This window comes from Adiantum capillus-veneris, chromosome 12, assembly GCF_014529385.1.
Source record: "Adiantum capillus-veneris isolate H3 chromosome 12, ASM1452938v2, whole genome shotgun sequence".
NCBI classification, from domain to species: domain Eukaryota; kingdom Viridiplantae; phylum Streptophyta; class Polypodiopsida; order Polypodiales; family Pteridaceae; genus Adiantum; species Adiantum capillus-veneris.
In genome coordinates, this window is record NC_140942.1 from 9,778,100 (window position 1) to 9,850,188 (window position 72,089).

The 72,089-nt window shown below is 42.5% G+C and overlaps 1 protein-coding gene and 1 long non-coding RNA gene across 4 annotated transcripts; one reads left to right on the top strand and one right to left on the bottom strand.

Annotated features, from left to right (window-relative positions):
* The first annotated feature begins 20,541 nt into the window (after nucleotides 1–20,541).
* On the top strand, nucleotides 20,542–51,853 carry LOC147445302 (uncharacterized). 3 transcript variants are annotated; one of them, XM_086524864.1, is made up of 5 exons: nucleotides 20,542–20,828; nucleotides 20,938–20,997; nucleotides 23,722–25,451; nucleotides 25,745–25,869; nucleotides 51,163–51,853. In XM_086524864.1, the coding sequence occupies exons 3-4, from the start codon at nucleotides 23,782–23,784 to the stop codon at nucleotides 25,866–25,868; spliced, it is 1,794 nt and encodes a 597-aa protein (XP_086380990.1). In that variant the 5' UTR covers nucleotides 20,542–20,828; nucleotides 20,938–20,997; nucleotides 23,722–23,781; the 3' UTR covers nucleotide 25,869; nucleotides 51,163–51,853. The 3 variants fall into 3 exon arrangements, with proteins under 3 accessions (XP_086380990.1, XP_086380992.1, XP_086380991.1); XM_086524866.1 differs by having other exon boundaries at nucleotides 23,731–25,451; XM_086524865.1 differs by lacking the exon at nucleotides 20,938–20,997.
* LOC147445303 (uncharacterized) lies at nucleotides 25,985–53,769 on the bottom strand. Its single transcript, XR_015189763.1, has 2 exons — nucleotides 53,467–53,769; nucleotides 25,985–26,618 (listed from the first exon to the last, which is right to left on the bottom strand). It is a non-coding gene; the product is annotated as an uncharacterized LOC147445303 (long non-coding RNA).
* Between the last annotated feature and the right edge of the window lie 18,320 nt (nucleotides 53,770–72,089).

Sequence of the window (72,089 nt, forward strand, 5' to 3'; positions counted from 1 at the left end):
TTCTTCCTTCGTCCTCTGTTGCATATGACTGTCATCACTTGAGTGAAGTTTTTTTTTTCATACTAGGGTTGAGTATACACAAAGGGTGATTCCCACCTTGCAAACAAGCGCAAGTCACAAATTGCAAATCCGAAGGTAATGGAGATCAAGGCACAAAAGTGTTGCAAAATTTCTACAATTTCAAAAAAAGCATAGAAATTTGAAGAGTACAAGCATCATTTTTTGGCACGTCGATGGTTGAGGAAAACCATGTATAGGCATGGAAAAAGCATGCAAGGGCCAGAACCGACATTGACATTGAGAAAAGTTACACACGGCTCAAGCATGCCATCATAGAGATCCAGGCAATCAAACAACACTACCAAGCATTGCTCTCAAGGAGGGTGGAGCTTGCAACAAATAGAAAATTTTGACAATTAATTCGGCTAAGAGATCGAATTTTGTTTTCCAAAGGCTTTATTCTCAAATAGCATGGGACTATAGGTAACAAAACAGTAGTGATGGAGTTAACTATGGCAAGAACTTTGATATTGCAGGAAACTACAAAAAACTCTGCAAAATCCATGCAAGGCATGATGGTGGTTGTGGAGAACCATGGACATGCAAAGGTCTTTCAATCTATTGGATTTGAGCCAGCAATGGATTCAAGTCGAATCTCACCAGGTACACTTCATTTAGATTTTTGTTTTCTGATTGTTGTCAGAAAATTTGCAAAAAGTTGCAACGCTTGTGTACCTATGCAAGCCAAAGTTGTTCCATGAGTTTTGAACCCCTTATGGTTTCACAAGATCATAAGCACAATGAGAAGCAAGGGTTTATTGAGCCCAAATTTATGTCAGTATAGCTCTCAAGGAGGGAAGAGTTCGTACATTTCAAGGAGGGCTGGTAAGTACGTTCAAATTAGAGATTTCACTTCCACATTTTAAAAACTTTAGCAAAACTATCAAAGTTGAAGCATGACAAGGCTATGATGATGCAAAGAAAAGGCATGTTGCTAGCCTTGATGAGAGGTGCCAGATGTTTGGCATCACAACTCTTTGTTGTTCAAGAAGCAGGCCGAGATATTTCTCTACCTACCTCAAAATTTGGGGTTTCACTTTTTGCTAGGGCAAGGCTCCTAGGAAATTTTTTCTGAGGTCGATGATCAATATTCATCACGAGCAGGACTTAAGACGCGATTTTGCATGTGGAAGCAAGGCTTCTACTTATGGAGTCCACCTTGCATGAGTAAATCACACTAATTGGTGTTACGACTTTTGATGCCAAGGGTGGAGAATCCAAAAAGTTGGTAACTACGTTAAATTTTACTTTCCAATTCTAAACTTATTACTCTTGCAAAATTTTCTACAATGCCAACTTGACAAGCGAATGTTGTATTGGTCAAGATGAGTTTATCATTTGAGATAAAATTTAATTGCTAAGCTTCTTGAGCTATCTATTTCAAGATTGGACAATCTAAGAATTTTCAATAAGATGTATGCTTCAGCAAGGCCGACTCTCTGTGAAAGCTCAACAAGGTTGATTGTCTATTGTATTGACATTTGGTTGTTAGCTATGAGCACAAGATCCCTCTTGTCTTATCTTTTGATGAATGCAAAGCAAGGCTTCAATTTCAAGAATATTGCAAGAAGCTTCCAAAGTTTAGAATATGCTATCAGCATACAAACAGGCAGGGGACTTTGCAACACATCTGATTTTTTTTTTTAGAGGTCGATATGAACCAAGTCAAGGGGGCTTGCGTGGTTTGTATGACATCTCTCTATTTCTCAGCATACCTAGCTATGAGTAAAATTCAAGCAATGACAACTAGCCTCAGAGGGGCAACAAGGCTAGACAATTTCAAGTTTTTCTTATTTTTCTACCTTAAACTTTTTATTTGAAAAGGATTTTCGTATTGTGCAAAGCAAAGTAAGTTTGACAGACTTAACAAAAAGCAAGGCTATCACTCCGTGCTAAAGTACTCCCTATTGAGTAAGAATAAAGGGTATTGGCCCATAAGTTTGGTGAAGTGAAAATATATGGATATAAGCTCACATTTCACGTTTGGCAACATTGAACTATATCACATTATTTTTTTGGACATGCATGCATGGTGTGCCAGTACGGTGGGACTGGCTCCACTAAATCATTGTTTATGCTTACTCAATAACATTAACTACTTTGTTCAAAAAGAGTTGAGGCTGGTATATTTGCTTGTGATCATTGTATATGTCTACAACGTCTAGGAACTCATGGAGTTTTGTTTAGCCCATGTGGAGCAAGTGTTAGGTGGGTCCCTCTCACTCATGTTGCTGAGTGTTTACAATTACCTCCATACACAAGTACATCTTGTACTTGAAGGATGTCTCTTTTTTTATATATCCTTATATGAGACATATTTCACATGTGGAGAAGATGATTCTCTAAGACTGACACTGGTGCCTGTTTTTCAATTAGGTGTTGTGACAAAGTCTGTATGTGCTTGTCAAATCCATTTATTATACCATTTTGAGCACAAACAATTTCAGTGGCCACAAATTTTCATATACCTAGTCATACTTGTTAAGGTTACAAGTATTGTTAAGCAGCTTTTATGGATGGTTGTTTACACGTGTTGTAACATTTAATGGCCTAGAATCTTATGTGTAGCGGAAATTAGCATGAACATAGTGGGCATTTCATTAGAATAGATTCCTAATGAGAATTACAAGAGTGCTTGGGTGGAGAGAGCAACAAAAAGCATAACACCTAGTTAGATAGCATCGACAATACTTTCAAAAGAGAGAGCAATTAAGCTATTGACAACAGTTGAGGACCGGATTTGCATGGAGCCGGTCCCCCCTCCAAAAGGCTTTGTATTATGGTTTCTCCCATCAAGAGAGACATTGTACAATACAATTCTTTGTGTTCCTTCAAGACTAGCTAGTGCAATGAAGATGGAAGCTTCATACACCAAGCAAAACACTTAATCAAACACAACTTGAATTATCCCCGTTCTCAGACCCAAGACCTCACACACCTTCGAAGATGGTGAGAGCTAGCAGGGTATGAGAGTAGATTGAGAGGAAAAAGAAGTATCTTACGAGAAAGATGTACATCTCCTCACATAATCACTCATATTAGCATAGCTTAGCTTAGTAATTAGCTTGGTAGAGAAGATGAGCATGCATTGAAGCTTGGCTCTTGGTTGGATTTGCATCCACATGCCAAGAGAGTGTTGATGTAGGCTTCTATCTCACAAGCTTGGAGTAGGTGATGAGCTCTCCATTAAAGCTTGGGAGGAGATAGAGTATTCTTCCTTCACACATGGTCAAGTGTGAGTGTGTGTGTGTCAATGCCAAGCAAAAATCAGCCCCCCCTCTCTCTTGGGCGAGCCCTAGCTGCTAAACAGGTCTGGCTTTTGCCTCATTGGACCTCCCCAGGTCAAGCCAATAGGAATTAAGCAGCATAAGTGATAGCCTTCTGACATGTGTCCCCCTTTCCCCTTTTGTGAGAGCTTTAGGTAATTAAATAATTAAACTAAACTCTCATTGGACCCCTTTGCCTCCTGGCCAATAGGAATCAGGCAAGCCATGGGGCTCCTGAATGCTCATTGGACCCTTTGGGAGACTGCCCAATAGTCTTCTAGGAGACTTATTTCTCATTGGTTTCTTTTATTAAATGTTTTTAAATTAATTAAACTACATTTACTCTAGCTTAATTCTCATTGGTCCACTTCAAGGGTCTTCCAATAGGAATTGGGCACACCTTGTGGGCATCTGGCCTAGGGAGTTGACATGTGTCCCTCATTCCCTTTGTGTAAAGGGAGCCTGTGTGTGTGTGTGTGGCTTTCTCTCTCATCCCCTAGCTTTGGGGCTCGCCCCCTCCCATGTAGGGATGTGCAAAGACTTTTAGGGCACACACAAAGCATCCAATTTTTCCTAGGGTTGACCTTTGGACACAACCTTTGAATTTTGGAACCTTAGCATTTTGGAAGTCTTAATGGGCTGAACCTTAGGGTCTTTTTGGCCCATTGTTTCACATGGCTCTTTTGCAGATGGCCCCCCCTTTGGATCCCTATTTTCCCTCCTTTGGATCCCTACTGTGGCCAGTCTGCTAGCTTAACCAATATTCTAGCTTTTTCTCCCTTGGCACTTCCCCACATTAAATGATCAGTTTAATATGAGAAAATCATTTAGGAGAATTAGATATTGATTATTATGACATTACCTCTCTCTTGAAATCATAGTCGTCCTCGACTATGGTGTAGAGAAGATAAAGCATATGCATGAGTCCTTTTCTTAGCGGGTAGAGGATCCCTATGTTACCCTACGACATCATTCCATAATGGATGACTAGTCCATTTGGCGCTTGAGAGCCTGAGGATGCCGCAAGCATGTCTGCACATTAGTCCTATCAGTCTTCCATAGTAGAGTGACAAGCTCTACTTGGTGTTTGGGAGACGTCGTCTCCGCAAACTTGATCTAAGCATGCATACTACTTCATTTTTGTGCACAAATAAAGAAAAAGAGAGTCTTATAAGACAAAAATTTTTGTTCATTTTTAACATTTTGTACATTTGCTTACTCTTGGGAAGCATTGTAAGCATTGACAAGGTTTAGGTTATCCTTTAATTGTATGCCTTGCATCCATCTAGCATCTTCAAAAGGATAATTCTTAAACTTAATAAGATATCGTCGGATAGTCTTACCGCCTCTTAATACCTTGTCTTCATGTCGGAGAATGGACTCGGGCTGCAGCACCTCCTCGTGGTCCTCGATCTCCGGTGGGTCTTCAATAGTTGGTTCTTGTGGTGGCTCTCCTTTGTAAGGCTTTAAGAGGCTCACATGAAAAGCACTGTGTATGAGCCAATGATTGGGCAACTTAAGTTGATAGGCCATCTCATTGATTGGCCTAAGAATCTGGAAGGGGCCATAGTACCTTTTTGCTAGTTTAGCATAGTACTTTTGGTGGCCCGTAGGATTCTTGCCCGTCGTGTGCCTTAATCGAGCCTTGGGAAACTTTAACAAGACCCAATCGTTTTCTTTAAAGGTTTGGGCTCTTCTGTGCTTGTCAGCAGCAGCCTTTTGCCTTTGCTGTGAGATAGAGATAGCATCCTTAATCTTTTGGAAAGATTCTTGTAGGTCTCGGCTATACTCATCTGCAGCGAAGATCTTCCCATGTACCTTAAGTAGCAAGGGACTTTTTGATCTTCCCTCAATTACCTCGAAAGGTGCTTTTTCTGTGGAAGTATGTACAGTGTTATTGTAAGCATACTCTACTAAAGGTAAGTACTTCTCCCATTGGGATCTTTGATCTACTTCCGTTACATAGGCTTTTAGTAGATCAAGAATGGTTAGGTTAGCTATTTCACTTTGGCCATCAGTTTGTGGATGATAGGCCGAAGAGAAGTTTAGCCTTGTTCCTAAATTCTCAAAGAGACCCTTCCAGAAATTACTGGTCATTCTAGGATCTCTATCCGACACTATGGACATTGGCAAGCCATGGTACTTGAAAATTTGTGAAATGAAGAGGGTTGCCATTTGATGGGCTTTGATAGTCTTTTTGACAGGTATAAAATGAGCTTGTTTACTGAACCTGTCTACTATCGTCCATATTCCCGTATTCCCATGGATAGACTTAGGCAATCCAAAGATAAAATCCATGGATATGCTCTCCCAAGGTGAATTAGGGATTGGCAAGGGTTGAAGCAATCCAAGTTGCTTCCCTCTATCAAATTTTGTCTTTTGACATACCACACATTTGGAAACATACTCGTGTATGTTCACTCTCATGGTAGGCCAATAGAAATATGTTTCAATTCCCTTTAGGGTAGACTGAATCCCTCTATGCCCCGCATATGGGGGAGCATGAGATTCATACATTACTTTCTCACGTAGTGAGTTAGTAACGCATAGTCTATTGCCATAGAGAAGATAACCATCTTGTAAAGTAAATGGTTCTTCTTTCTTCCCTAATGCAAGGGCTGAAATCACATCTCTAAAATCGGGATCAATAGCATACTCATCTATCATTGAAGATAGATCATTGTGAGTTGCTATGGAAACCGCATTCACTCTCGGTCGTCTTGAGAGTGCATCGGCTACTTGATTATGCTTGCCAGCAATGTGAGCAATATGAAAATGAAATTGCGAAAGGAAATTTGCCCACCTCATTTGTTTGTCGGAGAGCTTGGTCTGCGTCATGAAGTACTTAAGACTTTGGTGATCCGTTCGCAGAATGAAAGGAGTCCCCAATAAATAGTGCTTCCATGAGTCTAAGGCATGTAGAACTGCAAGGAGTTCTTTTTCGTATATGCCTAGAGCTTGCTCAACAGGGTCGAGCCTTCGACTCTCATAGCCTATGGCGTGCCCTTCTTGGAGCAAAACAGCCCCAAGGCAATCACCACAAGCATCACATTGGACCTCAAATGGTTTTGAGAGATCCGGTAGTGTAAGCACAGGTTGAGAGATAAGCTTTTCTTTAAGCTTTTCGAAAGCATTGTTCTCCTTAGCAGACCACGTATACCTAACATTTTTCTTTGTTAGGTCATGTAATGGTCCCGCAATTTGTGAGAACTTTTCTATGAAGCGTCTATAGTATGCACACATACCTATAAAGCTTCTTAGTTCATGAAGATTCCTTGGTTTAGGCCATCCTTTTATTACCTCTAACTTGGATGGATCCATTTGGATTCCATCTTGAGAGATAATGTGACCTAAATATTGAATCTCTTGCAAGAAAAATTCACTTTTCTTTCGATTAACATAAAGTTTATTCTCTCTTAAAACTTGAAATATTACCTGGAGGTGTTGCTTGTGTTCCTCCAATGAATTAGAGTAGATGATAATATCATCAAAGAACACTCCAGTGAAGGTTCGATGAGGCCTGAACAGCTTTCCATCAAGCGGTTGAATGTGGCTGGTGCATTAGTCAAGCCAAAAGGCATGACAATGTATTCGTAAAGACCAAATGTAGTACGAAATGCGGTCTTTACAATGTCTTGATCAACTATCCTTATTTGATGATAGCCACTTTTTAGGTCAATCCTACTGAAGTAGGTCGATCCTTGTAGCTTATCAAATAGGTCTTCTACCCGTGGAACGGGAAACCTATTCTTGATAGTGATCCTATTTAGTGCTCTATAGTCGACACACATACGATATGTGCCGTCTTTCTTTTGCACTAATAGCACAGGTGAGCAAAATGGAGATGAGCTAGGCCTAACCATGCCCTTCTCAACTAACTCATGCACTTGCCGCATAATCTCCTCTTGTTGAGCTTGAGAAACTCTATAAGGAGGTTTGTTAGGCGGTGAACTTCCTGGAAGAAGTTCAATTGCATGGTCGTCATTACCTCGTTTAGGAGGTAGCTCACAAGGGATGTCGTCAATAAAAACATCTTGAAACCCCTTGAGAAAATTGGATAACTCTAATTCCTTTTGGTTGCTTTTATTTTCTTTTGCTAAAGCATTAGGTTCATTTTGAGAATCTTTAACAAAAATCATGTACACGGAAATAGAGCTCTTTATTGACTTGTTGAAAGCTGGTGTATGTACAATGGGGATGGTGTTACCCATCTCCTTAGCATCTATATACATGTCCTTTTCCCTGAACTTAAAGGAGATTCTCCTTTCAGGAAATTTAACATCGGCAGCCAGGCGGTCAAACCATGGTGCCCCTAGGATTACATCCTCATGCTTGAGAGGAGAGATAAAGAAGTCCTCTTTGTCCACATAGCCTTGGACATGAAGCCTCAATTTCCCGATTAAGGGAGTGACTGAAGCTTCTTGCCCCTTGAAGGCACTGTCTGCGGGTAGGATATCTCCCATCTCGTAGGATTGTATGCCTAGCTTGGTGGCTAACTCCATAGATATGAAATTGTGAGTAGAACCAGGGTCAAAGAGAATAAAAGCATCATGTTCTCTTACCTTTCCCCAAGCATGGCATAGAGGAGATCCTTTGTGGTGAGTTTGATGAATCTCCTCCTCTTGGATTTCAACCAAAGAAGCTCTAGGAGGATCTTGGCGGTTGTTCTTTTGGGGACAAGCGCGGTACGCATGCCCTTGTTCGCCGCACTTGAAACACCGGTTATTTTTACGATAACGCTCAAGCTCTTCAGGAGAGAGTTTATTCTTTCCTTTGTAAACTCCCTTCTCTTTAGCTTTGTTGGAATTGCCCTTAGGAGACTTTTGGACATTGTCCTTCCCCTTAGGCTCATTGGAACCCTTGTTTTCCGGGGGCTTATTATTTCTTTTACCCCCCGTTTGGAAATTGATTCGCGAGGCCACCATAGTATGGTGTATTACCGCCGATATGGTACGTGGCCTTTGGGAGTTGACATACTCCGCCATTTCTTCGGTTAAGCCCGCACAAAATTGTTGCTTTTGCTCTCCAAAATCCAACTTTTTGAAGACAGTGGCTTTGAGTTGTAGGTCCCAAAACTTGTCTACATATTTGTGGATGGATTCATTGGGAGAGAGCTTTAAGCTTCGCCATTCGGTGAGTACTTTGTCTTTGGCATCGGTGGCCAAAAACTGCTTCATAATGGAAGCTCTTAAAGCCTTCCATGTTCGTGGAGCTTCACCGTTGGCTCGTAGGCTAGACCACCATTGTCTGGCGGACTTTTGAAAGTGCATAGCTACATGGCGTAGCTTAGAGGACTCCGTGAAGCCCTCATCTCCAAACGCCGCATCGAATTGCTGGATAAAGGCCAAAACTTTGTCTGTAGCACCGAAGGTGCCATCATAGGTAAGGAAAGAGATGCTCTTCCCTCCCTCTTTGAATTTCTTCAGCTTGGACGACCTCTTCCATGCGGCATAGGATTTCCTATGGCCTCTTCTTTTTGATGGTTCAAAGTTGCACCATCACTTTCTTCAGAAGGTGAAGAATTTGAAGAAGGTGGAGAAGAGGGTGACCTCTTTCTCGCCTTTTTCTTGTCTTGATCTTTGTTGTCTTCACCATAGCTTTCATAAGAGGAAGAGGATGAAGAAGATGGAGAAGAGGGTGTCCTCTTTCTCGCCTTTTTCTTCTCTTGCTTTTTATCATCCCTCTTTGAATTGTGGTGAGGAGAAGAGTGATGGTCTTCTCCGCTTTGGTGGTGATGGAGAGCGTTTAGCCCGCCGTCTTCGTGGAGCCATCTCCGCCGAGGTGGCGGGAGACTCGCTTCTTTCTCGTTCCTTCGGTGGAGGCTCTTGAGTTCTCCTTTGGGAAGGAGATGCATCATCAAGAAGTAAGTTCTTGAGCCCTTCATATGGATTCTCTTCTTCTTCCCGAATCGGAGAGAGACCTCTTTTGGTAGTCTCACAAGGAGGCTTCCTAGGTGTTCTCTCGTCATGGTGATGAGCTTGGAGAATCCCGTGAGCACGGAGCTGCCGTTGCACTTCACTTTGGAGAGATGGATTGCCCATGGCTTGTTGAAGCCTAGAAACAAGATAGTTAACAAGCATTGAAGCATCATTAGTAGCTTGCTCATGAGCAAAATCAAAGTTATCAACATTAATTTCACTCTCTTTACTATTGTCAGCCATTCTAACAACTTTTAGGTGTACTTTGGCACTTCAAGCCCTAGTTGCTACTCCTCTTTACCCCTTTAGAAAAAGCACTCAAGCTACTGTACCCGCGGCTCGAATACCATTAATTGCAAGGAATAGAAGAGAGGGTCTTTCGACACCAAAACAGCACCGGCTCCTGTCAAGCTTCTAATAGCTCAATAGTGGTTAAGCCGTAGGCAAGCCCCGTAGGACTCCACTATTAAGACCATAGCTCTCGACGGTGATGCCCCGTTAACTGCACAAAGGCAGGCGCACTGCAAGGCTGAAAAATCCCTATTCTACTTACTCACAGGCAATTAATAATACCAACCATTTGTAGCTAGCTTGAGGACCTCCCTTCTTGAGCAAGAAAAGAGAAACCTTGAGCTCTGATACCAATGTAACATTTAATGGCCTAGAATCTTATGTGTAGCGGAAATTAGCATGAACATAGTGGGCATTTCATTAGAATAGATTCCTAATGAGAATTACAAGAGTGCTTGGGTGGAGAGAGCAACAAAAAGCATAACACCTAGTTAGATAGCATCGACAATACTTTCAAAAGAGAGAGCAATTAAGCTATTGACAACAGTTGAGGACCGGATTTGCATGGAGCCGGTCCCCCCTCCAAAAGGCTTTGTATTATGGTTTCTCCCATCAAGAGAGACATTGTACAATACAATTCTTTGTGTTCCTTCAAGACTAGCTAGTGCAATGAAGATGGAAGCTTCATACACCAAGCAAAACACTTAATCAAACACAACTTGAATTATCCCCGTTCTCAGACCCAAGACCTCACACACCTTCGAAGATGGTGAGAGCTAGCAGGGTATGAGAGTAGATTGAGAGGAAAAAGAAGTATCTTACGAGAAAGATGTACATCTCCTCACATAATCACTCATATTAGCATAGCTTAGCTTAGTAATTAGCTTGGTAGAGAAGATGAGCATGCATTGAAGCTTGGCTCTTGGTTGGATTTGCATCCACATGCCAAGAGAGTGTTGATGTAGGCTTCTATCTCACAAGCTTGGAGTAGGTGATGAGCTCTCCATTAAAGCTTGGGAGGAGATAGAGTATTCTTCCTTCACACATGGTCAAGTGTGAGTGTGTGTGTGTCAATGCCAAGCAAAAATCAGCCCCCCCTCTCTCTTGGGCGAGCCCTAGCTGCTAAACAGGTCTGGCTTTTGCCTCATTGGACCTCCCCAGGTCAAGCCAATAGGAATTAAGCAGCATAAGTGATAGCCTTCTGACATGTGTCCCCCTTTCCCCTTTTGTGAGAGCTTTAGGTAATTAAATAATTAAACTAAACTCTCATTGGACCCCTTTGCCTCCTGGCCAATAGGAATCAGGCAAGCCATGGGGCTCCTGAATGCTCATTGGACCCTTTGGGAGACTGCCCAATAGTCTTCTAGGAGACTTATTTCTCATTGGTTTCTTTTATTAAATGTTTTTAAATTAATTAAACTACATTTACTCTAGCTTAATTCTCATTGGTCCACTTCAAGGGTCTTCCAATAGGAATTGGGCACACCTTGTGGGCATCTGGCCTAGGGAGTTGACATGTGTCCCTCATTCCCTTTGTGTAAAGGGAGCCTGTGTGTGTGTGTGTGGCTTTCTCTCTCATCCCCTAGCTTTGGGGCTCGCCCCCTCCCATGTAGGGATGTGCAAAGACTTTTAGGGCACACACAAAGCATCCAATTTTTCCTAGGGTTGACCTTTGGACACAACCTTTGAATTTTGGAACCTTAGCATTTTGGAAGTCTTAATGGGCTGAACCTTAGGGTCTTTTTGGCCCATTGTTTCACATGGCTCTTTTGCAGATGGCCCCCCCTTTGGATCCCTATTTTCCCTCCTTTGGATCCCTACTGTGGCCAGTCTGCTAGCTTAACCAATATTCTAGCTTTTTCTCCCTTGGCACTTCCCCACATTAAATGATCAGTTTAATATGAGAAAATCATTTAGGAGAATTAGATATTGATTATTATGACACGTGTAGCAAGCTATGTTCGATTAATGAAATTGTTTCATTTGGTACCTAGATGTGATTGATTTTCACATTCTATTATGGTCCAAATATGTTAGCACAGCTTTCACGTGGTTGCGGGGGAAAGTAATTGGTTCTTTCCTTTTGAGCTATGAGCATAACATTTGCCATAATCATTGGCAAGTATGGTAATGAGAATGCAAGTTTGGATCCGTTTTTGTTAAATGCATGTGCACTGCACTAGGTGTTATGGGCCCTAGTGTTTAGCAACGACAGATTTGGAACGGCATGCAAATTCATGAATTGATAGATTGTAAAGTGTATCACACTATATGTACAATACCTCAATGAGATTAATTGTGGGTCTACTAATCACCAACAGAGGTCGTGGCTTGGTTTGGGTGCTTGTAGATAAGTTGACTAAACTTTGCACATTTTATTCAATCCACTTTTTCTATCTCTAACAGTAACCAAGTTGGTTGTTTCTAACATTGTTGATTAATCAACAATGTTGCAAGGAATTGTGATCCTTGTTTACCAGTCATTTTGGACGATTTTCTATAAACGATGGGAAAACACATGTCAATATTCCCAGTGATCTAGAGAGGATAGGTAGATTACAGTTATTAATCTTGTGCTAAAGAATATGCTAAGCGCGTACGTTAGCACCAAATAATTCAATCAGAAATGTTATCTCTCTAGTTGGAGTTTTCTTACCATGAGACGAAGCATGTTGTAACTAAGTTTAGTCCCTTCATGATCGGTTAGCTTTTGAACCTCGATCACCCGTTATGGTGGGATTGTTTACTGACGAAAAATGATAACAAGTCGAGGACTTAATCCTTGCTGATGAGTTATGTCAACATGTTACTTTCATGGAAAGTGAGAAGAGGTATTCTTTTAAACATCTCTTAGATGTGGTAACTTGTTTAGCATACTCTAGTAAGTTATAAATAGAGTTTACACACTATGTTGAATATAGGGTAGTTACACGAAACGGTTGCAAATGGATAACAAAGTGGAAAATCAAGATTTTCTTCTTGATTTCATTAAACCTCCTATTGAGCCATGTTTAGATTGAATGGGCAATTGGAGGATCCCACTTTGAAAAACATTAGTATTCTTATGCAAGTATCACCACTTTTATTTTTGAGGACAAAAATGCTTCTCCAAGAAAGGAGTAATGTCAGGCCTAAGGTAAGACCGGGCAGGCCAAGGGATAGGACAGACATGCGATAACTTGGGCATGACCACACTACTATTGGATATTTTATCAATTTTGATTATGTTTATTCTCAAAACCATTTAAAAGAATCAATGTAAATATAACTCCCCTTTAACCACTATTCTTAGAGTTTAAGTAAAAAGAAACTACTTCTATTTTGGGTGCATGCATGCAAGTGATAAAGAGAGAAAGAGAATCCCAAAATTGTGTCATCATGCATAACACACTTTCTCAATGGGGATCATCTTCTTGAACCTCCACGAAGAAGACGAGTGCTCCAAAGTATCATGACCAGGTGATTTGGTGTTTATCCCTCTTTTGAAGTCAAAAGAGCCATCAAAATCTCCATTAGAGCCAAGCTACATAAGATATGATTTTGCTCCCTTTTATGCTAATTTTCTCTCTTAATCATAACATACACTCTCTTAATTATGTAGCTCATGCTGTCTTATCTTTCATATATGCATCTTATCGTTATTCATGCTCCATGAGATGAATAAAGAGGTAGACAACAAATAATCAATCATATTGATTGAGGGAGATGGTTGGTACCTGGTATGGTGTCTTGTGTTTTAATTTTTATTTATGTTGTTATCTTTATATATTATGATTATTCAATCGATTGTTTTGTTGAATTTGTTTTGATTTAATGAACTAAAGTTGTGCTGAAAGTGTCGGGAAGATATAAGAAATCCAACACTAATACCATGGGAAGATATAAGAAAGCCAACATTAATACCATGGGAAAGGTATGGAGCTCCAACCTTTCTTGTCAAAGTTAGAGGATGCTTATTTTGCATTGCTATGACAATGACCATTGATCATTCTCCATATATCTATTGAAATTTTAGGGTAGATCAAATTAGATTTGTAATCAAGTTTTAATTAGGTACCTTAATTAGACTTATAATCAAGTTTTTTGGACACACGTCTACTAAGACTCGGGCTTGGGCAATGTATGTGTTGTGGGTGGTCCAACTTGACATCACTAAAGAAGTTAATTTAGAAAATTAGAAGAGATGAAGGTAAAGGCTTGCCAAGAAGATCTCCACGATTGTCATTGGTGGGACAATACTCCAAGCTGATATGAGCATTCTCAATACAAATTTGCAATAAAATCAATGTGTTTAATTTGGTCACAAACAACATGATTATATGCTAGAGCAAGAGCACTCTAAGAGTTTGAATATAGAGTGTTAGGACATGAAGGTGCAATGACAACATGATTCATAAAACTAGGAGGCTGGTCCTCATGAAGATGCTCCTCTAAACATACGCCAAAATACACTTATCAATAGAATACAGCTTGGCTAATATAGCCTCTCTCCAATGAGGGTGAGATTTAGCCTCCTCTGTAGAATTTGGTTTGTCCACTTGATATGGTAGGTTTGCGACTTGTAAATACCTCCTCTAGAGCGACTTGTAAATACCTCCTCTAGAGTGATGCTATCCACTGCTTTTTTGAGAGAGCGTTTGAGAAGATGTACCAATGTAGAACCTTCACCCCAAAATTAGAGAGAGAGGTATGATTTAAAATAATGTTAGGGTTCACGCCAAGTGGCCGGTCGCCCATCACTAACCGTATCTTATTCTTTGGATAGTATAGAAGAATAAGGAGCGGTGAGTTATCTTCTCACTAAGAGATCCACCAAACATTGTGTTCGGTTGCACTGCACCGCACCCACACTTTTGCACACTCACAAGTGGTATCAGAGTAGGACACTTTCTTGATCCGCTACGTTGACGTGCGCACAATCTTCAAGGCAAGCTAGGGCTTGGAGATTGGTGTGCATGTGAATTAAGTAGAGCTTAAAAGACTACATAGCTGGAGTTTGTAGCAAAGTTTACAGTAACATTGTCCTCTCTGTGCAAAGCTAAAATAGCATTGAATTTTGCAAATTCTAGTAGCGCTACCTAAAGCCAACCATAGCGTTGGAAAATTGCAAAATTACAATAGCGCTAAGAAAGGAAATCACTAGCATTGGAAATCCTTTGCAGCATCGACGAAAAATTGAAAAAGCAACAGTGTGTTGGATTTTCTGTGCAATGCGCTACAGACAGCAAGAAGGCATAGCATTGAAGTTCTCTTCTACATAGTGCTACACAAAGAGAGAGCAAGGAGAAGGCAATGGCTAGAGAGAGCATGCTCTCGAGTGTCGACAATCGGCAAGCGTGTGTATGCACATACACACACACATTTTGCAAAGTAGAGAAAAGTAAGAAAGAGAGAAGCGTGTGTGTATGTGCACGCACACACACACACACACACCCCTTTGGGAAAGTAGAGAGAAGTGAGAGAAGAGATTGGAAAGCTCTCAACCGGTCTCCGTCTCGACATCGGCATCTCTCCCATCCAATTTCTCTCTCAGTATCAACATTGAAGAGAGAGAAGAGGGACTGATTTTGGCATACACATAGATCAGCCCGGCGCTCTTTCCACATACACACACATACGCTCTCGGCATCGGCTTTGGACGAGCAATTTTCCAAGCAAACGTAAAAGTGCGTAGTGACGTATGCTTATTATGGTTTAGAGACTGATATTCTCTGAGCTTTTAACATAGCCGTGTCGGCTCGCAGAAACAAGTGGAGACAGGTTCACAGGTGCTCACTTGCTATAGGATATGTACTCTTCTCTGCAGTTTTTAGAAAGTTTGTTACTGCCATACCTGTTTGGGCACATGTATGGAATTTGTGGTTACATGCATAGCCTAGTTGGCTACAATTGATAGATTCTTGCTCTAGTGGGAGCTTCATGCATTGTTTCATGCGAATTAACACTTATGGTGCTATTGTGCTCTAGTACAAATTGCTTGCACTCTTTTGGCTCCTTTCTGTGCGTAGATCCTGCTACACTAGCAATGACTTGAGGGTCGTTGTATGAGCTTTTCTGAAGCCGAGCACTGAGGGACTAGATTACCCAGTGTGAGGTGGATTAGGTTGTTGGAGATCCCCTTTTATGGCCTCATCATAGTTATGTATAGATGGGTTTAGGTGCTTTTGATGCCAAGTTGGTAGTCATGCGATAGTTTATTTGAGAAGTGCATGCCAGTTTATGCCTAGTAATTACTCTTTGTTGGTGTATGGACTATTTTTGGTTCAATTTTGCTTGAGATTTTGATCTCCGAACAGAGAAGACTCTGCCAAATTTTTCTCACAAGTTGTCCATACGCGTTCTTGGAGCACTTGATTGTTCACACAACGATTTTTTTGCATATTGTTTTGAGGTTTTGCTCTTGTTACAGGGGAGACTCTATCGAAATTCTCTCAAAAATTTCTCCATAAATCTTTGTCACATTCTCTTGAACTATGGCTCCTAATAGTGCTTCGAACAAGGATGAGTAATACATTAAGAAGTTTGGTGGCACAGAGTTTGCAATCTGGAAGCAACGTATGCAAGACGTGTTGATCAATAAGGGCTTGATAGCACCATTGCATGAGAGAAAAGAGAATGCATGCATTGATGATCAGTGGAAAGATTTGAATGAGTGTGTTATGGAGACCATTCACATGCACATTGGTGAATCCATTTACTTCACAATAATGGATAATACCAATGCCAAAGATTTATGGGATCAGGTGCTAGCTTTAATGTGACTCCTCATAAGGAGTGGTTCTCCACATATACTGCTACACATTGTATAGTGAAATTGTGTAATTCTTATGAGCTCAATATATGTGATATTGGGGCCATAAAACTTTGTATGCGTAATGGCACCGAGTTTATGTTGCAGAATGTCAAACATGCACCCAAATTGACAAAGAGTTTGGTGTCTGTCGGGCAATTAGAAAATTTGGGTTACACTACTATTTTTGCACATGGTTCTTGGATCATCAAGAAAGGAAACCTGGTCATGCTTAAAGGACAGAAGTCTGGCTCATGTATTCACTCTATGTCTCTTCAATGAAAGAGAATTATATTTGTGTAACCGAGTTGTCTACATAGTTGTGGCATAGCCAACTGGGACATATGAGTCAAAAAGGAATGAAGGTACTACAATGTTTTGTTTATATCCATGTGTTAATTTACTCTGATTTCTCTACATGTGAGCACTGCATTTATGAAAAACAGACTAGGCCTTTAGACAAGGAGTTAGGAAGCCCTCTAGATCTTGTTCATAGCGACTTATGCGGACCTATGCATGTTAAGTCTTTGGGGGGGACACTTAGATGACTCTACTAGGAAGGTGTGCGTTTATCTCTTGAAGCACAAGAGCAAAGTCTTTAGTGTCTTTTAGAAGTTCTTAGCCATGGTGGAAAACCAATCGGGTAGAAAGATTAAATCTTAGCAAACTGACAATAGAGGCGAGTATATCTCCTCTCAGTTCAAGGACTTCTGCAGTAAACGAGGCATTAGAAGATAGTTCACATGACTTACACACATGTTTAGAACGGTGTGGCAAAAAGGATGAATAGGACTATACAAGAACGGGTCACTTCTATGTCGTCTATGGCCACTTTACCTCAAGAGTTTTAGGGCGAATCTATTATGACAACTGTTTACTTGATAAACCGATCGCCTAGTATACCACTAAAGTATAAGATTCCGCAGGAGATGTGGATAGGAAAACAACCTAATTGTGATATATTACATGTACTTGGATGTGAAGCATTCTCACATGTGTCAAAAGAGCTTAGGCAGAAAGTGGATCCCAAATCACATAAGTGCATCTTCATTGAATATGGTGTGGATGGAGAGATGGGATATCGTCTCTGGCACCCAGAATCTAAGAAGGTTATACACTATTCACAAGTGATATTCAACGAGTCTACGATGCATAAACAGCTAGTGAAAAAGATTGAATATCAAAAAGTCAGGTTTGAGGATGTTGCCTCGCCACCAATTACGCAGAACGTTGGACGTGCTAGTGATGCACCTTCCACTAGTACATAGACAAATGTTGCTCCAAAAAGAGTGGAATCCAACAGTCAGGCACTTAGAAGACATGTATCTCGTGCACTTGAGTGTTTTCAATCAGGATTGGATTATTTGTTAGTCACAAACTACGGTGAGCCCACTTGTTATAAAGAAGCTATATACATGGAAGATAGCATGAAGTGGGAGTAGGATATGAAATTTAAGTATAACTTGATCTTAGTCAATGAGACTTGGGAATTACCAGTTACCAAAGGAAAGGGTAAACAAGCATTGCGTTGCAAATGGGTGTACAAGAAGAAGTACACGACAGAAGATCTCGAGCCTAAGTAAAAGGCTTGATTAGTTGCTAAAGGATTCAAGCAAAAGAAAGGCATAGATTTTGATGAGATCATTTTTCCAATGGTCAAGATGACTACATTGCATCTTGTGCTTGGTTTAGTAGCCATAGAGGACATGGAATTGGTACGATTTGAAGACAGTGTTTCTTCACAGGGATCTTGAAGAAGATGTTTACATGATGCAGCCAAAAGGTTTTGAGATAAAGCCTAAGAAGCCAACCAAGGCAAAAATGGTGCGTAGACTCAAGAAAGATTCATATGGACTAAAGCAAGGCTCAAGGTAGTGGTACATCAAGTTTGATAAGTACATTCAATCCCAAGGTTATGTAAGGAGCCAAGAGGATCACTGCTTGTACAAAAGGACGTTGAACAATGGTTCCCTCATCATTCTAATCTTGTACGTGGATGATATGCTTATAGCCGGGAAGTCAAAAGATGAGATTTCCCTTTTCAAAGACACCTTAAGCAAGTAGTTTTTGATGAAATATTTGGGCAATGCACCACTTTCTTGGTATGCGTATCAAGAGAGATCATAAGCATGTAATACTTGAACTATCACATGAAGAGTATATTCACAAGGTCTTACAACGTTTTAGCATGCAAGGGGGGGAAGCATTGAGTATCCTAATGGCCGCATATGTAAAACTTAGCAAGAATGATTGCCCCAAATTGGATGTTGAAAAGGCAGAGATGGAAAAGGTGCCATATTCTTCGGCAGTTTACAATCTCATGTAGGCCATGGTTAGCACGTGACCAGACATTGCATCTGCAGTGGGAGTGGTCAGCAAGTATTTGGAAAATCTGGGCAGAAACCATTGGGAAGCAGTGAAGCATATCTTGAGATACATCAAGGGTTCAGCTAGCAAGTGCTTACACTTTGGGAACAATGATGCATCCATAGTTGGATACACAGATTCTTATTATGCGGGCTGTGTGGACACTAAGAGATCCACATCTAGCTATGTTTTCTTCTTTGCTGAAGCAGCACTCTCTTGGAGATCGTGTCTCCAAAATTGTACTTCATCTTCTACCATTGAGATCGATTATGTTGTAGTTTCTAGTTCTAGCAAGGAAGTTGTGTGGTAATCTCGTCTAGTTGGAGGCCTTGGTATACACCAGACTCTAGTGTAACATTGTGAACATCAGAGTGCGATTGTGTTAGAAAATAACCCCATGTTTCATTCCAAGTCAAAACACATCAAGGTAACGTAACATGTGCTACATGATATTTTGGCTAGTAAATGCATTGAGTTAGCCAAATTCCACACGGATGAGAACCCAACAGATGCTCTAACAAAGAGTCTATCTTCAGAGTGGTTTACACATTGCATAGAGATGATGGGCGTAGGGTGAAGCTATGGTCATGCTTCACACTTGTATAATTGTACATACTAACCCTTACACAAGTTAGCCACTTGGACCACGTTGGCCTTCAAGTGGAAGATTCTTAGGGTTCAGGCCAAGTGGTCTACCGCCCATCACTAACCATATCTTATTCTTTGGATAATATAGAAGAATAAGGAGTGGTGAGTTATCTTCTCATCGAGAGCTCCACCAAACATCGTGTTCTGTTGCACTGCACTTGCACTTGAATGTATGCGCTCTACGCACACTCACAAAGAAGGCATGCCATCTCCTTTATTTTCATGTTCTTTCTCTCCACAACACCATCTTATTGAGAGGTGTAAGGGATAGAGGTTTGCAAATTTACCTCCATTGTCGATTCTCAAGATACACACCGCACGAAGAGGGCATCATAGAGCTTGTCACTCTCCCCCTCATTGCGTCGTTCTAGTTCCATGCACACACCATGAAAAAAAATCTTGAGTGACATTATTTGGATTCCTATGGTTTTTCTCATACGTACAAGATATTAGCAAAAGGCCTTTGAGTTAGATTGGTTTTCAACTTGACTTATGCAACTTTGAAAGGTAAAGAAAGAGCATTGGACTTCTTAGCAAGAAAATATACCCCTCTTTCTAGCAAATTCATCTAGAAGTAGAAAGTGATACTTTGATCCACTAAGTGACTCAACTTCCAAAGGACGTGTAAGATCCACATGAACCAAATCCAAGATAAGTGATGCATGAAAGGTGGCCTCCTTTGGAAATGAATCTTTTTGTTATTTGCCTTTTGCACATGAAGAGTAAACATAATGAGAATGCTCCACTATTCCTTAGGTTTTTCGCAGGATTACGGTATTTTCCTAGTGAGGAGTGATGCAGCGTGATTCTTGGGGCTGAATCGCCAATCAATTTGGAGCTTTCTGGCAACTTTGTCGCAACCACACTTTTTTGGCCAGGCAATGCGACCATCTTCTTCACTCTCCCCGTTGTCCCTGTTACCCCCTGACGCGACTCAGCTCTTAGTAGGTCTTGAATTTTCCCCTTCGCAAAATGCAAGGATATTGTTTCGCAAAGGTGGAGTGAGGTGTTGGGACTTAAAAAGGTTGTGAGCCATGAATGAGCCATTTGAAGCTGTGTTCTCAATCTTACCGCGTGAATGAGTCTTTCGGCTGTGTGTAGTAGCCACGTCAGCAACTGCCAGGCTCGGATCCGAGCCTGGGAGGGGGTTGACAAAGGAACACACAATCTGTCGCAAAGAGTTAAAAGAGAGAGCTCAAAGAGGACCTTAAATGATGATCAAGGAGTTCTTCTTATAGGGAGAAAAAAACCAAGAGCGGGCCTGCACAGAGAGAGAGAGAGAGAGAGAGGAGAGAGAGAGCCACCATCACCAACAACTACAACCCACAAGCAAACAGGCTAATCACAATTCCACGCTAATCTTAGAATCTCTTCTTCTTTACTCCTTTTCTTTGGGGTTTTCTTTCCTCATCTTCTGCTGTTTTCTTTTACAATTGGGTCTCCTTCACCCTTCCAAGCTCCACCCATCCGGCCGAGCTCCCTACCAAGGTATCTTTGAAATTTTCTGCATTAGTTTCTCCGTCTTTCTACTGTTTGTAGAGCTTAGTTTATCCCTTTTTTACTCTTTTTTTTTGGGTATCTTTGTGCCGCTCTTAAGACCCTGTTGCTCTCTGCTAAGCTCCAACACCGGTGGGATATGGCTTCTCTGCCAATTCTGGTGAGAGATATTCTGTCTTTTCCTGTAGAAGTGGTTTCTTCCCCTTTCTCAATCGCTCAGTTTTTTAAATCGTTGTAGTTTTTCGGATATAATCCCTGGCTCTCTGACTCCAAATGGGTTGCAAAATAGCAGAAGCATGTAGAGGGACAAATTTTTAGAACACATTTCTGTCTGATTTGAAATGCTTGCAATCGACTCGTTGGGAAAGGAGATAGCTGCAAGGATCTGCACACACATTGAAAGCGTCCAAGAGTAATTGCACTTCTCCACAGCTATGTGCCAGTTGACATTTATATTTGAATTGGCGATGCTATGCTTGTATGAACACGTATGTGCAAATGAGTCATGGGATCGCACCTCGAGAGCTTGCATGAGGTCTTAGGCACAAGCGCTCTTTTATGGGGTGTGTGATGCATGGGGTCAGAAGGCTGTGTTTTCCCTCACAGTAAGAATAAAAAATAGCTAAAATTTGGTAACATGCTTGCCTTCACCTTGTGGCACATAACATTCAAGATCTTTGTGCCCTTGCACACCAGAAAACCTTACTTTTTAAAATGCTTTGCAAAACAATTTCTTGCTACATGGGTCGCATATTCGCTGTTTCTTGAGGCACAACATACCGTGGCCCGTTCATGCATTACTAATTATGCAAATTGTGCATCCTAATCGTTTTCTTGCAATAAAGAAATAAAAAGAAAATGCATTTATTTGCAGAAGCCTCAAGAGCAATAGATGGATAGGGCTCCCGAGATTTGTTTAGACAAAATGTTTGAGAGAGCATACAAAGAAAGCATGTCTATGTTTTATTTGTCAGGTAGACATTCAATGGGCATTCGTGTTTTGAAGTTTCAATGGACCTTTTAGCATTGAAACATCTGTATATTTTTTAGTTGCTGTTGCCAAACACCTTCAATGTGGGGTTGAAAAGTGCAAGCACTCCTGGATATGCTCATACATCAAGGAGGTGGATACGGTAATAGGGGTTTTGAATAGATTCATGCATCGAGAACTCATTCCTTAGTCTTAAGGTTTTCAAGCATTTCCATAGTCAATTACTTTTTTGTAAATTTTGTCACAAGACTCGAGTTCTTTCTAAGCCTTGGAAAGTAGTTTTCACCTTTTAAGAATCTAACTGTTTCCACAGACATTACCCCCTTCATGTGACTATGGATTCTACCTCAGTAAAGCTCCTGGGTGTGAGCACTTGGCAACATGGTTGAGACACCTCTGGTTCAATATAGGGCTATTGAGGTCCATTCTCTCAGTTGTGCCTGCTGGCCTTTTGAAAATGCTGTTCAAGTCTTCCAATGCATGGGTGGAAGCCAGTTGCCTCCTAGAAAGCAAAGACCGTTAGGATGCTACATCCTTGGACAATTTTCTATAAGTGGGAGATTTGGAGTAAATCGTTCCCCTCCCAATTATTTTGCAGGCTTTGCAAAGGACGGCAATTTGGAAGGTTCCTCAATCTTCCCCCCAACAAAGACAGCAATAAAGTAATTAACCATTACAAGCCCGATGCTACCCACATGCATTACCCTCATTAAGGCATCTTTCTCAAGGCAAGCAGTGCTTGCTCTGGCTCATTTTATGTAAATAGAGGTAGTATCTGGTGTGTCATCACCCTGTTGTTTTCACTTGCGGTCAATCTGACCTTCCAGCATTGGCACAAAAACAGAAGAGTTTTCTCCTAGCAAAAGTGAAACTTTTTAGGTCGAAAAGTAAGCATTGCATTGTAACCAGTGCTTCTGAACCAAGTGTCCATACAACCAAGGAAAGCAAGCCTAATTCTTGTTCAAGTGAGCACAAGGTGAAAATAGAGACAAGCTTCTAACAAGGACCCCTTTGAGTGCGATGACGAAGGTCTTGTGTATAAGTGAACTTTGTATGAGACTGTACCACCCTTGTCAATAATGTAGCTCCTTGGGAACTGATACGGGCTGTTCCGTTTCTTACCATTGTGCTGTGGCTGTCTTTATTTTTGCTTCTCTGTACACCTCTCTCTTCATTAGGTATTCAAATACTGAATTTTATTCCCTCCTGTGTATTCCGTATTTAGCTCAGGTATCTTCTCTCTTTCTTTAGAGAGAAAACTCTTTGTCGTATGATATAGAGAGGGGATGATAAATAGGATGGTAAGGGCGAAAGACATGACTTCAAAGAAGAAGAAGCTAGCATGAATGATGAGTTTAGCAATGACAAGTTAGAAGTGGATTATTTGAGTTGCAGTATAAGCACCCTCGAACTTGCAAGCTAACAAAGTCAAGGAGAGATAGTTGTAGCACCCTTGAAAGTGCAATTAGTTCCTTTGGGAGAATGGACCATGGATAGTCGTCTAATGCTTATCATGATGTCGTCCCCAATCTGTTTCTTTTTCTTTATACCTTTCCTTGGTCAATCTGCTCACATTTTGTGGTTTTCTAAATAGGTTGTCATTGGGACATGCAAATTGCACCTTGGAAGTTCCTTGTCACATTTTTAATTAACTCTCTAAATAACATGAGATCTAAAAGGTTTTTTAAAAGGGCCGTTTAATCCAAGTCTTTCAAAGACATTGTTTGTCTGTCTGCGAGTGTTATCTTCATTTGATTCCATGCCTGCAATAGCTATTTATTTCTGTACATTTCATACAAGCATTCACAGAAAAGACTGAATATGTATTTGAAAGCCTTAATGTGGAGCATGCATCAAAGTCGTCCGCTGATAATTTTCTTGGTCTCGGGATAGCTTTGGCAGGGTCATGAGGACCATCCTTTCCGGCTGCCGGAATGAATTTCACACAGCCTTATGAGACTTCTTCTAGACCGATCTGGTGATCCTGTCTTACAGGAAAACTACGTTCTTAGCTTCAAATGCAGGGGCAACATGTGCAATTCAGCAGAGCAGGCTGGTGTAGACCAGGCAAACGAATCGAGTAAAGACAACGGTTTCACTTCAGAGAGTGACCTACTCTTTATTTGTGCTAACACACCTGATGGCAATGGCAACATAGGCAAGAATTCTAATGATATGCACAGTTCAGATCAAAGTAGTTCGGTAAATGATTCATGCTGCCATAAGGATTTGGGAACTCGTCCACGGATGTCAGAGCACTCTTGTACCATGAGGTTTGCAGATTTGAAACATTTTTCTTTCAATGCTACAACGGAAGCTGGCATGATGGACACTCTGCCTACAGACAAGGAAGTTATGCCAAAACCTGTGGGTTTAGAAATAGAAATAGATGTAATAGACAGGATGAAGCTGAAGAAAGAGGATATGCAAGAAACAAGAGGGGACGAGACAGCTGACTCAATTGTATCTTCAGCGATATCTGATGGAAATTTTGGACAAACTCCTGAAGACTCAGAGATGCCAGTTCTAAATTTAGAAGCAGGCGGGCAACAGTTTGCTTCTAAAGCCATAGAAGAGGCTGCAACGGATGTGTACAATGGTGCCAAACAGTTAGAGATCCAGGCAAGAATGCAGCAATTTGATGACACAGAGCTTGATCATTCATCAATTGCGGAATCTGTTGGGAAGTTTGAGTGCCATTCTACATGTCCTCCTACCGACCCAGAACAGAAAATGAGTACTCTAAAGTACGATGTATCGAGTTCGCAGGAAGTGAACACTCAAAACATGGAATTACTGAGCGGCGCTAGAGAGTATGTGACATGCATTGATGAGAGACAAAGTACTACTAAGGAGATGACAGATGACAAGCCTGCAATGATAAGCCCTAAAGATACTATTACTGGAAATATGCAGTTTTCAAATACCTGTCAGGACTCTGACATAAGCACTATTACTTGCATAGCTGCTAGATCTCAAGCTGGATCAGGAAATTTGACACGCAGAATGGCATCCGGCTCTGAAGAATTGGCTGTAGAACACTGCCAAGAAAGGTTGAAACAAGCTTCGCAGGATCCTTCAATTGAAATAGAGCAACAAGAAGTCAAAGTAGGTCCTCAGATTGTGCATACTTTAAACATAAAAGGCAATATTGGGCCTGAGCTTGCCGACTTCTTCAGTAATGCAAGAGACCTTAAACATGAGGTAGAGATTGAAGAGCACGAACATGTACCTATCAAGATCAAATCACCCCCAAAAAGAAAATCATATAAGGAGTCCCCTCGTAGTTTACGTATGCTCTTGTTTTCAGACGAAACAGCTTCATTCACAAAGAAAGAGGAGAAATACAAGAGAGATGGCAGAGGCATGGAGTTTTCTAATAAGATTGTACCAGCATTTGAAGGGATTGGAGATGAGAGTCGGAATGAGGATATCAACTTGCCTAAATGGCATGAGATCGCAGACAATGTGGAGACATCTACTTGTTTCTCTGGACAGCTTGCATTTTCGGGAGCCCTGACTTATCAGGGACTAATATCTTACAGTGGGCAGGTTGCATATTCAGGGAACATTTCTCATCGATCTGACAGCAGTACGAGCACACGATCATTTGCCTTTCCCATGTATGTCACTCTGTATTCTTGCTTTGTAACATCAAGCATATTTTAGCTTTGCTTCTCTGGTACCGAAGAGGTTGATGTAGTGGCTGACCCACCCCCTTCTTAATTCAGATGTACAATATATGGGATCTTGAAGTTGAAATTGTGACTACTTAATACTCAAGTACTATTGCTGTCCGTATAACTCTGTGTGTGCGACCGGGGGGGGGGGGGGGGGGGCTGGGGGCAAGAATGAAGATTGGATGGAGTGTTTTGTACATTGTTCTTCGAGTGACTTTGTTTGGATGTTTTTGCAGCTTAGCTTCTGAATGGAGCGCCAGCCCAGTCAAAATTGGTGCTCCTGATCCACGCTTCTTTAGGCAGGAGAAAAAATGGCACCTTTGCTCCTGTTGCAAACGTCCTTCAACCTTGTTCGACTGAGGTTAGTGTCTTGCCATTGTAGCATCTTTGTACTTGCAAATGATTTTGTTCTGGTGTCTGCAATATCATCTCTCTCTCTCTCTCTCTCTCTCTCTCTCTCTCTCTCTCTCTCTCTCGGCAAAAAAGAGGGGCTTGGTACCCTTTTGTATTACGTAATCAAAGTTACAAGCCCAAAGCATAGTTATCTGGAACAGGAAATCGGAACAGGAACTGGGAACGGCAACATGCATGAAATGCCATTCCCTGTTTCAGATACTCACCTTTGAAACACGGAATGGGATCCGGAACGGGAAATTGGGATGGGAACGAGGAACGGGGACCTGAAAATGGCCATTCCCTGTAACTATGGGGCCCCAAAGGCATTACATCAGCCTGTAGGCATACACACCTAACGGATCTGATAGTGAAAAAACCCTAAAATATTCAATGATTACAAACCATAGGAGAAAAACTACCAGTGATGCAAAGTTACAAAGATGGTGACACAACAAAAGCTAGAAGCACGGGAGTGAGGGAAGAAAGTAGCAAAGAGTGAAGCAGAACAAGGCCACCCTAACGTCGAGAGGAGGCCGAAAACTCCACCAATGAATCTCCAATAACCAGCTCCAGATCTCCAAGGTTGTATACAACAGCGCATCCCAGGAGACGATACATCACCACCCACCAGAAGACTCTGCACCAAAAATTCGGGAGAGATATAGCCTCTAGCCATCCCTGGCAATGATCAACAGGGCTATGACATTCTTCAACCTGCAAGCAGAAGCAGTATATGGTGCAAATTTGAAGGCGAGGCCGGAACAAGCCAACATACCCACCAAACCGGTTTCAAACCTAAATCACCCATCAAACAGGTAGAAAGTACAAGCAATAAATAGGCAGACAAGCAAACATTCACACACTGTCACACACACACCTCAACCACAAGCAGTCATGCTGAACGCACTCATCCGAAGCGCATGCAAATCCACAAGCACAAGCATTGCACCTCTCTCTCTCTCTCTCTCTCTCTCTCTCTCTCTCTCTCTCTCTCTCTCTCTCTCTCTCTCTCTCTCTCTCTCTACTCCCACCGGTTTCTCTAGACAAGTATCATTTAAGTTCTTATTTTTTTGAATGGTACAAATTTTGGAACAGAAAATCTGAATGCAGAACGGGAAACGGAAACTAGCATGAATTCCCATTCCTTGTTACGTTTAAAACATGGAATGGGGATTTGGAATAGGCAGTTAGAATGGGAATGGGAATGGGAAATAGTAGCCTGAAAATGGTCAATCCTTGTAGTATGCTTAAAACTTATATAGTTCAGTACTACGTGTTTTACGTTCCGAACAGTGCGCACCTTTCCACGTTGAACCTCAGATGCTTACCCTTTGTCACGAAGTGATGATGTGGCCTGCCCAACTGGAAAGAACTGGCCAAGAGGACAAGAGAAACAAAACCCAGAAGATGGGCCGAGGGGCCTAAGAGGTTAGGATTAAAATCCTAACCCCTACAACTTATGGAGCACTAGCCGAGGGGCCTAAAACCTAAAACTCAAAAGCTTGACATCTAGGGCTGATTTCCGTAAAATGCGCTAACATGCCGACGTGGCAAGCTGTACGGATTTTCGCGTTTTGCGCTCGCTGCAATTGGCAGTTTTTACTGCTTTTTAGAGCTTATACTTTTGGGGATAAGAGCTTTTGGATCTGATGCTTTTGGGGCTCTGCTTATGGGCATCCCTTGTACCTATATAAGTGCCCTAGGGCCACTTCTAAGAGGGCATCTGGACGCAGAGTCCTGGAGAGAGTTGGACCCTTGGGAATTGTACCCTTTGCGAAGCAATAATAAAGAAATACCGAAAGGGGCGCCAGTATTTGGGGCAAGTGCATCTTGACTCGCAACTCCATCATGCCGTGTTGTGTAACAGACCTGGGCACCCCAAGTGGAGAATCTGAACCAACACAAGAGAATCACTTAAAATACTTCACACCTTCAAAATTTGAGTCGACACGGCCCGGCTTAGTTTTGTGCCGAGAGGTATTGGCCCCAAAATCCAACGCCCCTTGCGGTATTTATTTTTATATTAATGCTTGAGCAAAGTACAACACCCGAGGGGTCCTCTTCTCTCAGACTCTGCGTCCAAATGCTCTAAAGAGTGAGGCCCTTTGGGTCTATTTATTCTTACAAGGGATGCCCCGAAAGCAGAGCCCCAAAAACAGTTAACTCAAAAGCAACCAATTCGAAAAAAAGCATTTGGTCTAAAATCTGCTCCAAAAATCAGCCAGCACTAATTGCGGAATATCGTACAGCCTACCACGTCATCAGCTGTCAGTGCATAACGCGGAAATCCGTACGGCAGCCACTTTAGTAAGTCATCGCAAATTGTGGAAAATCCGTACAGCTTGTCCATGTCAGCATCCACATTGTCTATCTAAGGGCAGCAGTGTTGCATCATCATTTTGTGGCTCCTTCAATGCTTCAACTTCGTCTATAGTCATGCGGCTACCTTCTTTAAGAATCTCCGGGGATGAAAATTCCTTAAACCACTTCCAACACAAAAACATGAACATACCCATTCCATGTAAAGTGATTGGAAAAATTCTATTCTTTCGAAAAGACTCTGCATGCAATGGAGATGAACATAGAGACGTGCCAAACCGTTCATTAAACATTCGCAAACAATGGGGTTGAATCTTGTTAGGTGCAGTAGAATGATTGTTTGCGCTTTGCTCAAGATGAGTGCTCCGAAGTGTGCTCAAGGTTCCTTTTGTTCTTATGGAAGGTAGAGCCTCCCGTTCTTAATGAGAGAATGCTATGATCACAAACAAAGTGAATAGACACTGTGCGTGCAAGTGTATGAGACTAAGAGATTGAGAGAGTAGAGAGATACGACACCAGAGATCGTTGTAAAACCCTCCTCCGAAGGCCCCACTCTCGTCGGCGAGATTGACTGATGCAATCTAGGACTATGCCGATGACGACGACGACGGTGATGACGACGACGACTTTATGGTTGAAATCTGTGGTCTTCTATCTGTTGAATTTCGGGACTGTTTCGGTGGCTGAAAATGGAGGTTCTTCTGCAACCAATTAGGGCTGATTCTGCTGTTGTCCAATAAGGCTAAAAACGCCGGCCTTTCTACTGTAGATTGGCTGAAAACCAGAGGATATGCATCTATACCAAGTGACTGGGCATGCACGGTCTACGAATAGACTCACAAAAGTGCCAGATCACTTCTAATCTAGACTGACTGGACTGACTGAACCTTGATCATGCTGTAGCTTGTCCACGGACACATAGGGTTGGATGTGTCACATGACATCCCTTCCTTTTCAAAGTGAGGTACTAGTACCGAACTGTATGGCGTCGAGGGAGATCGCCAACAGCATCCGGAATCCTGGAAGGGACTCTTCGCCGGCCCACTCTGAGGTGAGGGTCGTGCAATACTTGAACTTCATAAAGGTCTGCAACACTTGCTTCTTTGGGCCGCGCCGAAAGCGACACAAAGTCTTCTGTGGTTCCTTCCTTGCTTCAACTTCGTCTAGAGACCTGCTTCTTTCGTCTTCAAGAATCTCCATGGCTGAAAATTCCTGAAACCATTTCCAACACAAAACCATGAAGATACCCATTCCAAGTAAAGTGAAGGGAAAAAATCTTGTCTTCTCTAAAGATTGTGTATGAAATGTAGATGAACATTTAGACGGAGTGACAAACCGTTCGCCACACACACGCAAACAATGAGATCGAATCTTTCTCTTATGATCTAGAGCAATCAACTTTGGCAATTCACAACGGAAATGCCCATGCTTGGTGCTCATACTTTCATGTGCGCTTTCTACGAATGTGTCATGCCAAGGAAGAGACATGGAATGTGACTTCCTTACATACATACTTTTCAGCTTTTCATGAAAAATCCGCATACATTCGTGCTCATTCATGAGAGAAACGTGTTCAACATACAATATGTCATGCCTAGGAAAAGGGATCACATAAAGACGTTGACTAAAATATAGGAAACGATCACGAATGAAAGACTCGAACAATGCGTGTGTATCAATCATGCGAACACATAATACTTCTTGTGAGGGTTCTTGAAACCTAAGCTCGAGAGCCAAGATCGGTTCTTCTTGAATGATCGAATCGTCTTGTTGGGGTTCTTTGGACCTCGACTCGAAAGCTAAGATCGGTTCTTCGTGATTGATCGAATCTACAACGAGGTTAACTTCGCTAGAAAAAGCATCAACTAACACATCATCCTTGTGAACAATCACATCATCTTCATGCAAATCATCATGCTTGTCTTTATCATCCAAATCATCATGCTGATCATTGTCAATCAAATCATCATGCAAGTCATTGTCAATCAAATCATCATCATGCTTCACACAATCATGCAAATCCTGTTTGTCTTGCTTTGGAGAAGAAGAGACTGAGAGAGTCTCCTTTTCCCAAATCTCGTGCATTGGTGCTTGCACTTGAGAAAAGAGTCGCAACATCTCTTGCATTCGTGCTTTGTTCTCACGATAAAATTCTGCTTCTCTTTCTTTGGCTTCCAAGTGTGCTTGCTCGCTCTCACGTGCTATGGCGGCCATTCCTTCTTTGTATTCACGATCTATGGCTACCCTTCGTTCTTCGTAAGCCTTTCTTTTTGCTTTGTCTTCTGCATGTCTGCGTTTCATTTCTGTCATTCTTGCTGCATTTCTTGCTTCGCGTTCTAAATTCTGTTCCATAAACAACAGCTCCAACTCCTCCATTGGAGTTAGTGCAATCGGTGTCGTAGATAGGGAAGGGTCGGAAAAACGTCCTGGTGGGGAAAATTCTTCTTCGCCTCTCTCATGCTCATCACCTCCAAGCGAAGTATCCATTCCGCTTTGAGTGATGATCATTCTAAAATCGTGGGTTCTTGTGGATTCTTGTGGTCTTGGGTTCTTAAGTTCACGAGAAACTTGGGTTCTTGGGTTCTTGAGGATCTTGAGGTTGAGGTTTTCTTTCGCTTGCAAATCGCGTTTGAGAAGGATCTTCTCTTCACCCGAGTCCTACTCCTTTCTGCGGGCGCACCCCTTGGCAGCCTTGCGCTCACACCAAGATTGCTTTTTCCCACCTCACGTCGATTGGCCGGCCGCTAAGTGCACGGTCCGCTCTCAATGAGTGAAAAGAGACACAAGGGGAGGCTGGACAAGCCCTTCTTTCCTGGGATTCCTGTCACTCTTCAAAAACACGATTAGGAATCGACACGCCCAAGCGAACTTGGGGTCGTGCGACCGCAACAAGCAAAAGAAAATTCTTGTGATTCTTGTGGTTCTTTCCTTGAGTGATACAGAACACTACCAAAGCTCTGATACCAATGTTAGGTGCAGCGGAATGATTGTTTGCGCTTTGCTCAAGATGAGTGCTCCGAACTGTGCTCAAGGTTCCTTTTGTTCTTATGGAAGGTAGAGCCTCCTGTTCTTAATGAGAGAATGCTATGATCACAAACAAAGTGAATGGACACTCTGCGTGCAAGTGTATGAGACTGAGAGATTGAGAGAGAAGAGAGATACGACACCAGAGACATTGTAAAACCCTCCTCCGAAGGCCCCACTCTCGTCGGCGAGAGTGGTCTACTTTTTGATTGCACAAAGTGGTACAATGACGATGCAATGGACTGATGCAATCTGGGACTATGCCGATGACGACGATGGTGATGACGACGACGACTTTATGGCTGAAATCTGTGGTCTTATCTGCTGAATTTCGGGACTGTTTCGGTGGCTGAAAATCTCTGTTTTGGCTGCGTTTATATGGCTGAAAATGGGGGTTCTTATACAACCAATTAGGGCTGATTCTGTTGCTGTCCAATGAGACTGAAAACGCTGGCCTTTCTGCTGCAGATTGGCTGAAAACCAAAGGATATGCATCTATACCAAGTGACTGGGCATGCACAGTCTACGAATAGACTCACAAAAGTGTCAGATCACTTCTAATCTAGAGTGATTGGACTGATTGAACCTTGATCATGTTGTAGCTTGTCCACGGACACATAGGGTTGGATGTGTCACGTGACAAATCTTGACTTTCTGATCTAAATCAATCAACTGTGGCAAATCACAATGGAAATGCCCATGCTTGATGCTCAATCCTTCTTGTGCTCTTTCGGATAATGTGTCATGCCAAGGAAGAGACATGGAATGTGAATATGTCATGCCTATGAAAAGGGATCACATAAGGACGGTGATTAAAATACAGGAAAGCATCACAAATGAAACACTTGAACAATGCGTGCTGACTTATCATTCGTACACATAATACTTCCTGTGACTCGAGAGCCAAGATCGGTTCATCGTGATTGATCGAATCTTCCTTTGGGGGTTCTTTGGACCTCGATTCGAGAGCCAAGATCGGTTCTTCGTGATTGATCGAATCTGCAATGAGGTGAGCAATAAGTATCAACTAAACCATCATCCTAGTGAACAATCACATCATTTTCTTGCAAATCATCATGCTCGTGAGTAATCATATCTTTTTCTTGCAAATCATCATGCTTGTGAGTAATCACATCTTGATCATGCAAATCATCATGCTTATCATTATCATGCAAATCATGAATGTCATGCTTTGGAAAAGAAGAGACTGAAAGAGTCTCCTTCTCCTGATCCTTTGCAATCTGTGCCTGCACATTAGAAAGAGTCGCAACAACTCTTTCATGTGTTGGTCGCTCATCGCTTTTCTTGCTTTGTTCTCACGATCAAAGTTTGCTTGTCTTTTTTCGCGCTCACGATCCAATTTGGCTTTTCTTACTTTGGCTTCCAAGCGTGCTTGCTCGTGCTCACGCGCTATGGCTGCCATTCTTTCTTCATATTTGCGCTCTATGGCTGCTATTCTTTCTTCGCTTTCTAACTTCCTGTCCATCATCATCTTGTCGAAAGCCTCCATAGGAGTTAGTGCAATCCTTGGCGTAGATGGGGAATAAGGAGGGTCGGAAAAACCTCCTTGTGGGGAAAAATCTTCTTCGTCACTCCCATGCTCACCACCTCCATGCGAAGTATCCATTCCGCTTTGGGTGATGACCATCCATTGAAATCTTGGGTTCTTAAGTTCACGAGGAACTTGGGTTCTTGCAGGTCCGGGTTCTTGGGGTTCTTCAAGTCTTGAGGTTCTTGAGGTTCTTCTTTCGCTTGCAATCTTTGTTAGAGAAAGATCTTCTCTTCACCCGAGTTCTTCTCTTTCCCGCAGGCGCACCCCTTGGCGGCCTTGCGCTCACACCAAGGTTGCTTTTTCCACCTCACATCGATTGGCCGGCCGCTAAGTGCATGGTCTGCTCTTAATGAGCGAAAAGAGAAACAAGGGGAGGCTAGACAAGCCCTTCTTTCTTGGGTTTCGTGTCACTCTTTCAAAACACGATTAGGAATCGACACGTCCAAGAGGACTTGGTTTACGTGCGACCGCAATAAGCAAAAAAAATTCTTGTGGTTCTTTCCTTGAGTGATACAAAACACTGCCAAAGCTCTGATACCAATGTAAGGTGCAGCGAAAGTGAATGTTGAACTTTGCTCAAGATGAGTGTTCCGAACTGTGCTCAAGGTTCTTTTTACTTACGGAAGGGAGAGCCTTTTGTTCCTTTAATGAGAGAGTGCAAGTGATCACAAGGGAAGTCGGGCCGACATCTCTCGCAAGGTGAAGCTTTTGTCACTGATTTCAGCTCCCAGACCTTAGACACTGCCTTGTGGATGGTTGAGCCGAATCAGGTGTACAGAATTTTGCCTTTTACGTTGATGACATGGCAGCTATACGGATTTTCGTAAAATGTGTTGGCAGCTTTGGGCACCAACTTTGTGGGACCAGATGCTTTTATGAACTTGAATCTTTTCATGTAACTGCTTTCCATAACCAAGGGCCTCTAAATATGACCCATGCGCTCACACTCTGGTAGTCTACCTGCAGGAGACGCAGAGCAGAGCCATGGGAGTTGTACCATGTTGAAGCAATATAAAGAAATACCGAAAGGGGCGCCAACGTTCATGACCTAACAAAGAACAAGATGCCTTTCAAATGGGGATCGAGATAACAAGGAGCATTTGATAGGCTCAAGTATTTATTAAGCCATGGTCCTATTTTAATAGTGCTAGACTTTAGGAAATCATTCGAGGTTCACTGCGATGCTTCGCCGGTGCAGTGCTTAACCAAGAAGCCCATGCAGTGGCTTATGAAAGTAGACGGTTTAAGGATGCGGAATTGCATGTCTTAATCTATGAGAAGGAACTTATGGCTGTGATTTACGCCTTGACTACCTGGAAGCATTATCTTCTAGGAGCGGATTTTATGATCAAAACCGATCATTAAAGTTTGCGGTATTTTCTCACGCAACAGAAACTATCTGAGAAGCAGAGGAGTGATCGAGATTCTCGCATGATAGGAAATTTTTGGCATGCCTTGTTTGATAACCTTGGCATGAAGTTGAATTTTTCTTTTGCATATCATCCTCAAACGGATTGGCAGAGTGAGATCATCAATTCTACAGTGTTGGATATGTTGAAATCTTATGTGCCAGACAGACAGTATGACTGGGAGAAGTATTTGCCTGTTGTCAAATAAGCGTATAACAATACCGTACATTTGTCTACGGAAAAGACACTCTTTGAGATTCTTTATGGTAAGCCTTTGCTTCCACCGATCCGTTTAACTAAGGATAAGATATTTGCAGCGGATGAGTTTGTCCGGGATATGGACAGAGCCTATTGGCAAGTTAGGAGAGCAATTTTACGCTCCAAGGAAAAACACAAGAAAGCTGCAAACAAGCACAAAAGGAATTTGGACTTAACAGTCGGTCAATTGGTCTAACTCAAGTTTGAGAAGTCAAGACTAAAGAAACAAGCTGTCACGTGACACATCCAACCCTATGTGTCCGTGGACAAGTTACAGTACGACAAGGGTTCCGTCAGTCCAGTCAGTCTAGATTAGCAAGTGATCTGGCACTTTTGTGAGTCTGTTCGCAGACCGTGCATGTCCAGACATTTAGTGTAGATGCATATCCTTTGGTTGCACACACCATGATCATAAGCATTCCCATCAGAATCCTTTAGGGAATTTTCCAGTGCATTTAGCCTATTGGTGTGAGCGCAAGGCTGCCAAGGGGTGCGCCCGCGGAAAAGAGCAGAACTCGGGTGAAGAGAAGATCCTTCTCAAACAGATTGCAAGTGAAAGAAAACCCTCAAGAACCTCAAGACCCGCAAGAACCTCAAGAACTCAAGAACCCCAAGAACCAAGACCCCCAAGAACCCAAGTTCCTCGTGAACTTAAGAACCCAAGACCACTAGAACCCACAAGAACCCACGACTTCAGAATGGTCATCACTCGAAGCGGAATGGATACTTCGCTTAGAGGTGATGAGCATGAGAGAGGTGAAGAAGAATTTTCCCCACCAGGAGGTTTTTCCGACCCTCCCCCTTCCCCATCTACATCAAGGATTGCACTAACTCCTATGGAGGCTTTCGACAAGATGGTGATGGACATGAAGTTAGACCGCGAAGTACGAAAAGCACAAAGAGAAGCAGACAGAAAGTCCTACAAAGAAGAAATGGCAGCCATAGAGCGTCAGTACGACTTGGAAGAAAAAGAAAGTAAAGCCAAATTTGATCGAGAGAACCAAGCAAGAAAAGAAAAGAGCGACCAACACATGAATGAATTCTTGCGAGTCTTTTCTCAAGTGCAGGCACAAATGCAAGAGATTCAGGAGACGGAGACTCTCTCACTCCCTTCTTCTCCCAAGCATGACACACAGGATTTGCATGATGATAAGCATGATGATTTGGATGATAATGATGAGTATGATGATTTGCATGATCAAGATGTGATTTCTCACAAGCATGATGAGTTGCATGAAGATGATGTGATTGTTCACAAGGATGATGTGTTAGTTGATACTTTCTCTAGTGAAGCTAACCTCATTGCAGATTCCATCAATCACGAAGAACCGATCTTGGCTCTCGAGTCAAGGTCCAAAGAACCCCTCAAGAAGCACCGATCTTGGCTCTCGAGCCTAGGTCCAAAGAACCCTCACAGGAAGTATTATGTGTTCGCATGATTAGTATGCACGCATTGTACGAGTGTTTCATTCGTGATCGTTTCTTGTATTTTCGTCAGTATCTTTATGTGATTCTTTTTCCTAGGCATGACATATTGTACATTGAGCACGTTTCACTCATGAATGAGCACGAATGTATGCGGATTGTTCATGAAAAGTTGAAAAGTATGTATGTAAGGAAGTCACATTCCATGTCTCTTCCTTGGCATGACACATTTGAAGAAAGAGCACATGAAAGTATGAGCACCAAGCATGGGCATTTCCATTGTGAATTGCCACAGTTGATTGATTTACATCAGAAGAGAAAGATTCGATCTCATTGTGTGCGTGTGTGTGGTGAACGGTTTGGCACTCCGCCTCTTTGTTCATCTACATTGCATGCACGGTCTTTGAGGAACACAAGATTTTTTCCACTCGCTTTACATGGAATGGGTATGCTCATGGTTTTGTGTTGGAAGTGGTTTCAGGAATTTTCAGCCATGGAGATTCTTAAAGAAGGAAGCAGCATGACTCTAGACGAAGTTGAAGCATGGAAGGACCCACAGAAGATTCACTTTCGGCGCGGCCCAAAGAAGAAGGCATTGCAGACCTTTATGAAGTTCAAGTATCGCACGACCCACGCATCAGAGTGGGCCGGCGAAGAGTCCCTTCCAAGATTCCGGATGTTATTGGCAATCTCCCTCGACGCCATACAGTTCGGTACCAGTACCTCACTTCGAAAAGGAGGGGATGTCACGTGACACATCCAACCCTATGTGTCCGTGGACAAGTTACAGCACGACAAGGGTTCCGTCAGTCCAGTCAGTCTAGATTAGCAAGTGATCTGGCACTTTTGTGACTCTGTTCACAGATCCTCTGGTTGCACACAACATGATCATAAGTATTCCCATCAGAATCCTTCAGGGGAATTTTCCAGTGCATTTAGCCTATTTTCCCTATTTTTGACATTTTTCACTTATTATTTTAAGTGACTTTTGTTGGAAAGTAGATAGGGTAAATCGAGTAAGTTTGTATATAAGCAAACTTAGACTAGCACTTTCTGGCAGAAGAGGCAGCAGGAGCACTCGCTCAACAGGCAACTTCTCAGCAGAACCCAAGAGGCCTAGCGTTTTCTGCATCAGCAAGACAACCCTAGCGTTTTTCATCTACAAGACCAGCCTTGGCGATTTGTGCACAACAGATCAGCCCGGCGTCAACACGACACAGCAGAGCAACCTAGCGTTTTGCATTTGCAGGACATCCGGCGACAGCAGAAGACAATTTCAGCCTTAGCGTTTTTGGGTTGGATCACAACCTCAGCGTTTTTGCAGATCATCGCGACGGAACATCAAGAACCACCAGCGTTTTCAGTTTTCAGCCCTTAGACACCGCAGATCAAGTCCCGAACCTCGCAGATCTCACCTTTCCGCATCAGTTCCTCGCCGCACGGTCAGTTTCCGCAAGGTTTACGGTTTCAGCCCGGAAAACACAGATTTCAGCATCTGCGTTTTCAGCGCGTCGTTGTCGCATCGTCGTCATCGACATCGTCACCGACATAGAGTCAGAATTCAGCAGATAAAGATTTGCAGATTTCAGCCATTAGCATTTGAAGATTTCAGCCCGTCTCGTAGTCGTCGACATCGTCGGCGAGTCCAAGCATTGTAGAGATTTGTGCAATCATAAGTAGACCGCTCTCGCCATAGAGAGTGGGGCCTTCGGAGGAGGGTTTTACGTCGTCTCTGGTGTTGTATTCTCTTCTCTATCTCTCAGTCTCATGCACTTTCACGCACAGTGTCCATTCACTTGGTTTGTGTTCATTGCACTCTCTCATTAAGAACGGAAGGCTCTCCCTTCCATAAGAACAAAGGAACCTTGAGCTCAGTTCGGAGCACTCATCTCGAGCAAAGTTCAAACATTCATTCCGCTGCACCTTACACAAGCGACTCATAAGGGGAAAGTGCTAAAACTTTCCAACCGTTATTATGGGCCGTTATAGATAATTGACCAAGTGAACAATGTGACATTCCAATGAGAGCTACCGTCTAATTGGAGGATCCAAAATGCTTTCCATGTTAGTTTACTACGGCCATATGTGGGACCACCTCCAAGTCAGCCTAACCTCTTGAGATTGAGGAAATAGAAGAAATAGTCCAACCCGAGCAGATCATTCTTCATCAAGAGCAGCCGTTGAAGCCTCGAAAGATTACCCATAAGTATTTGGTAAAGTTCGAGAATTATTCTACTCTAAACGCTCAGTGGATGACCGAGCAAGAATTAGCATCGTATACTAAAGTGAAAAAAAGCCATGTAAGCAACGTGCAACGCGATTCACGGGCATTCGTACAACCTCTGCCACGTCATCAGTTCTTCACACTGGAAAATGAGTGTGTGCGCGATCTGCTTTATTTATGGTCTTTAAACCCCTGGGCCCCATTGGACGGGGTCCCATAAGTTGGTAGACTTTTCTTTAATAATTTGACCCCAATCGGCAAGGATCAATAAGTTGGTGAGAACTTTTGCTTCTTCTAGGGTTTAGGCCCCTTGGCCGGGATCTACAGGTTGGCTCCGTTCTTCAATGGCTTGACACACAAGCAATTTGCAAAATATTGACGCTGCATCTCCATTCTTTCATAAGCTATGGATGGAGACGGTCCATATTCTTCTGCCGATCATCGGAAGGCGGTTGATGTCCATTAGAATCCCGTTGTTTAACAAGTAAAATGTCCAAGGGTCCTCTCTCTCTGCAAATCTGCCGGAAGAGGGGCCTTGATAATTCTTATAAAGGCCCTTGGTCTGGCCTAAAAGCAGTCACACGAAAGCACAAGCTCCAAAAGCTTATGTCGTCCAAAATCTAGCACACTAGGGACTAACCATACGTTGCTTCCACGTCAACATGCTTCCGCAAAATCCGCCGCAAATCACGAGCATCTGTACAGTTTGCCACATCAACAACCGCTCGCTTATTTTTGGGTTATCTTTCATTTTAAAGGGTTTAGGCCCCTCGGTCGAAGTACCATAAGTTGGAACAACTTATCAAAGGAGTTCTTTAAAAATTTGGGCCTCCCGGCTGAGTTCCATAAGTTGTGTCGAACTTTTCCCGGCTCTTTCACTAGGGTCCTTTAATGTCCGACCTCTGTCCTTTAGGCCATGCAACGTCATCACTTTGTGACAATGCAACCATCCAAGGTAGTACAACCAACATCAAACATATCCCACTATCCGTAATGAGTACTCAGAGTTAGCGCGGTTTGGGGCATCCTCAAGTTTGTAAGCAACGTGAGTCAAAGTCTTTTTTGGCTTTCTTGGGCAATACACGTGCTTTTCTGAAACGGAGGCCAAGGGTGCTCATTTTGATGCATTTGGTTCTCAAGGTGCCGTTGTTGGTTTTTGAGAAACACCATAGGGATGCAATCGACACCCAAGAGGAAGAAGACGAGGTTTTGAGACCGTGGAAGAAGAGCCTCATTCCTCGCAAACATAGAGAGCACTATGATTAGCCAAAAGGATGATGATGTCAGGTGCAACGGAAGTGTTCAAGGATTTAGCTCGGATCCAGTACTCCGAAGTCTGCACAAACACAAGGGACGCTTTACTTCACTTGAAAGAATTGAATTGAACTGAAAGAAAGAGAGACACAAGAGAGAGAGAGAGAGAGAGAGAGAGAGAGAGAGAGAACACTGAATGTCGGGTCCCAAACCCTCAAGGGCCCCCTTGCTCTGTTGCCAGAGCAAGTACTTTCTTTATTCTTGCACAATGCTCATACAATGATGCTAAATGCTGAGGTGTTGATGCTATTGATGCTGGGTTCTATTGGGTCTACGTCAAAGACGACGGCGACAACGACGACGAGGTTCCGTGGATCTATGACGACGACGATGACGACGATGACGAGGAGGTTCTTGACGGGTTTGTGGATCCTTATGTCGAGCCAAGGCACAAGGGTACTAGGTGCTGGGGTACTGTGCCGACGACGGTGATGACGACGACGACGACGACGATGCTCAGGCTGAAAGCCGGGGTTTGCTAGCATTGTCGATGGCAAGGGGTGTGTAACCACGACAAGGCTAGGTTGAATCTGCTGGCGCTTCAAGCTGAAACGCGGGCTGTCTTGGGCTGAAATCATTGATCATGCTCTACTGAAAACACTGATCATGCTCTGCTGAAAACGCTGGTCTTCAATCCGAGAAAATGCTGGGCTTCTGGCTGGTCATGCGGCATGGCTGGGTGGCTCCCTATTTCCCTTGCGTCTTCTGCTTCTACAAGCGCCCAGTGGGCTGCCTATATAGGAGGCAAAATCTGGGTCAAGCAGGGACTAATTCAGCCCCACGAAAGCTTCTAAAGTGGCCTCTCGTTTGAAGGGAAATGCGCAAACTTGGTGGTTAACACTCTTGTTGCAAAAACAGATACGTCACAATTGGATGGGGATCAAGCGACACTTATCATCATTGTGGTTGACACCAAAGTATGAAGCCAAGGGTTTCATGGCTTGGAACCATCTCAGGATAACAGAGAAAAACACATAGGATACCAGGATGCTCTAGTTGAAGAACGACAATGGCAAAGATTTGGTCTTAGATGTGAAACTTAAGGGTGAGTGAGTCACTATTGTATTGGCTTCAATCATTTCAAAATTAATGAAATCGAGTCTTTGTGCTTACTCGATCTATGAGGTTTCGACGTGTCAAGCCACTGAAGAACGGAGCTGTAATGTGCAGCGGAAGTGAATGATGGTGTAAGCTTAGGGTGAGTGAACAATGAGTACTCAAGGTTTCTTTTACTTTAGAGGAAGGGAGAGACTTCCGTGCTTAGAGAGAGAATGTGCAATGACCAAACAAGAGAGGGGAAATTGTGAGTGCAAAGAGCATGAGAGTGCTAGAGAGAGAGGGAGAAGAGACAACACCAGATGGGGTCCCAAACCCCCCTCCAAGGGTCCCCCTCTCTATTGCTAGAGAGGTATTTGCTTTAGAATCCCTAGACTTAGAATGTTGCGGTCCAAGATTTCCTTTAGAAACCGGTACGGGTCCGGGTTCAAGTGTAAAGACAAGGTCTTCCTTCATTAACTTGTAACCAACTGTTGTGTGATCCATAGGCTCTTGCATGGTAGTGACTTGCTTGGAAAGACAATATTTTGGGAGTGGAGAAAGTGATCCGATAGTACCGCTCACATTGATCCTCCAAGGGTAAATTTTTAAAGGAGAGAGAGAGAGAGAGACATCCCAAAAAATTCATTGTATCTTCCATGATTTCAATGGCTAGCATTTTCAAGTTACCCCATTCTTCCATAAGAAGTATTTCAAATAAAGATGGTAGGTAACTTTGAGCAAAAACATTCTTAAAAGCTTGCCATGTCCTTGGAGCGTGAGGTTTTGTATATAAGAACTCCACCACTGCACAACATTGTATGTAAGAAAAGTGACTTTGAGAAGTTTTGGATTCTTTTATATGATTCTTGAGTGCATAAATGTTGTCAAATTCTCGAAGAAAATGTAAAGCTTTCTTCTGTCTTGGACTCCTAAAAAGGTGAAAATTTTTAATGTCAATCCACCATCCTTAAAATCCTTGGGTTGAGGAAGTGCAAGTAAGGATTTCAACTTTGAACCATAGGAGGTGGTGGTGGAGGCAATGGTAGAGGTGGTGCAGAAGTAGTTGTTGCAACTGTAACAAACTTGAACACTCCAAGTCAAGATTCTACCGCGACACTGCAGAGATTCACTTCAAGACAGTTCACAATTCACACTTGAGTCGACACGGCCCGGCGTAGTTCCGTGCCTAGAGATATTGGCCCCAAAGACTGGCGTCCCTTTCGGTATTTCTTTTTGTATTAATCTGTGTTCAAAGTACAAGAGAGTGGGTAGGTGCTCACTCTCAGACTCTGGTCCAGATGCTTTGAGAAGTGAGGCCCTGCCCACTTATTTTTTGGTTACAAGGGATGCCCAACAGCAGAGCCCCAAAAGCTGTCAAATTTAAAAGCTTGTAAAAATAAAGCAATTGAGCCAAAAGCTTCAAAATCAGCCAGCGTAGGATTTCAGCCAACTCAAAAGCAGTAAATTTGTACGACAGTGCCACGTCAGTAGCTCCACGTTTTGCACCACTTTTTTCGAAAATCCGTACGGCAATCTGTACAACCTGCCACGTCTGCCTATCATCAGCGCGTTGTCCGGGGTCTACTGTCTCCACGTTACCATTTTGTGATATACCCCCCTCTTGAAAGCATTGTAATCTGCCTCGATTACGCCTGCAAAACAGACAGAGGCCATAAACTGTCTTAGCAGACACTGACTGTTAGTACCGACGCACTAGGCACAACACATCTAGCACATGTACCAATCACACGACATCACATTCAAAAATCATTCCAAATCTCAGACCATGATTAATCAGCAACATATTTAGCAATCGCATCTAGATCCAGTCGGGACCTCACAAATGCCCGATTAACTAATCCATACTGCAATCATGTCTATAGACATTTATGAGACCGAAATGCTGCAATCATTTCGTCTATCAGTTCTTGCACTTAAACAAGTCAAGTACAAATCAGTCAGTATTATTTTCATTATCGAGAATTCTAGTTCATAAAGTCACACAGCAGAATACTGTCAGCTCCAAAGTATCCCTGAAACCCAAAGGGACATCAATGACTCTATATCAAAGTATCGGGGCAATCTGTCATGCTTCTATTTATGAGAAAGAGCTAATGACAGTAATTCATGCTCTTTCTATTTGGAAACATTATCTTTTAGGACCTGATTTTATAATCAAGACAAATTATCAAAGTCTTTGCTACTTTCTCACACAAAAAAAGTTATCAAAAAAGCAAATGAGATGGACAAACTTTCTTTCAATGTTTCATTTTCACATTTTGCACACTTCTGGAACAAAGAATGCAGTTGCACATGCTCTCTCCAGTCGTCCAAAGACCAATGAAATGATAACTATTTATCATGAGAAACTAGAATCTCTCAGTGAGATGTATCCTTAAGATGCAGACTTCACTACAATCTGGGCAGATCTTCTGGTCATTCAAGGTCACCTTATTCCATTAGGGATGAGACACTATATCATCAACAAGCAATATGCATAGTTCAGTCCTTAAGACAGAAGCTGATGGATGAAGCACATAATTCTCCTTATGCCGAGCATCGGGGAATTACTGCTACCACTAGTGCTCTTGAAAGATATTTCTTTTGGCCAACACTCCAGGTAGACATTGAAAAATATGTACGCGAGTGTTTAGTATGCCAAAAAGTGAAATATGATAGACATAAAGTTTATAGCAAGCGTCAGCCACTCCCTGTGCCTAACACGCCATGGGAAAGTATTGCCATGGATTTTATTACAAACCTTCCTAGATCCAAAAATGAAAATGATGCAATCAAGACTATAATAGATAGATTCAGTAAGCAAGCACATTTCCTTCCAATCAAGAAGATATCAAAGTTAATCACATGGCTAGAATATTTCTAGCTCAGATTTTTAAACATCATGGATTGCAAAAAACTATTGTCAGCGATAGAGATCCTCACATGATTAGTTTATTTTGGCAAGCACTATTCAAAAATTTGGGAACTAAGCTTGATTTTTCATCAGCTTATCATCCTCAAACAGATGGTCAAAGCGAAATTGCTAATGCCACTGTTTTAGATCTTCTCAAGTGCTATATTGGGAACAGTACTTACTGGTAGTTGAGTTTGCGTATAATAATAGCATACATTCCTCAATTGGTAAAGCTCCATTCAAAATCATTTATGGGAAGCCACTCTTACTCCCTATTTTAATTACCAAAGAGAACATCTTTGCGGTAGACGAATTTGTGCGTGATATTGATACCGCCTATCAAAAGTAAAACAAGCGATTCTTCATACTCAAGAGCAGTAGAAGAGAAAAGCAGACAAGCACAAAAGGAATCTCAATCTTGAGAAAGGATAATATGTCCTACTTAAGTCTGCCCCCCACAAACGTGAGCGTGCTCTACGCAGTCGAGCTCTCCATTGAAGCTTAAGGATCAACCCTTGTGGTGTGGAGTCCTTGAGCTCCCATCACCTAGAACAAGGTTTCTCTTGATCATAGGTTGCTGTGGGAGAAGATTCATCGTGAAAAGTAGAAGGAAATTCTCTTTCTCTCACGCCTAGCTGCTGCAAATTCTCTGTTTTCAGCCCCTAATCACCTCTATTAGGGTGAATTTCAACAAACTACTCATAGAATCTCATTCTTCTCTACCTACATTGCGCGTACACAAAGTTTGGTGCGATTCCATCGCAAAAAAGGTCTCTAGTTCGGTATTGGAACATGCTCAAGTAACATTTTCAGATTATGTGCAGAAAATTACAGCAAGCATGTGTGCGTGCATTTTACGTGTTTCTCCTTTGTGTTTATTGCAGGAATGATTATGCATGAAGGGACACAATTAGTGAAAGGTAGACTCTCATCTTTTAGAGCTTCCGCGGAGTTTTGTGGAAGATAGACTCTCACTTACAAGAGCTTCCCAAAATCTCACAGCAGAGGGAAAATCCTCTCAGTAGTCACAGAGTAGTTTTCTCACTCTCTCAGTCAGAAGCAGAAAAGGAACAAAGAAAGAATAGAGGACGGGCTTTTGCCCCGTTCCCGTGCCTGTAAAGATTCTTAGTAATAAAGAAATTCTCCTAATGGGGGGGACCAGCCCATCTTTTGCCCCCAATGATGTAACAAGCTTTTCTCTCTCTTCCAAATTCTCTCGAGTATATGAATTTCATTTGATAGTTAGTTTACGCTTCCATATTTTTGTGACAATCGTATAGTTCAAGGATTGTTGAAGATTGTATAGAATAGGTAAATTGCGCGGAGGATGTGATACCAATGTTAGTCCCTCGTCGGATCCATCCTACACACATGACATGACACAAGCCATACACATAGACGAGCCTAGAGAGTAGGCATCAGGTTCACCTCCCAACTGTAGAGCCAATATGAGTTCACTCCCGAGCTTGGGAGCTTGCATCCAACGAGCTAGCCTCTACCACAAAGGCTTGTATCCCATAGCACCAAGCGCACACACCAATGCGAGTGTGAGGGTAGAGCTGCGAAGAGCTAAAGTCAAGTGTGGTGATCACACAAGATAGCTCGCTAATGAGCCTAGGTTCCTATTTATAGGATTCCTTAACTGCTCTAACCATAGGGCCATGTTCAGACTTGGCTGGACTTCGCTTAGTCACCCATTGTGATTTATGGGGACGTAACAAGATGCCTCGGAAGTTTGTCGTTGATGAGAAAGTGTGCATACTCAGTGCCGACCGTCTCCTTTAAGGATTGGTTTGCTTGTTAGAAAAGCAAACGATTCAAGCTCTGATACCAATGTAACCACTTTCGGCACCACATGACAAATAATTTAATAAAAGAACAATTGTAACAGACTTTAGCACTCAAACACGACCGAACTAAAGGGGAGAGATCACACAGTAGACACGGAGTGGCGGAGTTCCACTCCTAGAGGTATTGACCCCAAACACTGGTCCCTCTTTCGGTATTCCTTTTATATTGATCTTTATAAGAGTACAATTGTTGGAAGAGAGTACTCTGCAATCTACTACCAACGAGCGCAGTTCTCTATCCAGATGCACTAGCCTCTTAGTCAGGCACCCCTTTGTGTACTTTTTATTTTATGTTAATAAAAAGCCACACAATACAACTACCAAGGAGTCACTCTTTGCAAATGTGTAACCATACACTGCTGATCTACCAGAGAAGACCCCTAAGGTTGTGATTTATAGGCATTGAATCCCTAAAGCAATTGTTCCAAAAGCTTCATTGAAAATACAATAGCCACAAAAGAAAACTAGCACCCCTAAAGGCTCATTAGGTCAATGCTTTCAAAAATTACCGCCCAAAAATGTCACGCAAATGGGCACCCCGTGCCAACAGAAAAGAAAAGACTGAACAACTTTAAGCACTTCAAATGACAATTGAAGTGAAAGAGATGCACAACACACGAGACAGGGAATGACGGAATTCCACCCCAAGAGAACATTGGCCCCAAACACTGGCGCCCCTTTTGGTATTTCTTTATATTGCTTCACTCAGTACAAGCCGGTACTCCATGCTCTGCACCTTCACCCGGAAGCGTGCCAGAGAATGATCCCATGGCACAAATTTGAAGGCCCTTGGCCTATGAAAAGCAGTTACATGAAAAGCTTCAAAACTTAAAGCATATGGTGTAAGGTGCAACGGAAGTGAATGTTGAACTTTGCTCAGATGAATGCTCCAAATTGTGCTCAAGGTTCCTTTTACTTACGGAAGGGAGAGCCTTCCGTTCCTTTAGTGAGAGAGTGCAATGGACACAAACAAAGTGAATGACACTGTGAATGAAGGTGTTGAGACTGAGAGATAGAGAGAGAAGAATACGACAACAGAATGTTGTCAAAACCCTCCTAAGGCCCCACTCTCTATGGCGAGAGCGGTCTACTCTACTATTGATTGCACAAATCTCTACAATGCTTGGACTTGCCGACGATGTCAACGACGATGAGGACGACGACGAGACGGGCTGAAATCTGAAAATGCTAATGGCTGAAATCTGCAAATCTTTATCTGCTGAATTCTGACTCTATGTCGGTGACGATGTCGATAACGACGGCACAACGATGATGCGCTGAAAACGCAGATGCTGAAATCTGCGTTTTCCAGGCTGAATTTGCAAACTTCGTGGGATCTGACCGTGCGGCGAGAATCTGCTGCGGAAAGGTGAGATCTACGAGGTTTGGGGGTCATTCTGTTGTGCCTAAGTGCTGAAAAATGAAAACGCTGATGCTTCTAACTGTTCCGTCGCGAAGATCTGCAAAAACGCTAGGTTGATCTGCAAACCAAAAACGCTAGGGCTGAAAATGGGTCCTGCTGCAGAAACATTGTGAATCTGCTGGTGCAAACCACTAACGCTAGGGCTGATCTGTCCTTTGCTGTCGCCAGGCTGATGCAGATGCAAAAACGCGAGGCTGCTGGTCTTGTCCAAAAACGCTAGGTCTTGGGGGTCCTGCTAAGAAGGTGCCTGTTAAACCGGAGTTCCTGCTGCCTCTTCTGCCACAAAGTGCTAGCGCTAGGTTTTTATATATACAAACTTAGCAAAATTGTCCTGCCTAGTTCCCAACAAAAGTCACTTAAAAATAATAAGTGAAAAATGTCAAAAATAGGAAAAATAGGTCTATGCATTGTAAAAATGCTCTTGATGGAAATCTAATGGTCATGTTGTGTGCAACCAAAGGATATTCATCTACTCTAAGTGTATGGACATGCACGGTTTGCAAACAGACTCACAAAAGTGCCAGATCACTTCCTATTCTAGACTGACTTGACTAAACTGAACCCTTTCCATGCTGTAGCTTGTCCATAGACATTTAGGATGTGTCATGTGACATCCCCTCCTTTTCAAAGTGAGGTACTGGTACCAAACTGTATGGTGTCGAGGAAGATCACCAACAGGGTCTGGAATCCTCGAAAGGACTCGTCATCGGCGCACTCTGATGTGTGGGTCGTGCGATACTCGAACTTCATAAAGGTTTGCAACGCTTGCTTCTTTGGGCCGCGCCAAAAGCGAGACAAAGTCTTCTGTGACTCCTTCAATGCTTCAACTTCGTCTAGAGTCATGTGTCTACCTTCTTCAAGAATCTCTGAAGCTGAAAATTCCTGAAACCACTTCCAACACAAAAACATGAACATACCCATTACATGTAAAGTGACTGGAAAACATCTTGTCTTCTCGAAAGACTGTGTATGCAATGTAGATGAACAAATAGACGGAGTGCCAACCCGTTCACCACACACACGCAAACAATGAGATCGAATCTTGTGTTTCTGATCTAAATCAATCAACTGTGGCAAATCACAATGGACATGCCCATGCTTGATGCTCAATCTTTCTTGTGCTCTTTCTGATATTGTGTCATGCCAAGGAAGAGACGTGGAATGTGACTTCCTTGAATGCATACTTTTCAACTTTTCATGAGAAATCCGCATACATCCGTGCTCATTCATGAGTGAATCGTGCTCAACGTACAATATGACATGCCTGTGAAAAGGGATTACATAAAGACGTTGACTAAAATACAGCAAAGCATCATGAATGAAACACTCGAACAATGCGTGTTGACTAATCATTCGAACACATAGTACTTCCTGTGGGGGTTCTTTGGACCTAGGCTCGAGAGCCAAGATCGGTTCTTCCTGAGGGGGTTCTTTGGACCTAAGCTCGAGAGCCAAGATTGGTTCTTCCTGATTAATCGACTCTGCAATGAGGTTAGCTTCACTAGAGAAAGTATCAACTAACACATCATCCTTGTGAACAATCACATCATCTTCATGCAAATCATCATGCTTGTGAGAAATTGTAACAAATTGTTGACGTGTCAAAGCCTAAAGAATGGAGCCAACTTACAGATGCCGGCCGAGGGGCCTAAACCCTAAGAAGAACAAGCAACAGAAGAAGTGTCACAAAGTGATGACGTGGTCTGGGTTCTTGGGGTTCTTCAAGTCTTGAGGTTCTTGAGGTTCTTCTTTCGCTTGCAATCTTTGTTAGAGAAAGATCTTCTCTTCACCCGAGTTCTTCTCTTTCCCGCAGGCGCACCCCTTGGCGGCCTTGCGCTCACACCAAGGTTGCTTTTTCCACCTCACATCGATTGGCCGGCCGCTAAGTGCACGGTCCGCTCTCAATGAGCGAAAAGAGGCACAAGGGGAGACTGGACAAGCCCTTCTTTCTTGGGTTTCCTGTCACTCTTCAAAAACATGAATAGGAATCGACACGATCAAGAGAACTTGGGTTACGTGCGACCGCAACAAGCAAAAAAATTACGTGGTTCTTGTGGTTCTTTCCTTGAGTGATACAGAACACTGCCAAAGCTCTGATACCAATGTTAGGTGCAGCGGAAGTGAATGTTGAACTTTGCTCAAGATGAATGCTCCGAATTGTGCTCAAGGTTCCTTTTACTTACGGAAGGGAGAGCCTTCTGTTCCTTTAGTGAGATAGTGCAATGGACACAAACAAAGTGAATGACACTGTGAATGACGGTGCTGAGACTGAGAGATAGAGAGAGAAGAATACGACACCAGAATGTTGTCAAAACCCTCCTCTGAAGGCCCCACTCTCTATGGCGAGAGCGGTCTACTATTGATTGCACAAATCTCTACAATGCTTGGACTTGCCGACGATGTCGACCACGATGAGGATGACGACGAGACGGGTTGAAATCTGAAAATGCTAATGGCTGAAATCTGCAAATCTTTATCTGCTGAATTCTGACTCTGTCGGTGACGATGTCGATGACGACGGTACGTAGATGACGCGCTGAAAATGCAGATGCTGGAATCTACATTTTCGGGGCTGAATTTGCAAACTTCGTGGGATCTAACCGTGCGGCGAGGATCTGCTGCGGGAAGGTGAGATCTGCGAGGTTTGGGGGTCGTTCTGTTGTGCCTAAGTGCTGAAAACTGAAAACGCTGATGCTTCTAACTGTTCCGTCGCGAAGATCTGCAAAAACGCTGAGGTTGATCTGCAAACCAAAAACGCTAGGACTGAAAATGGCTCCTGCTGCAAAAACATTGTGAATCTATTGGTGCAAACCACTAACGCTAGGGCTGATCTGTCCTTTGCTGTCGCTAGGCTGATACAAATGCAAAAACGCCAGGCTGCTGGTCTTGTCCAAAAACGCTAGCTTTGCAGATGACTGAAAACGCTAGGTCCTGTTGAGAAGGTGCCTGTTGAACCGGAGTTCCTGCTGCCTCTTCTGCCAGAAAGTGCTAGCGCTAGGTTTCTATATATACAAACTTAGCAAAATTGCCCTACCTAGTTCCCAACAAAAGTCACTTAAAAATAAAAAGTGAAAAATGTCAAAAATAGGTAAAATAGGTCTATGCACTGTAAAAATGCTCCTGATGTGTTCTGATGGAAATCTGATGGTCATGTTGTGTACAACCAGAGGATATTCATCTACTCTAAGTGTCTCGACATGCACGGTCTGCGAACAGATTTACAAAAGTGCCAGATCACTTCCTATTCTAGACTCGCTTGTCTGAACTGAACCCTTGTCATGCTGTAGCTTGTCCACGGACACTTAGGGTTGGATGTGTTACGTGACATATGGCCCCAAAAGCTGGCGTAAAAAGCTGCCAGCGCAAATTACGAAAATCCGTATAGGTGCCACATGGCACTACCAGTGTGTTTTGCGGGGCTGTCCGTACACTCTACCACGCCAGCATGTCAGCACGTTTTGCAGGCGTATGTACAGCTGCCACGTCATAAGCAATTTATGCAAATGTGTGTGTGTGTGTGTGTGTGTGCACGCGGGTCCTGCTTTATTTGATCTCTTTAGGTCCCCTGGGCCCCATCGAACGAGGTCCCGTAATTTGGTGGGAACTCTTCTTTACAGATAGGCCACTCGGCAAGACTTTGCAAGTTGGTAAACTTCTTCCGTTTGCTTCTTCTGTTGCTTTTTTAATTGGGGTTTAGGCCCCTTGGCCGGGATCTGTAGGTTGGCTCCGCTCTTTAGTGGTTTGTGGCTTGACACGTCAGCAGTTTGTGACAAAAAAAGAAACTCAGCTGCATGTCAGCATCCCCCGCAAATCGTGGCATAACATCCTGCAAATCGTGGCGCAATTTGTGGTGGAAAATCCGTGCCTTACACGTCATCATCCGTACGGCCGTCTCTCTTCTCTTTTGTAGGGCCGGCTGATTACCACACCATCACTTGGTCACAAGTTCGAATGCATGCACAAAAGACAAACTCTCACCACACAAAACCCAACGAGCAAACGGAAAGAAAAACAAAAGGAAACCAGAGAACCAAAAAAAAAAAAGGAAAGGCAGAGAAGACAAAGAAATCACTGTGGCACAAGCTAACAAAGCAGCTATGGCAGCAAATGTGGCTCAGTCGAAGGCAGTGGCAATGATGTCTGTGGAATGGGCGCGTCAATGGCAGTGGGCAGGGCACAGCTGCGGCATCTGTGGCGGAGACCACGCTGGCAGCAACATTAGCGGCGACATGTGACAAGCCTGTGTGCAAGTGCAGCACTGTGAGGTGCTGGTGGTGACTGACGCGAGGACAGGATATGGTGGGCAGCATCCTCGCTGACCAGCCTAGGGTATCGAGCAGAGCTTTGATGCAGATAAACTGTACTCTCTCTCTCTCTCTCTCTCTCTCTCTCTCTCTCTCTCACACACACACACACACACAAGTATGAATGACTGAAGCAAGCACATCAAAGCAGCAATACTGGAATTCATTTGTCTAAACACAATTATTTCTTTTATTTTTGTGCAGGAGTTTTTTTTCTCCCAAGCCATTTTTAGGCAATGAGTTTTACACTCAGTAACTTTCGGCCCCTTTTGGAGGCAGCCAGCACTTGAAGACTGAGACCAAGATGACTTAGTATGGGACTGTGACTTTTGCAGTATGGCAGTGACATCGTATATCTAGCAAGTAGCATAGTCCAGCTTTAAAGGCTGCTTGCACCAGGGGCAGAGTATTATTCAGCAAGTTCTTAAGACCAACTGTCTGAACGTGCACGCCATCCACTACTATATGTATGAGAATTTTGCGGTCCTTGAAGTTAATGCCCTATGGCCATCGTTTTAAGCTCAAAAATTAATTGTGTCTAAAGTCTTACAGGCAAGGTAGGTGGCAGGTTTTGTGGAGGTCATTGGTATCCGAGGGGTATATACAGGGTTCCTTCGGTGTTCACCATTGTCTCCTTAGCATTGGTTTGTTCCTGAAAACAGCAGCTGTAAAGCGGTTGCTTGCTATGTGAATATTGCTCATACCAAATGGATGGTGCATCCTTTGTCTCACAACTCTTTGCAATGTCCTGGTCATACAAGGTCGTGCAGGATTTTAGAAGGTGGATTATACTGTTGAAGTAGGTAAAGCCTTCTATTGTAACTCCAGGCTCCAAATCTATGAAGCTTGTGTTTTTTAATTTATACTTTGTGTTGCTATAATGACACTTCCAGCTTGCATCAATAGATCATCCTAGCAGGACCTTGAATGCTATTTAAATGCTGTGTATGTGTGGAAATTGCTCTGACATGAGCAACCATTACCCTTAGGCGGTAAAAATTGGTGTCTGTTTTATCGCACCAAGCGATTTCTTATCATGATTTCTCGTGACTATTTCTGACATATTAATCACAAAATTATCAGTGGGTGAGATTTGCTTATGCTGCTCAAAAAAGTCCCAGTTTTTATCCATGGGTGAGTGTGGCCATCCCTAGTAACATTATATTTTTAAGCAAATAGTTCCACACCAAGTTGCTGATTCCAAGAGGCAAGAACCATATTTGACCCCATACTGGCAAAGTTCTAGCCATGTGTGTGAAACTCGTTCTTTCCAAGCAAATGCCAATGGCCATAGCCCATACTCAAGTACTTGAATAAGTACTTTTATTCTTATGAAACACACTCTTTAGGAATATTCATACAGCTTAAAATTTTTACTTTTTATTTAATATACTTCAATTGAAATCGTGACATCCCTTTTTTTAAACCTAGGGGTAAGTCACTTTATTAATTCACTGAAAAATCTATAAAAGTGGTATTGCATCAGCTCACCTTCCATAACAATGTGATCATAGAGCTTTCCTCTTGAGAATATTTTCGAATGTAGAATCATCGAGGGATATTCTAGCTGATGTTTCATAGTGACATCATGTCTACTACAAGCTCATGTGATATACTATGTGCCACAGTCCATAATTGCTTCAAAATATTTGACGAGCTGGTAAAATCTCATTTTTTCTTAGGAATGTGTGACAATGTACCTAGTGCTCCAAGCTATCCTAATAGATACTGTGATCTCATTTGTTCTAAGAGACACCTAGAGTAGAGCCAATGTTTTACTTGTAAGTGACAAGAAAAAGCTTCTATCACCTCAGATCATAAGGCAAGATACAAAAGATGTGCTATGGTAGAAAATTGTATCACTAATCTAAAATCAAAGGAGAGAAAAGTGCAAGGAATTGCCTCGTTACAAGGGAAAGATTTAGATTGACTCATAGGAGTTCTTCTAGACTTCAAAGGGCCTTATTGTTTTTACAAGCTTCAAAAAGGGATGGAAAGCTCCTCTCAAAGGTCAATCAATCCCTCAAAGCTGCTACTAAGTGGCAGAAGCAAACTCATGTCAAATCGGTCTCTAGGTCTGCGGATGCTTGGATGAGTGAACAACAAAAGGAGGAGGGCAAGAGGTTCTGCATTTGTATCCTGCAACCTGCACCCTCTCTTCTTCCAGCTCTAAACACTATTGACCAGTCCATTACCAACTGGAAAACCACTTCTAACCAGTGTACGATCAACTGAGAAGACGTTGGGTAGAGAACCAACCGTGGGGAAACCACGTGGTTCTCAAGCTCATTCTCCAACCACAAAACCTATGTGTCTACCAATCTCTGATAGACATTTCTTGAATGTGATGATTGCTATAACGCGGCAGCAAGGCCTATCCATCGTACCAAAATGCAAATCCACCGAAATCTGGCACCTTGAAGTATGCTTTGCCCAAGTGAGACAAATGCACAAGAGAGCCGCGGATGTCCATTTACAAGATGCAAAATGTGGGTTGAACGCCAATACCTTGCTGAGTCTAAAAAAAGGGCAGCGTTGCTCGCCGCACTTCAGCGCTCCTCTCGCCCCGCTCGGCTTCTTCTCTGCACTGCGCACAGGTAACGTTCGCCAGAAAGAGAAGAGATTCGAATTCATCATACACAGATGTCTTCTCTTTTACGTTGCTAAAAATACTGGTATGTGGGTAAGATTCTGGAAAATGGGCTCTTGATTCCTCTTGTGGAGGTAGTATGTGGGCAAGATTCTCTTGATTCCTCTACTCGCAGCAGGTATGTGGGCAAGATTCTGGGAAATGGGCTCTTGATTCCTCTACTCGCAGCAGGTATGTGGGCAAGATTCTGGGAAATGGGCTCTTGATTCCTCTTGAGTCCCTTTGGAGGTGGGCACTGGGCAGGGTACATGGTGTGAACCACGCATAGGTAAGGTAATCCATGCAGGCCGGTACGGTAGCACAGTATGGGCTCGTATACTAATAATATATATTAATTTCTTAGCCTCCCCCCCCCCCTCGTCACTATATGGCACGGCTCTAGCCAGGGGGGATCTAAGGCCCAAATTTGGCGGCGCTAGGCGGCTTTAATCTCGGCCGTCGGATCATGTAGTGAACTGGGGGTGAACTCGGGGCAAAAATGGCGCCCAAAGTTCACTCCTAGTTCACCCCCCTCCAGTTCACCCGCCTCGCAGGGTGTGGGTCGAACCTGGGACGTCTCAGTTGCCACACGAATGCCCTACCACTATGCTAGCGCGCGTCACTGTTCATGTTGGCATGGCACATGATCATATCTTAGTTTAGGCACCCCTAGTTCACTCCCAGTTCACCCACCCCTAGCTTACCTGCCCCTAGTTCACCCTCAGTTCACACCCCCAATTCACCCACCCCTAGTTCACCCCTAGTTCACTGTGTGATTCGACGGCAGAGATTAAAGCCGCCTTGCCCCCCAAATTTGGGCCCTAGATCTCCTCTGCCCGGAGCCGTGCCATATAGTGACGAGCCCCCCCCCCCCCCAAAACAAAAAAAATCCCCTTTCCTCGCCCGAGCCACCTTCCTCCTTGTATAAAAAAAGGTAGGCTAGCCACCGTACAGGTGGCCAGGATTGGCATGGCCGGTCGCCTCACTTTTTCGTGGGCCATTAGAAATTCTTCACATATGTATATGTATTGTTGCACTTCCTACTCTTTCAAAACAAAGATTGGGCGTAGTGGTAGAGCACTACAGTCACTAGCCAGAGGCGTTGGGTTCGAAGCATGCGCGTTGAAGCCGCGCTGATGTTTTTTGTAAACTTACACTAGCCGGTTTTGTTGGTTGGGAGATTGGTTCAGGCAGCTTTCTATGATGGCAAGCAAGCCGAAATATAACCAACGCCCTCCTGCACCCCAGTTGTACCCAGTCCGTCTGTCCTTTGAAGGAGTACGAGCGGAAGTGCGACGTGAGAGAGAGTGCGAGAAGAAGAGCACGACGATATGGTGAACTCGTTCTACTGTAATGTGTAGAGCATAGTGAGTTCTTATTAGGTTTTTACAAAAGAATATGTGTACATACCTGGCGGCCCGCCCAATTACTTGGGCGACCACATTGGGCTTTATACCCCAACAACCTCCCACTTAAAGTCCAATGTGGTACTTTAAGTGTGAGAGAAGCTACTATACAAGCTAATATACAAGAGATGTAGAGAAGTGATGTACTACCCTACACCTAACTGCTTGCGAAAATGCGCAAAGCTCTCTGAGGGAAGTCCTTTTGTAAGTAGATCAGCAGGATTTTCTGTGGTGTGAACTTTGACAAGCTGAAGTTGCTTATCCTCGAGCATTTCCCTGATGAAATGATACTTCACATCCGCATGCTTTCTCTTTGAGTGATAAATTGGATTGCGAGCCAATTGTATAGCACTTTGACTATCACAATATAACACAGGCATCTCTTCTTTGATTCCCAAATCTGTTACTAGTCGATTAAGCCAAATTGATTCTTTGCATGCCTCTGATGCTGCAACATATTCAGCCTCTGTAGTAGACTGAGTAACACAATCTTGTAATCTAGAACGCCATGATACTGCTCCACCAGCCAATGTAAAGACATACCCTGACGCAGACCTTCGGTTGTCTAAGTCAACCTGCATAATCTGAGTCTGTAAAACCCTTTACACTTAGCTCCTGACTCCCATAGCATATACGCATACTCTTTGTAGCTTTCAGGTATCTCAATATTCCTTTCACTGCCTCCCAATGTTTCTTGCCTGGGTTTGACATGTATCGACTTACTACTCCCACTGCAAATGCAATGTCTGGGCGAGTAGCAATCATTGCATACATCAAACTACCCACTGCAGACGCATATGGAATCTTATCCATTTCAGCCTGTTCTTCCTCAGACACAGGACAATCTTGTTTGCTAAGTTTCACATATGGTGGCAATGGAACACTCAATGCCTTTCCCTTCTCCATATTGAAACGTTGCAAAACCTTGTCAATATACTCTGTTTGAGATAACCAAATCAACTTCTTTGATCTGTCTCTCTCAATGCGCATACCAAGTATATGACTTGCCTCACCCATGTCTTTCATGTCAAACGATTTTGCCATCTTTGACTTCAAAGCTGAAATTTCTTCCAAGTGCTTGCGAGCAATCAACATGTCATCCACATACAAAATAAGGATCAGCCAACTGCCATCCTTAGCCTTCTTTGTATATAGACAGTGATCGAACTCACTACGTTTGTAGCCTTGAGAAAGCATAAACTTGTGGAATTTATGGTACCATGCCCTCGGTGATTGTTTTAAGCCATAAAGACTCTTTACCAACTGGCATACCCAATCTTCCTTGCCTTTCTCAACAAACCCTTCTGGCTGCTGCATGTAAATTTCCACATCTAAATCACCATGCAAGAACGTTGTCTTGACATCCATTTGGTGCAACACCAAATCTAATATGGCAACCAATGCAAGAAAGCATCTCAATGTAGTCATCTTGACCACCGGAGAGAAGACTTCATCAAAGTCAATGCCTTGTTCTTGCTTAAAGCCCTTGGCAACAAGCCTTGCTTTGTACTTTGGCTGACTATCATGAGCGGTGATCTTATACCTGTAAACCCATTTACAGGGTAGAGCCTTTTTTCCCCGTGGTAATTTAACAAGCTTCCATGTCTGGTTTTTATGCAGAGCTGTCATCTCTGACTGCATGGCCAATTGCCACTTCCCAGAGTCCTTCATTTGCACTGCTTCCTTGTAACATGAAGGCTCATTGCAATCAGTCAACATGACATAATTCATAGATGGAACAAACCTATCAGGAGGTCGCGTGACACGTCCAGATATACGCACAATAGGTGGCTCAGGCTCAGCCACAACCTGTGGTTCCACTCTATCCTGTCCTTGCTCCTCTTGAGCCCTGACATTTTGTCTTGCACGTGCAGGTCCATCTTCTTGGAAGACAACTCTTCTAATCTCCTCAACCCTCTCTAGTTTAGAATGATATTTGGATTCATTAAAGTGAACATCATTGTTGCGGACAACCTTTCTGGATTCGGGATCCCAAAGTCTGTACCCCATCTCACCAGAATTACCATAGCCTAGAAAGATGCACTTTGGAACGTGAGTATATGCCTCACAGCCAAAGACTCTGAGATGCTTGTATGAGGGCATTTTGCCTGACCATACCATCTCTGACACTGAATCCTTCTGCAAAACCTTGCTAGGAGATCTATTTACAAGATGAACAGCTGTTGATACAGCTTCTCCCAAAACCCATTTGGCAGCTGTGCATTAGACAACATACTTCTGACCTTCTCTTGTATGGTCCTATTCATCCTCTCAGCAACACCATTTTGAGGAGGATTGTAAGGAGCAGTAAGTTCACGTTTTATACCTTTTGACTCACAAAAGTCCTGAAAGGCCTTTGAAACATACTCTCCACCATTGTCAGTGCGTAAGCATTGAAGCTTCTTGCCACTCTGATTCTCCACAAGTGTCACAAACGTTTTGAAAACACTAAACGCTTCATCCTTGTGCTTGAGAAAGTAAACCCATACTTTCCTCGAGTAATCATCTATAAATGTCATAAAGTAAGAAGCTCCCCCTAGAGATAGGTTAGGCATAGGTCCACACAAATCACTATGAACAAGTGCCAACTGTGTATCTCTTCTACTGCTTCTATGCTTATGTGGCTGCTGTGTTTGCTTACCATACAGACAATGTTCACAGAATTCAAAATCATTAAATGAAAAGCCAGGCAAATAACCAGAACGAGACAAGATTTCCATTCCCTTCTTGGACATATGTCCTAACCGGCTACGCCACAAAGAAACGTTCGGCTGCTCGGTTACATTGATTACATTTTTAGAGACATTTGATACATAAATCATGTAAAGTCCTCCAGACTTTACTCCATGTGCTACTGTCATAGAACCCTTGGATATCTTCCACATGTTCTGTCCAAAAGTGGTGACGTAGCTAGCATCATCAAGTAAACCTGTGCTGATCAAGCTCTTTGTAATTGCGGGAACATGTCTCGCATTCTTCAGCGTGAAAGAAGAGCCATTCTGAAACTTCAATTGAACATCTCGAACACCTAAGATCTCACATGTCTGCCCATTGCCCAGTTGAACATGATCTTTAGTGGGCACATAAGAGGTAAACCACTCCTTGTTTGGAGACACATGAAGTGATGCCCCTGAGTCTATAATCCAGTCACTCAGTGCATTTCCATCAGATGCTGTAAGAAGAGCTGAGTCCATTGTATTCTTCAAGAAGTAGATGTCTCCTGACACTAGACTGTCATCCTCTGCAACAGTGTTTGTCACATTTATTTCTTGAATCTTCACTGAGGACTTGTTCTTCTCACCATGGTCTTCAGCTTTCTCTTTGCCTTTTTCTGCTTTCCATTCTCTGCAGTCTCTTTTCATGTGACCCTTCTTGCCACAATGGTAGCATTCTATGTCACTCTTGCCTTTAGCACTGCGGGACTTGCTACGAGACTGATTCCTCTTTCCACCTTTGTACTTTTCTTTGGTCCTTCCCCTGACAACTAAGGTTGTTCCTTTGCCTTTGTTCATTGTCTTTCTATTGGTTTCTTCAGTAAGCAGACTTCCTTCTACACCTGCTATGTTCAAACCATCTAGAGGTGCAGAATTACTCAAAGCTGTGCAAAAAGTGTCCCAACTTTCCGGCAATGTGATCAATAGGAACATAGCTCTAATAGGTTCATCAAACTTGACACCTTGAGCTGACAACTGACTATAGATTGTGTTGAATACATTCAGATGATTGGACATAGGTGTCCCTTCTTTCATCTTCAAGTCAACAAGCTTCTTAAGCCAGTATACCTGTGAAGCTGCACTCTGCTTCTCATAAAGATCACTCAGCTTTAACCATGCTTGATAAGCCGACATCTCATCTGCTACATTGAAGTAAACGCTTTCTGCCAAAGTCAGCATAATGGTAGAAAGTGCCAATTCATCCATTTCACTCCATTCATCTTCGTCCATATCTTCTGGTTTTATCCCCTTAAGCTTTATAGGTTTTATCTGCTTCTTTTGTACCAACACGTGCTAAATCTGCTTCTTCCACAATGGGAAATTGGTTCCATCCAGCTTCTTGATATTGTAAAGAGCAGTGTCCTGTGATCCAGCCATAGCTACGCTTCACAGTGGTTTACTTTCCTGGGAAAAATTCGGCAGAGTTTCCCCTGTAAACTGACCTCTGAACCAATATCAACCTGTCAAATGAACCAAGAAAGCTTCAGATTCTGCATAAATTTCGGCAAAGTCTCCTTTGTACAATGGCTCTGGTGTACTAAAAAAACAGACCAAAAAATTGCTCAAAAAACACTGTCTCTCTGACACTGTAAGCTGCGGGTAAACCTGTCTTGCACCTGTACTGTCTCTCACTGTCCTGTCACTGTCCTGTAAGCATAGACTGTGACAATGCCTCAACGGCAGTAAAGCAAAGATGCAATCCCAACTGTTTAACTCACAATCAATACATCCTAGCTGCCTATCTAAAGGTGCTCGAGGGATCGCTCCAAGACCTGTATCACAGAAAGGATCTCAACATTCGAGAATCCCCCAGCTCAATAAAACCTCACTCGACCCTCAACAAAGGCTGCAGTAAATTTGACAGTACATAGACTTCCCACAAAGTCATACATCCACAAATTTCCCACTGTATGTTGTAACCGCTGCGGCGGTTGTTTGCTGCGTGACTCACAGCCAGCAAACCCTCAACAAACATACATCATCTCTGACAATACATCCCATGTGGAAGTACCTGCAATGTCAGGATGAAATCTGGAATATCAAGCAACAAACACAAGCTACCTGATGAAGTGGTGGATGTTGCCTACAGTCTGTGTGTAGATGCGCCCGTGTCGTATGTGACACGCCTCCAAGAACTGTGAGCTGTCCTTCGATGTGTAGACAGCCACAAATCAACACTCTGGGAGTGTCGATATCCTCAGCACTGCAGTCGTAGGCTGAAAACCCCAAATTTGCAGAGTCGGATCTGCACCCATCGAGACCACGTAGTCGAAAATGGCATGCGCAGACCTTTGTCGAAGCCGAACGGTGGCCGAGATGACCTTAGAATGAAATTCTGAGCACACCAAGCCCTTCGCGCTTGCCCACAGGATTTGGGGCCGTGTCTTCGCCTGTCAAATTTCACTCCAATCTGAGCTGGTGACTCTAGCCTCGTGCAGTGCTGCCCCGAGCCTCGATCTGAGCTCTGATACTAGTTGGAGGAGTACGAGCGGAAGTGCGACGCGAGAGAGAGTGCGAGAAGAAGAGCATGACGATATGGTGAACTCGCTCTACTGTAATGTGTAGAGCATAGTGAGTTCTTATTAGGTTTTTACAAAAGAATATGTGTACATACCTGGCGGCCCGCCCACTTACCTGGGCGACCACATTGGGCTTTATACCCCAACATCCTTGCAGCTTGATGAAGGATCACATGCACACAAGAGAGAGAGCCCTCCCAACCTGTTGAAGCATCACACGCACACACAGAGGGAGCCCTCGCAACCTGCTAAAGGATCACAGGCACAGAGAGATAGAGAGGGTCTGCCCTACGTCGTGCAACAGGGGCTTCTAGAGGAGGCGGCACATCGGCCCCTATTCTCCAACACACACACACACACACAGAGCATCTCCTAAAGTATCTTACATTTTTTTCTTTTTTTAGTATGTGGGCAGACATGTTGGCAGCTCTAGCCGAACTCTGTGCAGATTCCTCCCCTCTTATCTCCTCACACCAGAGGATAAATGAAGCAAAATTCTCACGTTGCCCTAGGGGTTGAACCCTCGCCAAGCACGATTTAAATGAAGATATTACAGCTAGCCAACCTAGCGCAATCGCGTCATTGCTCGATGAAGCCAGTGGACCTCTAATATATAAAAAAGAAATTTTTACTTTTGTCGCTACCCATCCTTGCTCGATCGTCCGCCTGTCATGAATGTTGTTCTTCATCTCTGCACGCACACGTAGTGATCGTAGTGTGTCCTGGCATGCTCGCCTACACACACACACACACACACACACACACACACACACACACACACACACACCCTTTTTGGTATCTTTGCAAATTCTGCCTAAACAATGCATTTCTTTGAATCGTAGACACATATTGGTTATTTGTTTTTGCTATGTCGGAGCAAAGACCTTAGTATTTGGTCGTTGTTTTTTTGTTGAAGTGAACAGAAGTGTTAAATTAAAAGAAAGACATCACAGGCAAGTGAAAGTGTGAAGGTAACTTTTATGCCTTGTGGAGCATGTTAGGGATAAAATAACGATGACACATAGGGAGGTGTAGCGTACCTTGATTGTAGAAGCCCACTTTGTGCCTTTCCTCCTCCTTGAGTATATGACTTCTACGCTCGTAAGCTTTGACAACCTCTTCACTCTCCCCCTTGGGGGATAGGAGAGATGGCTCTGCATGAGACCCTTCGTAACGCGCCGCCTGTTTGTGCATACTCAACCCCTCCTACTTTGTCTGCACTCAGCCCTCAGCATGTTGCCGCTGGTGCTTTTACTAACAACATCCATGCTACTCGGATTTCTATGGGCATCAACAAATGTTTCTGCGACCCTTGCAATAGGTGGCCATTCAAAAAGCTATGCATCCGATATCTCCAAAACAATTATTACTTATTCTTCTTTGAGGATGCTAATAGTGCTCTACAAGTTATTATGGAAGGATAGTGGTTGCTTAAAAACACTCCTATCTCCTTCTTCAAGTGGTACAAGGGTTTCAATCCCAAAGGGGACAAACCAACCAAGATCCCTGTTTGGGTAGATTTCCCTAATCTTTTTGTAGAATATTGTTACCCTTGGCTCAGAGATATTGGTAAACAAGTGGGTAGGGTGCTTGGGCAGAAAGCTAGAGGGGGAATTAAGCCTAAATGGATCCTCAGCTCCTTATAGAGGTAGATATTAGTAGGGAGCTATTGTATATTGTCCCTCTCAAAGATACTAATGGGCATATGCTTCATTCATAGAAGGTCTTATATAGAAATATCCCCAATTCCTACTTTCACTATCATCAACAAGGACATCACATAAGAGATTTTCCAGACTCAAAAGCAAAAAAACAAGACAATCAAGCTGGTCAACAATATGGTTTCCAACAACAGTCACAAAGAAGAAATTCAAGGCAAAACTCTCACCAAATCAAACAAGAGGTCACTCTTGTGGATCAAATTATTTTGACAGTGAAGGTGAAACTATTAAAGGTACCCAAGTGGTACATACTCCTAATCCTAAAGATGTTGAATTCATATACGAGTTGGAAGCAAGAGATAATGCCAATGAAAGCAATTGTCTACTCCCCTTGAAGCAATTGTGGACATTATCATGACTCGGCCTAAACAAGAAACCTTGCACATTCATGCAAACTCTAAAACTAAAAGGAAAAAACAGAAGTCCAGTGACCCTAGCAGAGCCTCCATCTCTATGGCTAAGCCTCAGAAAGCTAGTAAAAAATGATTTTCCCCAATCTAAAATGTGTTAGCCTAAATTGTAAAGGCCTTGCAGACCTTGTCAGAGCCAACTATATTAAAATAGGTTGATTTTATTTGCTTGCAGGAAGTCAAAATTGCTTCTAACTAGTTATAAGTGCATTTGAAAAGGATTAGTGTCAATCACACTTGGTACCCACTTGGTACTACATTGATCACTCGTCAGGGAGAGGAGGAGCTGCTACATGTTTATCCAACAAATATCTACAATATGTTTGTGTTGTATATAAGGCTGAAAAAGGAAGCTGGCTAGCTATTACCCTCACTAGTCCTTTCAGCTTTACTCTTGCTAATGTGTACGCCCCAAAGTTTATGTCTGAGAGAGCTAATTATTGGAAAGAGATTGCAAAGCTACCTCATCCTGTGTTACTTATTGGTGATTACAATATGGTTCAAAACATTGTTGGGGCACATGTAAGAATAAAGGGCAGGTTGGGTTGATTTCAATTGAGTAGGTGAATCTTTTGGACATATCTGAAAACACTAGATTCACATGGTCAAACAAGAAGAGTGGAGAAAGCTACAAATATGCTGGGCGTGACAAACTCTATAGGTCAATTAATCTATTACAAGAACATTGGAAATAGATTGTAAGATTGACTCCTCCCTTCTCTTCAATTATAAACCTATTTCATTCGAGTTATATAGAATCGAGTTCAATTTCAAGGTGGTTGGCCTCATCTAGATCAATCTCTTTTTTGTCTTAATTCTATCGGAAGAAAAGTTCAAAGCATTTCAGAAGAGTCTTTCAATTCTAGTGCTTCTGCTTTCAATGCCTGGGAGAATGTTCAAGAAAATTTACTAAATATAAAAGATACTGAGAACACACTATAGCGCATAGAAGGATGATAATAAGTGGAAGATTCTTCAAGTTGAGGAATCTCTCTCCAACCTATATCCTCCCTCTAAAGAGCTCATTGACCTTAGAGAATCATTAAGGCATGAAGAAATCCTAGATGCTATTGGTGCCCTTGTCTATACTAGTGAATTTTGGGTCAACAAGATTGATAGACCTAAAAAGAATATGATTGATCTTCTCAAAAAGAAAAAGTGTTGAGGATTTTGTTCCTGTTCTCAAGAATAAACAAGGCACTCTAGCTATTTCTCTCAAGGAAAACTTGGCCATAGCTGAAGAGTTTGTTATAGATTTCTCTAGTCTCCCCAAGAGGTCTAAGGAAGTACAAGAAGCTAGAGATAAAAACTCAAGTGACAAAGAAGATTGTGGCTCCAAATATAGCCCTTCTTCTGGATCGGCCTCTTTCTGATGCGGAGCTTGAAGAAACTATCTATAAACTAAAAACTAGCAAGACTCCTGGTTTGGATGGTATTCCTAATGAATTCTATGTTATAATAATTTTTTGATTCTTTCTATCTTAAAATTTTAGTAAGAAGCTACTAGAGTAGGATTTCTTCCTGTCTATGTCAATACTGGGGTCATTAAGCTGGTCCATAAAAGGTTCTAGGCAATTGGAGACCTATAACATGTCTGACTTCAATTTATAAAATAATTTGCTTTGGAATTAGCTAGAATAATTAGCCCCTTGATGGATAAACTCATCCTAAAAGAGAAAAAGGGTTTCATTACAGGGAGATTTACACTAGATGCTATCATTTCTTAATGCAAAAAGATACATCATGTATTGTTCAATGCATAAACCTCCCAGCAAAACGCAGAACTAGTGCAAAACTTGTATCCATCAACCTATAACGCCTATGTCTATAGAAGCTGAAAAATTGTTTGTAAGCAACGCACAAACAATACCCCTACTAGTGTAAAAATTCACCTACAATGTGGATGCCAAAAGTACACGTTAGTTGGAATAAAATCCTTGGCCGAGACTCCAACGAACCCCACCTGTGATGTCGATGTTGATACTTTACCTCTGAGTAGTATGCTTAGGAAACTCTTGAGAGGACCCAATGGGAGCCAAAAAGTATACTCCTGCTCCAAAATCACTCATTGTGAGTGCAAGCGATGTGTAGGTGTATGCCTACAGAAGGTTGAGAAAGACTGTCGATGCAAAAGATGTCGTGAGTCGATGTGATGCCGAAGAAGATGTGAATCGTTGTCGTCTTCTGTTGTCGGACGGAAATGCCAAGTCTTGATGCAGATGTTGAACTCTCGATGCTCAAAATCATCAAGATGCGGAGGCTCGTCGATGCTCAATAAAGCAAAGCAATGATCCGAAGCCAAAACTAAGTGCCAAAACATCACTCTCAAACTCTCAATTCCAAATCCTTTGAGGGAGAGTACGATGTTGGCCACTGATGTTTGGGCTTCTATGAACTCCTTTGTGTTTATGTTTTACACACTATGCGATGCACGTTCGCATGTGTGTGTGTGTGTGTGTGTGTGTGTTTTTTTGTGTGTAATGAAGCGCAAAACTTCTCCCTTTGAGATTTGCTAAGGTTGAAGCTTTGTGAAACCTTTGCAAGCCCAAAGTTTTTCTAAGGTTTAACTTCCCCCTTCTCCTAAAAAGGCTTCAAGAATATGATTTTCTGGTTTCCTCTACATATCTCACAAAAGTGAAGCTAAGGTTTCAAGCTTCACTTTTCTTTTCAAGATTCTCTTTTGCTCATTTTCCAAGGGGGTATTTTATATTTGTGAGCTTCCGTTTTTGAGCTTTTGGAATTGAAACATTATTTTCGAGTTTTTTAACGCTTGTATTACACTAAAAATATCTTCAAATATTAGTGTGGCATGTGGCATGGAAAAAATCCACATTAGATTGTGCATTCCTTCAATCACCAAACAATCAAATGTAACATGCATGCATGCCGTTGCTTGTGGTAATGTATGCCCATGCACATCTCTTATTAGCCTGAAATGTAACTTTGAAAAAAGCACCATTTCTAATTAGTTTGATTGAACATCATATTCTCAAGGATACCAAACAACATACTTGCCATAGTTTCAAAATAACCTAGCAAATCAACTCAAGAAAACTCAAAACCAAACTAAATCCAAGTAGAAATATGATATGCTTATCATACCATATAACAAACCTCCAATCACATAAACAAGTCACACTACCACCAGAATGCCATGTCCAAGTCATGTGGCCACCATGTACATAAAACACACAAATAAAAACATCAAAATGCAATGTTTAGAGAGAGCATATGTACATATCCATGCTCTAAGGAGACTATCATTGTCCATAATATTGATGACACTCACCTTAAACTTAATATATTTTGGCAGATCATTCTAGAAGAATAAGAGACCATGTAGAGGAAGGAAACAAACTTGGACAATGTGGTCCTCTTCAAGATCAGTGAGTTACAAAATGTAAGAACACACTCCCTCCTTCGCCTTCTAATTTCCAATGCCCCTTCCTTTAGTTGCTCTTGAGACAGCATGTGTGTCTTTACCATAGTAGTTTCTTATGCAATCCTCTCCAGTGCTAACCTTCCACCATGGTGAAATCTAACCATAAGGAAGTGAATCCAAGAGGCGACATTCTGAATCAAAAGTTCCTCAAGCACAGGTGATTGCATTCCAAGAGACAACCTTCCAAATATGAAGCACTTTTTGTGCTATTTAAAGTGCACCACACTTATATGCATGAGTGGACTAACGCCACCTTTGGTGGCATGTTGCCTATGGTAAGAAGAACACTGTACAAAACCATGAGCATATGTTGAAAGAAAATCTTGGAAATATCTTATCGTCTCTCTAGCTTTCTCTATGTTTCAAAGGCTTGACTTACATAGTGTATTTAATAAGGCTTATACACATTTTGAATCATCATTTCTTTGTGAGAAGTTTTGTGCAAAGGGAAAATACTTACTATTGCCTAAAGTGGTTATGAGGGCTCGGAGAGTTGTACATATAGAGAAGCTCCTAACCCTTCCCTACTTGGAAATGTCCTATATTAGATGGTGATGTTCTCTTGAATAGGAAACCCACCAAAAACTTGTTATGTGTTCATGAAACACTCTACACTTAGTGGATATATTGACCAAAGAATTTTCAAGGACAATGTTTTTATTTGGTAGCCCCCGAGTTATGATTTGTGATAGATTGTTTTCCCCATATTAGCTCCTTACATAATGCCAAATTCCTTGTTGCAAATGCAAGCATAGGTGACTACGCTTGAAAATAGTTAAAGATCTTTGTTAACTATCTCTTTGAGCATATCCTCCTACAAGTTCCCTTAAAAGAGATAACATTTTGTGACAAACTCAGGCTTCACATTCTCTGAAAATAGCCTCGCTTGTGTCTCTTGAGTGTGTCCTTCAAAGAATGGAGCTGTGGCAGAATATCTAATGATGGAGCTCATGATCCATGCCTTCAACGAGCATTGTGAAACTTGTGTATCCACCAGTGCATGCAAAGTGATCACAACAATTTGATCTTAAGATTTTGATTGAGCATAAAAACATAATAGTGAGATTTTCAATAATTGAGAATGCTCGGCCTTTGAAGGCAATGTAGCTCGATATTTCCAAAAAAAACTCCTATCTTGCATCATCCCAAAGACTACTCAACATTTCACTTCTTTCTTTGGTATCAACCAAGTAATGCATGCATTGTAGGAAAGAAGTTCATACTATAAAAAGTATAAAAAGCAACACAAAACATGTTCCAGCCTGGCCACGCCATGCATGGGCTGAAAAGTGAACCCTTTACAATGAGAAAGCACAAAGATCTAACAAGAGAGATAGATAAAGAGAGAGGAATATTGATTGGGTCTTTTCATTCATCATCATCATTATTGCCCGCATATCCATTGTATCTATACATGCAATCATCTTGCTCTGTGTGACTCTTGTCATCATATCCATGTAGTTACGATCCCTTCTAACTCTATCTTATCTATGATGGTCTCTTTGTCTTTCATACCTCCTCTCATGTTGATCATGTCTACCATTATATCCACATCATCGTGACGATCGTGTCTACTATGATCTCCATCATCATCTCTTTTGTGACTTTTGCCATCACGTTCACTTTTTCTATCATGTCCACAATGATTGCTGCCTTATCTAGAGCTTCTTTTGGATATATATATGCACCCTCTTCCATCAACAATAGAAAGCCCAGATCATACCTATCCACGGCATGAACAGCTTTTGATGCACTCAGCATCTAGCCAAGTAAAAATGGAGAGGGTCGTCTTCTTCACGTGGCTCCTACCCCAAAAATATTTCTAAACCAAGTAAAAATCAACAAGGTATGTGTCCCCCATTGTTTGTGCGCATGCATATGATGAGGGTGCTCATGTCCTCATTTTCTTGTAAACATGTTGCTGCTTTGAGTTTGTGTCCACACCACCCTCAAAACTCAAGAACTTCTCAAGCTTTTGTCATGGTACCACATTGGGACTATGCTTCTAAATACATATCTCTTTAAAGTAACCCACTATTGTACTGGAGCTTCATGTGTATTCTAGTGACTTGGGGCAAATCCTTCTTCTGAGAACAGGCTTTTGATATGTTCAAAATAGAAACCCTTGACTACTTTTCTTACTTGTATAGTGAGCAGGACCCTATAGAGCCTAATGCCACCCCTCTTGTGTACACATTATAGGTCGCTCGAATTCAGATTTATATAGGAGCTCTTACATTATACATCAATTGAGAACAAAAATCTCTTAATAATTTTGTTTAGATAGTTAACTTTAACACATATTTCATGGTAATTCAATCTAAATATAATCAAAAACTATTTTAATAATAAAAGATTTGGGACAAAAAGGGAATCAGGAGCTCCTTGATCATCGGCATGAACGCATATGATCATAGGGCTTGTGTCCCCCCATTTTTCCAAATTTTTTGGATACATACCTTCCTCTCGATAATGTACCCAACATTTATCCATATAAGTCATTTCAGTTATTTTGCAAAGTAATTAGATTCTCAATTTTGTGAGTCATCATGAGTTTATCAGAGCAATCGGATTGAAAATCCGGTTCAGAATCTATTTATTTATGATCTTTCTTTATGTGGAACAATAGGTTTATGTGGGAACCTAATCTATGTGTGAAGAAAAAGCTTAGAGATAGTATTTTTAGGAAAGAAAGAGAGGTGAGTCAAAATTAGGATACTTCTTTCTTTCTCTCTCTCAAGATAGAATGGGAACTTGTAAGTATAGAGCTTTTTAGAAATCACGTATACGATTCGCGAACGTGTAAAAAAAAAAAAGATTTATAGAGCCGCAACGACACGCGAACCCTCTCAGTATTCTTAGCACCCCCCTAGGGCCTATATAATGGACCCTTCTCCTCTCACTTTGAACACACACATCTACGAAAGAGGAAACTCTCTTGCAACGACGCGCCGGAGGAAGCCTCTCTCCCTTAACCTCTCATCTTCAAGCCATCTCCATCTCCAATCGTCGACGTGCGGTCTCTCGGTTTGTGAACACTCTCTCTCTCTCTCTCTCTCTCTCTCTCTCTCTCTCTCTCTCTCTCTCTCTCTCTCTCTCTCCAACAACGCGCTTTTCTTTTCTCTATTCCGAAGCGATGGCTCCGAAGCATATAACGCAAAGTTCTAAGGACGTCCATGCCGTTGCACCACCAAGGAAGGTGGGAAGGAAGGTGTCTACTCCGAATGTATCTCATGCGGAAGCATCAACCGAAGAAGAAGTCGAAGCCATCCAACCTCCAGCACAGGAGTTAGCCGCACACACTCCAAATCCGGTAAGACAAATTTATAATTCTGCATTGCTATTCATGTTTGACTTGGGAAGCTAAGCATAGGGAACCCCTTAAACTGTCCGAGAAATGTGATTCTATCACAAGAAACAAGCATATGCTTTTATAGATTAGTGAAAGAACTGTTTGATAAATTGTTATTGTTTGATAAATTGTTATTGTTTGTTGAATTGTTATTGCTTAATAAATTGTTATTGTTTGATAAGTGGGTTGTGATTGATATGAGGAATTGGTTGATTATGTTTGATGAATCATTTAATGAGAAGAATTGTTGAAAAAATATATTTTGTTCTCGCGGTTAGCGGAGATTAAGCTGAGGTTATCGGATCGTTTTTGTTCCTCGCGGATAGCGGGATGCCTGGCGGTTAGCAAGATGTCTCGCGGTTAGTGGGATGCCTTGCGGGTAGCGGGATGCCTGGCGGTTAGCAAGATGCCTCGCTGTTAGCGAGACGGGAAGGTTACGCAATTCACGGTTAGCGAATAAATCCTTTGCAAAGGCTCTTCTGGTTAGACAGAGGAAGTCTACGGGTAGCGGCAAACTCATGAGCAATTGGAAAAGTTGTTTTGTTGAAATATAGGACTGTCTTCATTAGGCCTTGTTTGAATTGTTTTGGTGTTGTTTGAAGGGATGTATAAAAGAACCTATGTTTGGAATTAATTAAGGAACACTGTTTGTATATGTAAAACAATGTGGTAAAGAGTGTGAGTGTGGAGTAGAAAGTGGGGGCTGGCTCAGGTTACCAGTCAAGGATGGGTGGTCTCGATTAGTCGAGAAACTCTCCACTCCCTCTTATTGAGAGAAGTGAAATTAGAGACTTATTGTGCCAAGAGTCGAGATGGCCCAAATCTACGTGACACAAGATGACTATTTTATTTAGACTAAGTTTCATATCATATTTATGGTTTATGGATGGCGGCCATGCCTCTTAAATGTGGGGAAAAAGGCATTGTTTATGGATTGTAAATATGTCAATGGGATTTCATCTTTATGTTAGGAAACAAATTTTATTGGAATCTTAGATTTATCGACCTGGCTTGTGGCGTATGACCCTTATAACCACGTAAACGATGGATAGAGGACTTCATCTCTTCTGTTGCTCGTATCTCTACTTTGTGGAAACGGAGTAGGGTGTCGTCAACGAAAAAGGAGAATAAAAGAAGGTCATCTATCAAGTCGCCCCAATCTTCTCGGGGTTGGGGACCTCACACTCTCAATCAACATTTTTGAATTCTGAAGCGGCATCATTGCTAGCTGAGATATATTTTTTCCCGAAGAGTGCTTCCATGAGATGCTCTCTTCCCCCCCCCCCCCCCCCCCCCCCCCCCCCCTCCCCACAAAAAAAGAGGAGGGACGATGGAGAGGCTCTGGTCCCTCCCCTCTTTTGTTGCACTAAGAGAGATAGCCAATGCACATGCACTCACAAGGTCACTAGAAGAGAACCGATAATATTTTTGGTTGGAAACCGTTAGCAACAAGTACATGCACTCCCACTGTCTATCCTATCTACGATAGAAATCATAAAAATGAAGCGATAGTTTTCATTTTGATCCTCCATTGAAACCGACATTTTGGAATTTCAAAGCAGCATGATTGTTAGCAGAGATATTTTCAAACATTCCTTCTAAGATGATCTCTCTCTCTTTCTCTCTCTCTCTCTCTCTCTGGGTAGGAAAAAAAGGGGAGGGCCAAGAGCCCCCCCATCATCCGCACGCGTGGATGATTGGGGGGCTCTTGGCCCTCCCCTTTTTTTCCTACCCAAAGAGGAATAGAGAGCGAGGCTGCTGGACATACAAATGACCCTGAGCATTGGAAGGTCACCAATCCATTGCTTCATGTCCAAGTATGTGTAGCAAAGCTGGCCACGATGGGAGCCACCTTGGTTGAAACAATAGAGCATGTTGCCCACAACGGCTACGGAGGGTGAGAAGGACATGCATTTACGTGAGGCACTTGCTTGTCTCTCGCCCATTGCTGATGCCTGCTGCCATTAAAATTTTCATAATAGAGCTCTCTACTATTTTCACAACCGTGATGGAAACAAAAAATCTCCATATTGTTGTGCACGGCCACAGACGGCTGCACAGAAAAATATGTGTGGGGATCGGCCCACATCATTGAGGGAATGCATACCAACGTTGACATACAAAAGCTTGCCAGATTGGGCATGAAAACAATAGGGCTACAGGAGCTCCTGTGGATAGCATTGCATCTACTTTCACATCGTACTTCATAGCGACATCATAAAGCCCTTTATACCAGAACTGGCACGAGTTTCCATGCCCTAATTTATGGAAAACATCATAGAGATCTTCGATGTTGTAGTGCATCACTAACGACCTTTGAGAGCGAAAGGTCTCTAGCGGCTACCTGCACTCAGAGTCTCGTAAGGACCACTGAGTTGAGAGCCACGAACCACTTATGATCACTTCCCTCAGCCCCCATTTGAAGAACACATATAGCATTCCATTTTTGACACGTTGTCACTACTCATCTTCTACATGGGCTGCACAGCCAGAGTGGCTATGGTTGTGGGCCCAAGAATTCTAAGTGAATTTAGCTTTTGTTGCTGTGGCCAATTGTGCCACTGCTTGTGAGGATGATTTGGATTGTGGTCACTAGAGAGTATCATAATGTTGCAAATGCTCCTTAGCATGCCATGGTTGGTTCATTTATGTATGCATGAGCTCAAGATGTAGCCGTGTGAAGACTAATGTGTTGAGGCAACGTAAGTGAGGGTATGTCCCATAACTAAGGCCTTTAGCCTACACGAGGCTAGAAGCACACATTGTCTGTTTAGACAAAGTCTTAGCTAAAAATCAGGAATCCTTTTCTAAAAGCCTTAAAGAGATCAATGGGGTCGAGCTTCTTGTGCACTTCTTCATTTAAAGTTTTCTCGAGAATTCATGATATTGTTCTTCCCCCTAGCAACAACACTCTATACATAAAAATAACAATACCGAA

What these genes read in the sequence shown, in the direction of transcription:
- LOC147445302 (XM_086524864.1), top strand. Translation starts at nt 23,782, where the DNA reads ATGAGACTTCTTCTAGACCGATCTGGTGATCCTGTCTTACAGGAAAAC. An exon ending in CGATCATTTGCCTTTCCCAT is followed by an intron (nt 25,452 to 25,744) that starts GTATGTCACTCT and finishes ATGTTTTTGCAG; the next exon opens with CTTAGCTTCTGAATGGAGCG.